The sequence below is a fragment of the Indicator indicator genome, chromosome 20 (genome assembly GCF_027791375.1).
Source record: "Indicator indicator isolate 239-I01 chromosome 20, UM_Iind_1.1, whole genome shotgun sequence".
Taxonomy (NCBI): Eukaryota; Metazoa; Chordata; class Aves; order Piciformes; family Indicatoridae; genus Indicator; species Indicator indicator.
Genome location: NC_072029.1, coordinates 12,643,954 through 12,707,355, shown reverse-complemented (window position 1 = coordinate 12,707,355; position 63,402 = coordinate 12,643,954). Strand labels below are relative to the sequence as shown.

Below are 63,402 nucleotides of genomic sequence, written 5' to 3'. Positions count from 1 at the left end.
TTGAATAAATATATCTATATTATTATACTGATGTCACAGCTGCAGTAGCATCTTATGTTTTATTGCAATACCCAAAAATATATCTAAAATAAATGCTAATTGCCAAATTCATCTGGAAGAGAAGAGGCTTAGTTTTATTTTTGTCTTCTCTGAGAAAGAAGCTGCAGGTGCTCATAGTTTATCACAGTCTTGCTTATGAATAATACCTAAAATTATGTCTTATTTTTCTAACTGTTGAGGGGGAAAAAAAAAAACTCCGTGACTGTTATCCTTAACAGGACATCTCAAGGCACTCCTGACCATTTAATGTGGATTTCAAATGGAATGAGTTCTAAAGTACTCAATTTTATGATTCAGGTATCAGAGCAAAAAATGTCACATTCCTGACAATGAAATTGTCCCAGCTTGACACTCTCACTCACACTGGTAACCCTTATGCCTCCAAGTACTTAATTTGAAGTCTCTATTTTAAGATTTCAGACAGTTAATCCCAGGCTTAATCTGATTTATTTGTGCCATTTTCTTTTCTTTTACCATACCGGCAACTTTGAAGTTCTGTACAAGGACAAGAAATATTTAAATCAATACAGATAGCCAGACAGGCAGAGAATCAGTATTAAAAATAATACATCCTTTTTGGCCCAAACTGGTGGATTCCTTGTAATTGATATAAAGAAATTTAGCTGCTGGAAAATGAATGAATGGTTGTGATCCCTGGCCTCTCTGAGCAGTGTAGTACAGCGTGTACATTTGAAAAGCTTCCACTTTCTCTGCAGAGCTGTGTTGAGTTTCACAGCCCTGAACCCCTCTCAAAAGGGATCTTCACAAAGCTGGGTCCCTCTTGCTGCTCACACACCCCTCCTGGCAGTGCTCACCAGCCTATTCAAGCCCTGGCACCAACTCAAGCAGCCACAGCCGCCTGGGTCCAGCGTTCCCACTGTGTATAAGCAGGCACCAGCCAGATCCCACTCCATGGTTCCTGTGCCTGGAAGGGAAATGCCTTCACCCCTTTCTCTTGCCACTAGCTGGTACTTGTCCACACAGACCTGTAGCCTCTGTAGGAAATATGGTTATACCAAGCAGCACAGCTTGATACTATATTCAGCACAGAGCAAGCTGTTGTACAAATTCAAAACAGTCTTTAGTTGCAAAAATGAAGCAACATAGAAAAGCAGGTGTCAGGCTCTGTCCTGTTCATTTGCCATCATCTGCTCCCTCATTTTCTCTGTGCAGTTCCTATATTTTCACAAAGTGGGGGGTCAATTTATTTTCATTGATGTGCCACTTTGCACAATTTGAGGAGCCAGCACCCAGCTCTGCACAGAGCACCACTGCAGCCACAAGGCCAAGCCTGCTCTTCACTTCCTGCTCATTTCAGCTCCCTTCTCATTTTCATTAAAACGCCAGAAAATGCAGAGGCCAAGCAAGAAAAGTTGTCATTGTAAAATGTTGTTTTGAGTATGGAAATACTGTAGTTGATGAGAAAAAGAGAGAGGAATCTTTCACCTTTATGCAATTACTTCTGGAACCTTAAAGGCCCTTCACATCTTTCAATCTATGTGTCTGTCAGCAGCAAGATAGCCTTTCCTCTGCTGCTCCATGACTTTATGATTTATTGCTTGGTGACAGATAGCCATTATCAATAATTTAATTGTCCCAGGATGTTCAAACTACACACTTGAATCTGGGATTTGTATTAATTTCCTCTTAATGTTCATGCTAATGACAAGTACATGTGCTCTGACACCCGATATTGTCTCCAAGTTGTTAGGGAAGTTTACTTCATGTCCTGAGTGCAATGGATCTGTAATGCATTAGGGGCTTTGTTATTCTGCTCTGTCACTGAAACTTTATTTTGGCAAATAAATGAGCTTGAGATTCACAGAGCTGTCTTGAGATTTGACTCGTGAATTTGCTTTAGGCTAACTGATTGCTTCATGTGAAAGCACGATACCTCTTTCATTCCACATCTGCTAAAATGAGTTGAATGAGCTGCTGACATTGGAGGTCAGATGTGAATCATCCCAAGAGGCTGAAATAGATAATATGTTAGTTTAAGAATTTCATCTCATAATAAATTAAGTGATTGTTCTTTGCATGTTTCCACCAAAACAGTCTTTGTTTTACACACAACAGCACGATGACTGCATTGGAAACATGCAATGTGTATCTTCAGCAGTGGTATTCAAATTTCCTTGCAGGCTTTTTGCAGAGCTTACTTCCAGAGTCAGAAGCCAACTGCTCCCCAATTGTAAATTGTTGTTTGTCTCTTCTTTGGCCACTTAAGCTTTGCTACTCGCTGCTCAGGATCTGGAACAACAGAAGGAAGTATTTCTGCATCTTGGCCATTTCTCAGTTCATATAACCTAATCTGCTGTTCAGTAACCTGACATGGGCCAGGACCAGTGCATCTGCAGCTGCAGCCATTCCAGTGGGATGGCACATTGCACCATTTCTGAAGGAATTAGTGTTATTAATTACTGTTCCCCATCTCTGCTTAAACAGAGATGCTCCTCAGTGCTCAGAATCTTGCTGCTTTGGCTACTGAAGCCAACCAAAGGTCACCTGTTCTCATTAATCTTTACCTTGAGTGCAATTTTTACATTGTAATGAGTGCTTTTCATCCTCTTGCCTAGGTATCATCTCAGTAATACTCACGACTTGCTGGGAAGGATTTCCACAGACAGCATCACCATGATTTGTGTTTACCCTCTCAATTTGTTTTTGTGTTATCTGCCAGGCACCTTTCAGTTGTCAAGTTCCTCTCTTTTTTCCAGTTGCCGTTGGCAAGTTACATGTTTTATCCTAATCTACATGAAACATGGTACCAGCTGCTTGGTCTTTCTTTTACAAGGACTGTAATCAGTTCCTGGAACACAAATGTTTTGTTTCTGAAAGGCTCATAAACCCATGTAAGGAAGCTTTGACTTTGCTACCATAGTGTGATGTAGCCTAATCCTATCACTTTTGCACAAAAAGTGCAAAACCAGCTTCACTGATTTCATGTGTTTTCTTCCAACATTTAGGAATTCTGACATGGTGATGAGACTAGTTGATAGCTGGCCAGTCAAAACCTTTGCTTCTTGTCACTTTGAATGCATGTTGAAAAAGAATCAGAGGAATCCCATTATGCTAATGCTGAATCACAAAACAATAGGTCATAAACTAGCAGTTTTCAGTCAATTCCCTGTTGCACCAGGATCCTGAGTACCTTTAAAGCTTCTTCATTCTTCATTAGCTGAAAATCTGCCTAGAAGCTTTTTAGGGGCAAAATTATTCATTACAGTCTTGATGATAAGATTTTGTCCAGCCACACTGTGGCACACCAGCAGTTCTCCAAGCAGCATGGAGAATGCAGGAGAGCAACACAGAGCACCTGTGGTCTGGTGGGTGCCTCTGACAGCAGAATTTTGCTCCAATGGCCAAGCCTTGAACTACACCTCCTAATACCCAGATCAAATAGCTAGGGATTTGTGTATTGCTTCTGGGCAAAAAAAAAAAAAAAAAAAAAAAAAAAAAAAAAAAAAAAAAGGCTTTAATAAAAATGATAATTAAAAAGTTACAGATGTTGATAAAATTAAAAACATATGATATGGAATTGAAATTATTTAGTGTTGAAAAATGTTGGGTGATTCAGTAGTAGTTAAATTTCCAAATAACTTGTCTAGAACAAGCAAATAGTTTTAAGTGTTTGGCTGCGTGTCTTTTTATACATTAAAAAAAAAGGTGAACACAGATCATGTTGCTGGTTCCCTCTACCACAGACTGGTGAAAGCTGTGCAGTAAAATTAGTGCAGTAAACCACTCATCTTTCCAGTTGCTGTATTCTCTTCTCTGGTTGACAGCCTTTTGGGGCCTCCTTGGCTCTTCAGCAGAAAGCACCAAGTGCAGTTCTGTTGCTCTAATGAAAAAATAACAACAATGTCTGGGAAGCCATAGAATGATGCAATAACCATGCTGCTCTGCTTCCTTTAATGTGATGAAGCTTGCATATTTGCCTGGCCCCAGTGTTTTACTCCTGCCAGTATTGTACTGTAAAGAGACTTGGCAGAACACGTTCAAAGGCTGTTCGTGGTTTTTCACTCAGCATTAAACCTTCCAATGACGGAAGGGTGGGGGAACATAGATTGGGACAAACAGACTTGAAGAGTAAAAAAAAAAAAAAAAAAAAAAAAACAAAGAGGAGAAGGAGCCTGGTGGTAGATGGTCAGCAGTTTAGAAACCTTGGTTATGGGACTGGGGTTGATTAGGGTCAAGCTGAGACCCACTGGAGGAGAATACAGTATATTAAACCAGTAGGTATTCTCTACCCACTTTCCAGGCAGCAATCCGCCCTAAGGAAAATCAACTCCTAGTGTTCTGAGAGCTCAGTGTTGCTTCAGTGTGATGACAGTGGTCACCCTGTCCTTGATAATTGCACTCAGTCGCAACAGGTACAATAGCGCAGAGGCTGTAGGATTGCCACTTTTTGCCTGTGTTTCCCCAGTACAGGGAAAATTCCTGTCCCCATGGCTGCCAGTCTTGCTCTGCAGACCTTCTCTGAGCTCACTTATAGCTGACTTTCTTTTTCAGTTACACCATTTGGAAGGCAGACTACCTAATCCTTACCCCTGTGTGAGGTTAGGCAGGACAACATTTGAAGTGGAGCTAGAGCAATTCTAGGAGAGAAATATTCCATGTGCACTTGCAGATTGACTGGCAAAATATGCTCAGAAGTAGAAGTTATGGTCAGATTGATGCCTTCTTCCAACCCATTTCACAACTGTCTGTGGTGGGATGTCATGTAAAAGGAAAACTATTTGGAAAAGCAGACATCTGTGGGCCAGCCTTGGTGTGCTTCCCAGAATGTAATGACTAGGTGAATGTTTTTCAGTGCAGCAACTAAGGCATATAGGTGACTGCCAAGCACTGGGTCTGCTGTGGCATGGAGAGGTACAAAGTGATTTCTCTGAACAAACAATTATTCCCAAATTCAGCATTAAAAAAAACAACAAAAACAACAAAACAAAACAAAAAACCCAAAAACCCAACAAACAAACAAATTACTAAAACCCGAACCAGAACTCTTTTCAGTCCCCCTATGCTGATTTTCAGATTTGTGTGTCTAAGACAATTGCATTGTGTGGATGTGCTCCTTTTCACCAGGCTTGGGGCTGTACAAGTACCAGCATAGATTCATTATTGCTACCATTCCTAAATCAAGAGTTACTGAGGCCTGTGTTGTGATTTTAGTTCCACTGGCAATTACTGATATCTAATTACCACTTAATCTGTTCTGAACTCTGTAGGAATGTGTAATAGAAACCATTTAAACGTTTGCTAGAACTGAATTTGAATCATGTGTCTCCTCTCCTCCATGACTGCCACATCCACACCCACCATCCCAAAGAACTGAAATGAATTTCAGCTTTAACCCTGTACCACACACATTCATGCTCTGAGAGATGGGAAAGGCAGGCTCAAGTGCCCCACAGCTACCTCAGCCACTGCAAGTCTCAGAGAGGCTCCATCACAGAAAGCCAATGTGAGAAGGGATCCCAGGGGCCTGGGAGCAGCTATTCCATAGCATGGACAACCATTACAACCAGGATAAAACACAACTGCGATGCCTCAGAGAGTGTTAGCCAAAATTCTCAACTCCAGAAGCAACTTTAGGGATGTGAAGCATTTCTTTGCTCAAGTAAGCATGTGTCCCTGAGCAGGCTGAGATCAAGCAGAGAGCTTCTCTGTGGGATTCCCCAGTGCCACCAGCCCTACTTGAAATCTGTAGCAGTGGGCAGGGGCCTGGTTAAGCAGCCTGGGCTCAGGGCTTCCACCGTGCATCTGGCAGGGTGTGTACTCGGTTGATCCAGCCAAAGAAAACCCAGTAAAACTCCACAGAAAGAAACAATGAAACTGTACAAGACTTTCATTCAGGGATAAAGTTTTAATTGCCAGAAGTCCATCAGATCTGCCTCTCTAAAATGAAACAGGTCAACAAAGTAACAAGATTGTGCTTCTGTAATCAACTAGTTGCAATTCTATAAAGTCATAAGAATGCTGAGTGAATTCAGTTAGAAAAAGTGCCTGCCACCTGCAGGTACTTCTTCAAGGTTTTACTCAGTAAGGTTTGTGGCAAATAGGTGAAATCTCCCTCTGCTGAGGCAGGTAACATGTCACAGGAGCAAGTGTGATCTGGGCAAACATGTCTTGAATAATTGGAAACAAAATGATGGTAAAACAGTTGAGTGAGAGCCAAAGGAGACTGCAAACTGCCCTGGAGAGCTCTCAACAGCTGAGGATGTGCTGCAAACCTGGCCTGCTGGGCGACCAAGAACAGTTCCCGTGGGCAGCTCTGGGCAATAAGTAAGAGCATGAAAATCCAAACGTGGATTGTAGGATATCACTCCTGCCCAAGGAAGATTTAAGGGGATGGATAAGGAAGCCACTTCCAAGGATTGCCATGTGTGCAGCTGATGTACCCAGCGTGCTCCAGCCCTGGGACCACCAGGGTGCTGCACTTGCACACTCTGCTTCTCACCTTGCTCTTTGCTGGGGGCATATGCCAGTGCAGCTGCAGGGAGAGGTACTGGTGAGTCACATCATTTGGGGAAGGAAGTGAGCTAGAAAGAAATGCTTGTTATTTCTGTTCAAGGGCTGGAGTAGATGATCTCTAATGGTCCCTTCCAGCCCCTACCATTCTATGATTAAGGAAGGGCTTCATTAAGAAGCAAAAAAGACAATTTAGTTTCTTAGCTTGATAAACACAGATTTTGTGATTCTGCATGGTGGAATGTCAACCCAAGCTGCCAGGATCCAAAGCCAGCCCCTCTTCTGGGGAATCATTCCAGACAAGGGGCACGAAACAGTGCTGCTTCTACTCAGGCAAAGGACATGTCCCCTATGCATCCCATACTATCCTCATGCTGCTCATCTTTCCATAAAGACTCAAATGTCCATAGCACTCTGCTGTGAGAAGGGAGCTCCAGAAAGCCTTACAGAATTTTTTCTTGCAGTGGGGATCTCAACACAATCTGTGTTACAGCACTCACTTAATTTCATAGGGATGCATCTCAGGAGGGCATCCCTCTAGCCTGTCCAGACATCACTGCAGCACGATCTTGAGTTTGCCAGCCCTGACAAGCAGCTGAGCCACAGGGAAAGCAGGAGGGCTTGAAGAATGAAAATGTGAATTTAGCTGAGCAGGCTGCCCTGCCTCCAGCTCAAACTATTTCCTTCTGTCTCAGCCTGATAACTGTGCAGTCTCCTAAATGCTTCTCAAATGCCTGCTGTCCTGCAGATCCCAACAGAAGCAGGGTGAAATAAAGCTCACAAAACGCTTGATATCTCTCTGAGCAGTCTCAGTCTCTGGTAGATTAGCAATACAAACAAACGAAGGCTTCTTGGAACTAGCCAGAGACTTTTGGCAAACCCATGTGTTTGTGACTGCTACCTTCACTGGAGACAACTGACACAACTGTCCTTTTCAGGCATTTTGAGCATTTCTGTATTATCAGCCACCTGGTCAGAGCTGTGGAGTCTATCCAAGGGAGGACTGAAGCTTGAAGACTCCTTGAAGAAGCTCTGTGGGTAAGACCCTTAAAAACCTGGATATTTTGTACAGAAATTATGTTCCTTGGCTGGTTTGTAAATGTTAATTGCAAACTATCTAGTGCTGCTGCCAGACAGAATTACCTTAACTGGGACTTAGGGCTCAAGGCATGGAGAGCCTCCCACATAAACACAGGCACAAACTGGAGTGCCTTTTTTTTTTTCCTTTTGAGAAAGTACTCCAAGCAGGCCCAGACACCTCAGCCACAGCCCTTTACAGGACAGTGGCTGTGACAGTATTGAGAAAGGTCTCACAGTTGAGTTGTCTGAACTACAGGAGGCCCATCAGCTTTTGAAGGTGTCCTCCTCAAGGGCTTCTTCAATAAAACTAGCAGTGTATCACTTGTGCACTGCAAAAGGTCATCTATTCCTCCCCAGATGTTTCCATCCCAACCAATGAAGGTAGGTGTTACAGACAACTGAAGGAGGATCAACAAATGCTGAGAAATAGGTTGATTTTCAACTACAATACCTTGTAGCCAGGTGGTTTTATCCCTGTTATTACCTGGAGAAAGGTGAACAGCAAAACTCTCTACTAGGATGTGGCTGCTCCTGAAATTCCCTCTTGATTTGAGATCTTGGGATTCATAATCCCAGGGCTTGATCCACAAACCCTGAACTAGCTGCTGTAAGTGGCCTAGCAGTTCATGGCTGGCCAGGCTTGTATCTTCATGTGCTGATTCACCCATCTGGAGTAAGATGCTAATACTATAGCTGTCCTCACGGAGAGTCCCAGCAAAAAAAAGCAGAGCTCTCCTTTCTATGTGTAACCATGGATTGACCCACTCCACCCAGGAACTGACAAGATGACAGCTTTCTTAAAGCAGACCAACTGTTTGAGTCAACCATCTGCTGGTATGTGATGATCTGCAGTTAGCAGTTAGTGAACAGATCATTTGAGGAGATCTGGGCTTTCACTGCTACCCTGAGCAGTCTAAAGTTCTATGCACTTTCCCTCTGGTTGGAGACTCTAACAAGATGCCCAGCTTCTCATCAGGAAAGGCCTGCTGCTGGCAGCAAGTTAGCCTGCAGGTGTTGCACGGGTGAGCTGCTCATCACACCCCCACTTATCTTTCCCTCTTGAACTGGTGAAAAGGAAACATAGGGAAGCAATGGATGCCCTGGCCTATTTTAGTATGGGACATGCTTTGCTTTAGTTTGATGGAGAAGGTGAAGTCCAACAAGGCTTAGCTGACCTCCATGGCACCCTGCTGAGCACCTGTGTTCAGACATCTGAAAAGCCTTGCTCTGCAGGGGTCCATAAATAACCCTGGCTGATGCCACCATCACTATGGTGGGGGTGGAAAGCCCCTTTCCAGGAGGTCCCAAGCCACTGCCTGGGCAGGGCACGTGTTTAGACTATTGCTCTGAAAAGAGGCAGCAGCACTTTGTGACAGCGTTGTAAATACCCTTACAGGCACTTCCAGGATGGCGCAGGCACAGCACCAAGATATGCCCTCCCCTGCCAGGGCTGCTTGCCCAGGGCACATCCCACACCAGACGAGCACACAGGAGCAGGCTGCCACTCTGCTTTGTGCTTGCTCTGATTCCCAGATTACCCTGGCAGCAGAAGCAGGTAACCTTACACCGTTTTGCTACTTTGTGGAAACACTGTGAGAGTGACAGGCACCTGAATTTGTTGACAGCTTTGATTCTGTCTTTATGCCCTGGGCATGTCTCTGCTGCTGGCAGCTGCAGTCCTCCCACCCGGGCATCTGAGGGCAGTTTCTGTCCCAATCCAGCAAACACTTACTGGATGCTTAATGTTACACAAATGAGGAATGCTTGCAAAGCCAATGGGATAGCCAACATTTATGCATACAACCAAATGTGCAATTTGGGTCTGAGCACTTTGTCATATTTTTGGCCTGTGTTTAAAAAAAAAAAAAAAAAAGGAAAAAGGATGAAAACCTACAAATCACATTTAAGCTAGCAGAATGATTTCTCAAGAAAAAACAATGACAGATTTTTGAAGTACTGAAAGGGTTGAAATAGCCTGAATAGGATAAAAATTGACACAAAATCTTACCACAACGCAAAAGGAACTTGAACTATTCTAATAAGAGTTTGCTTTAATGTTCGTGCATGTCTTCACATCCTGCTTTTGGCAATGGCCAGAAAAGAACTACCGAAATGCTGTGAGAAAAGCTGTTCTCATGTTATTTCTGGCCCTGCTGCTAATGCATGAAATCAGGACATCTCATGAGACAGACTGATATTCAAGCTTTTCAGGCTATTTTTCAAACCAAAAAAAAAAAATCTGAATATATATCTAAACTTCTGGGTTTAGTCATGGCTAGATCTCAAAGCAACAAGAAAAGTATCCCTGAGATCACAAGTCAAGCAGTCACATGATAGAAGAAAAGATAATAGTTGTATTCACAGAATCACAGAATCAAACAGGTTGGAAACGACCTCAGAGATCATCAAGTCCAACCTATTCAAATCACTTGGAGAAAAAAAAAACATACCTGCAAAGCAAATATTTGCTTAACGTGCTAAGATGGACGGCTGCTCATTCTCAAAATAACCCTTACTGCCATTGGGAAATTTCTGGAGCATATTCATAGGGTGGATGTGGGTTATGATGAAACCTAAAGTGACTGCAGACACCAGCGAGTGTCACAGGACTGGTACCAAGCTTGGTTGTGTGTGGCTCTAACCTGTCTAAAAATCATTTTTGATAAACACCTTCAGGATCCAAAGAAACCAGGGCTCTATGAATTATATGGTGCCCCTGCCAACTCCAAACAAATATGCTGTGTGTGTAGCCAAGGTCTTGGAGAATTATTTCCTGAAAACTACTTTAGAACCAGAAGGAATTAATGAAGATGTGCCAGCTATTTCCTTTGCTGGCTTGCATGCCTCAGCCTCACCAATAATAAATAGTAACGGTTTGTACATGAGTTATGCTGCTACACCTCATGTTTTGCACCCTGCAGTACTATCCTGTACACATGCAGGAAAGCACAGAGTATGAGCTTGTTGCCTTTCCTTGGGTATCAATGTTTGAGGCTAGCAACCACTATCAAAGCCAAACTGCATTTGAAGTCTTTGGCTTTAGCCTTTGCTAAAACACCATTTGGGTATCTTAAAACTATTTATGTAGATTTAACTTCAGTTCTACTAGAAAGGAGATAATACAGCTATCAGCACCACTTAAACGGATTAATATGATCGGCCTGACTTTTGCATCTGCTTGAATAAACATATTTATGGTTATTGGAAAACTTTAAGAAAAATTCTAAATCATTAGAGATTTATAAATTATCAGTTATGTAAGAATTAGAGCAGCTAGGGAGATGTTTTTATATGACTGCAAGCAATGAGGAAGGAGATTTTCAGACTCTGGCCAAAAACATTAGTCGCAAGTCATCTTTAGAAAAATCTTTCCACAACCTTGTTTTATCCTCAGATTTTCTCAGGCTTCCTCTGCAGGAAACCAACCTACTGCTGGATGATTCCTAAGCAGAGCTGAAGAGAGTAGGATCTCATGTCCCAAAGGGAGCTCTAGCCCAGTTGCTCTGGGTGCCCAACTCAATACAGTTTTTATAGAAAGTGGCATTAGCTTTGGGGTTTTTCTTCAAGACACAAAATCCGCTCAATTTATATCCATGTTGCCGAGGTAACATGCTCCAACTCTGCCTGTCCTCTCCAGGACCCAACATCTACTGAAAGAGCTTCTAGCCTGACTCAACCACACAAGGTTTTATGCCGTGCATGCAGCCAAGAGGCTGGGGATATTTTGGAGTTGTTTTTTTTTTTTTTAATGCAATAACTGGAGGGCCATCAAACCAAAGCATGTTATGACTACCTCTCCCTGTTTAAAATCCTAAAAGTCAGCCTGAATCTTGTATCTTTTCTGTCTTGCCTCCGGAAAACGTCTCAGATTTGGGGTTGAAAGTGAATACGCTCTGGGCTGACGTGTTGGGAGCTGCTGCCCCGTGCACAGCTTTGTTAGTGCAAGGGAAAGAGGAAACGTTTCTGCTGGTATTATTAACATGTCAGTAGCACTGATAGATTCCAACTGAGATCAAGCCCTCTTGAATTAGCCCTGTGCCAAAAGCCGAGTAGGAAGCAGAGAAAGGGGAGGAAGCGTTATTATTCCCATGTTACAGCTGCAGAAGAGAGGCACAGGGATTGCGAAACCCTCAAGGTCACACAAAACCGCGCGTGGTTCAAGTGAGGAATGGAGGCAGCTCCTCACAGATGTCCCTTCCACCCCCTCAGGCCACACACATCTCCCTGCCAGGTTAGTTCATATTTTCAGGTATTTGGGGATGCTCAAGAGTCCCAGGGGATGGGTCCCAGGCAAACACCACATCAGTTGCATTGTCCCTGCACATTACTGCACCACCTCGGGTTACACACACAGGCACACACACACACACATGTCCTCTTCTCTGCCTGCCCAGAAAGACAGACTTGAGCAAAAATTCTTCATGGTTTGAACCATTCTGCAGATCATTATTTAAAATCACAGGCTGACATCTATATCTGTAATACTGATGAATATTGGTGGTAAAAAATACCTTACTTTATGAATTCCACTGGAGCTAGATGGGAAAACAGGAATAAATGGTAGGGAATTCCATAACACAGTGTGCAGGGTTTGGTTTTGCACAAGTAGCTGAAGAAAAAGTGGAATTAGAATTATTGTTGCTATCAACTGTTTAACATTTGTCCTTGACTTTTTGAAGCAGTGATTTCTGCCATGTGACATGCAACCATTAATGTGAAATCTAAACAAAGCCACATTCATTTTTCAAACTTAGAGCAGCCATCAGCCATCTGAGATGCTCCATTAAATGGAATGGAATAATTCCCTAGCCAGTAAAGGCACCAAAGACATGAATTTCCTCATAGAATATTAAACACAGATTTTTAAAATCAGTTAAAAGAAATGTAATTTAAAAAACTGCCTGTAACACAGCAAAATTACCCATTTTTATTACATTGATACATTACACATAATTAAGAAAATCAGCCTCTTTTGGGAAGCTTTAACTCCTGTTTGCACAGAAACAAGGGCTCATGTACATATTCAAGGCTTGAGTCTCTGGCTTTGTAAGCCAGAATTAAGCAAAAACGAGCAGCAGAGAAGGGATGGTGCAGGCTGCAGAGGGCAGAGAGCTGAAGAAACCAAGTGGGTCATAAGAGCCAGGAGTGGGGTCTCCTATGAGAAACAGATTCCAGCTGGGTCCTAAGAGTATGAAAGGGAGAGCAACTCACACGTGAAGGAAGCTTAATAGCCAAGAGGCCTGATCTTGAGCCATTGACTCTGTCCAAGGCCAAACAGCAGAGCTTCTCCTGCTAACCACATCTCCCTCTAATGAACACTGCATTACACACTGTTGTCATTCCCAGGAAAAGCATCTGCCCCGTGGAGATGATTTCCAAGGAAAGGCAACAAACTCATACTCTGTGCTTTCCTGCTTGTCTACAGAATAAATGGCATCTGCAGGGTACAAAACATGAGGTGTAACATCTGGAGCCTTTTTGCCCTCACGGCTTCTAACAGAGCCCCCACAGAGCTTAACAGGCACTAGGAAAACACAACTCCTGCAAACACCCCCTTCCTCCTCCCGTGTCCACTGCATGCAGCAGCTGAAGCACAGCAGGGGCCCTATGGAAGGTACTTTGCTTTACATGACCCAAGGGATGGAAACCACAAAAATACAATAAAAATTGGAGGTAAAATACAGCAACAAGAGAAAATAATGCCCCTCAGCACCAGTCAGGAGCTTGTGTTCCTGACTCTTTGAGAGGTTTCACATGGAAGTAAAAAGAACTAAGATCTAGTCCTTGTTGTGTTATGAGATCTTGTGATGTTTCTGTTTATCAATTCTTAGGACAAAACATATCAAGAAGATGCAGAACAGAACTGGGTCCTCCATCCTCCTAGATGAAGGAACAGATGTGGATTGTTTGGGGTCTTTTTGTGTGTGTGTGGTTCAGGGCTTTTGCTGCCTTCCACTCACCCCAGTGCTTTTTCCAGAGTCTGAGGGTGTCATCAGGCACACCACCCCACGGGACCATCTGTTTCTCAGCAGAAATGGGACAGCACTGCCTGCTACAGCTCCTCCTGTCCTCTTCCCAAGTTTCGTAGCCCAGCTCCCTGCCTCCAGAATGGCCTCAGCTCCCCATGCCTGATTGCTCCCCACAGTCCTTGGCCCCATGGTTTGACAGTAAGTACATGTCATGGGACCAGCAGCACCACCGGCAAACCTGTTTTAGGGATGGTCAGTAGATCTCATATGTCCAGCATGATGAATCTGCTGCTCCCAAAGACAGAGAACTGAGCCTCCCTTGCTATAAGCCAGGGGCTGTTCTAGGTACTGGTCCTGCAAAATGTTCAGAGGGGACAGTTCTTCTTGCTTCCTCAGGATTTTATTTAACAAAACTCCATGTTACAAGATTTAACTTCATCCCTACTTTATTTCACCCCAGTGCTTTGGGGGCTGCCAGACAGAGCACAACAACCTGCTAAGGCTGCAGGTCTGACAGCTCTGGCTGTCCACAGAAGAGCAAACCCCTTGAAGGCACCATTTCAGCCAGCTTGGTTAACCAGGTTCATCCCTGTCTATGAGTGCCTCACAATGTCACTCAGTACTGATCCAGCTGCTGCCATGAGTGGCAATGAGTCTCTGCAGCTGGTTTCCATGCCAGTGTGGCTATTTTGTAGTGTTATAGAAAACACCTCATTCTGCATATTCCCAAGCAATTTCCCACCTGCCCAGCTTCTCAGGCCTTTCAACATACACATGGTCATAGTTATTTAGCCACCCAGCATGTCACAGCACAGAGTGTACCACGGACATAAGGAAATTCTTTGAATTTTGAACATATATGTTTACTGTGAAGGAATCTGCAGCAGAAGGGGGAGCTATGAGAATGCAATACCAAGAAAATATCTGCTGAAAGCGTTTCAAAACCAAACAGAACACAAAGCAAGGGACAAAAGCAACAATTTTTCTGAGTGTGCAAACCAGAAACAAGGAGCTTATTTAAGAGCATTGATGGGACTACTGTTTTTGGAGCCCTGCTCCTCACTGGGGAAGGAGGAGTGGGCAAAGCAATGCTTCAGCCTGCTCCAGCAGTGACAGATGGGCTCTGCGGGGCAGCCACTCACTGCAGGCAGCCAGGCTGGGGCTGCAGCAGGGCTGGCACTGAGGAACTCATGTCACTTGCATTCTCAGGAGCAAATTCTCCTCTCAGTCTGATAGCACAGTTGATTTTTTCCTGGCTTCTCTAATGAGACAGATTAGGCCCCAGAGCACCAGATTTAGTCTCTTTCTGCACGATATCCCCTGGAAAGGTGCCTTGCTGCCGCTTTCTGGCACGCCAGCCTGACCTACTGGCTGTCTGAGGCTGGGCACGTGGGCATGGATTGCAAGAGTGGTGCTGCAAAGACTGGCAAGGAGCTCCAGCCCAGCAGGTGCCCAAACTCCCCTTGCACCCCAGGCCCCCATCCTGCTGTGGGATGCATGGAAGCCCTGGTGCTCCCATCAATCGACGCTGCACCATCCTCAGGGGAGCCAGCTGTGGGCCGTGGTATGTGGCCAGCAGCTATGGACTTATTTTTCTGTGCACAGCCAGCTACGTAGCCTTAATTAAAAACACGAATCCCAGGGTTTGTATCACATTTGTGATGTTAAACAAGCTCTGGAAATAGAAACCCTGTTTTCATTTAAGCTTTTCAACTGTGATCTAAGTAATAAAATATGGAGGGGGCGGGTGTGTGTGAGATTTACATGTGATGATTTGGGAGATCTCACTGCTTTAGAGGCTTGTAAGGCGCCACAGTGCCAACTGCTCCTGCCGCTGCATCGCTACACTTGGCAGCGCCTGCCCTGCACAGACTTTTGTTTTTTTCCAGAGCTGCTTTCCAAATGCTGATTTCTGCCTTCAGCTCTCGTTGCTGTGATTTATTCTGGGTATGGATGTGGGATCTGCCAGGCCCTCAGCAACCTGCTGCCCTGGCTGCCTGTGCCCTGCCCAGCTCTGGGTATGCACAGCACACTCCCACTGCTCCTGGGGACTCCAGATGTCCTTGAGGACAGCCACGTACCCTTCAAGTGCAGACAGTGATCCCATGAGCCCATGCCTAAGTGGCACCTCCATCAAAGGCATGAGGGAGGATTATCTTTGCCTTCCCATTTCCTTCTGAGCCATCATGCAGAGAATGAGCCTCCATCCCACCACAGCTAGCAGGCCGGAGGGGAGGCACAAGGGCACCTGCTCTGTAGTCTTCTAGTGCATGGGCTGACCCTGCTCCTGAGGCTGCTTGAGCCTACATGGCCCACAGAAACCTGCCATGACCCACCCCCTTCCCTGAGCAGCTGGGGGCCAGAGCCTACACCTGCCCTGCAGTAGGGAATCACCTCTGCTGTGCAGAGAGGCTGGGAGAGGGGCATGGGATGACAGGAGGGCAGATACTTGTATGAGGCTAAAACCATTTGAGATAAACAGCTGAGATTTCCCATTTCCCTTTCCCAGTCTCCTTTCACTGTAGTACAGTTATTATTTACACCACCTCTCAGCTCGTGAGCAGATCACCTGGCCATGACAACACCTGGAGCTGTGTGTTTTGCAGCAAGTCTCTAAGAAGTGCATTAGCACAGCCTAACAGGAAGCATTTGTCCCGCAGTGTCCCCGCATGTATGTGTGTGTCCTGTCCCTCCCCAGCTGTTCACATTCTTTGTTTTCTGGGCCGGGGACTGACAGCAAGTTGGTGTTTTGTTTTGTTTGTTTGTTTTTTTAATTGGGGGTTCCCATCCTAGGAAAGGGAAGCCTTCAGTGCATTGCCCTTCCCTACAGCAACTAGAGAAAACGAAGTCGAGTCGGTAATCCCCGACGCCCTCTTCCAGAGACCCTCTTTCTCCAAGGCGTGTGACTGTGTGACGTCGCAGAATGCCCGTGACGTCACTGACCCGTGACGCAGGGTTGCGGAGAGAAGAGCAGGTCATGAGTTTCACCCCACGGCGGGGCACAAACGGTGCCGCGGAGCCCAAGAGGGGGATGCGACAGGCCGACGGCTGTGTCCGGCGGCAAGAGGCTCCGCCGTGCGCTGCTGCGGACCGGAGCGGCCGCGCCCGCAGCAGGTACCTGCCGCTGTGGCTGCGGTGTCGGGAAGGCAGCAGCCCCCAGCCCGCCTGCCCCCGCCGCGGACAACCGCATACCCGCTCCTCCCCGCTATGTCCTCGGGGTACGGAAGTGGAAAGAAGCCAGGGTGATGGCGAGAGGAAGGGACAAAGCTGGTAGCGGCTATGCAGACTCGGGTCCTTGGGCGTAATGCTAGCGGGGACAAGTACAGCAACAGGGAGCCCACAGGGAAACGAGGTGCCACGGACGGGGTGTGGGCCGGAGAGAGCGCGCATGGCGGAGTCCGTGGCGGGAAACGTCCCGCCGGGCCCGCGGGCGCAGACGGCTGCTGCCCGCTCAGCCGCAGCCGCCCAATAACGTCTGAATGACATCCTTGTAAATATTGACTGTGGCCATCTTCTCCGTCTCTGCGCACAGCAACCGAAATGTTTAGCCCGGCAGAGCCGGCGTCGGGCTGCTGCGGCACAAGGCGACAGAGAGATGTGGGACGTGTGAGGCGTCGAGGCCGGGGGGCTCTGGGGCTCCCGCAGACCTCGCTGGCGACCAAGCATCGTATCTCCTGAGCGTGCCGAGGATGCTGAAGGGAGCAGGATGTCTCCCGGCTTGGGCTGCAGTCTAGTCTTTAATTCTGACAAGGCCCCCCTAACAGAAGCAGGGAAGACACTCTAGAGACGAAGACGCTTTCTGGCCCAGCTTCAATAAATGCCAGTGCTAATGAGCGGCGCAGGGATGCAGCTGTCAGCACGGCCGCTGCCGGTCGGCTCCGCCCCGCGTCCCCGACGAGGGTTGCTCCCGTGGGCATCGTGACCACAGCCAGCGTTCTCCTCCGCGTTCCCCGGACCCTGTCCGCCCCCTGAACACCGGCGGCTGCCCAACCGTGCGCTGCCCGCCCCTCGGCTACCCCTCGCCGGGCTCCTACCGCCCCTCCACGCACCACCTCCCAACGCCGCGCTGCCCGGGCTGGGGTCCCCTCGCCGGCGGTGCACCCTCACCCCGCCCCCGCTCCGCACCGCCAGGAGAGGGGGAGCGGCGGCTGTGCCTTCGTGCGCCAGATCCGCGCATTTGGTGGTCGTTAAAAACAATTTGTTTCCCTCCCCGTTTGGGGAGGGGGAAATAGAAAATCATTCCGGGGGAGGGGGTGGGGGGGAGGAAAGGAGAGAGAGCGCGCGAGAGAAACACCAAACCCAACGGAAACTCCGCGCTCCTAACTATTGCGACACGGAGCGAGGAGCGCGGCGGAGGCTAGCGGCGAGGTGCGACGGGAGCGGGTCAGGCCGTGGGAGCGGACCGGGCCGAGGGGTTGTGGGAGCAGGCCGGGCCGCCGAAGCGGACCCTAGGATGGGGAAGGGGGGAGGGGGAGGGCAGGGCCGTGGGAGGGGCGGGCTGTTTCCCCCCCCTCGCGGGTGGGCAGGCGGCGCCCGGTGCCTCCGTGCTGCCCCCCCCACCCCCGCGCCGGTCTCGCCGGGCGGGTGTCGGCGTTTCGGCGCGGCTGCCCGGTGACCGCTGCCGCCTCCCCGCAGCGCAGAGCGAGCCCCTGCACCTCGGAGCCGGCGGCCAGCCCGACGGCGGCCCCCAGCTCCCCCACCATGAACACCATCGTCTTCAGCAAGCTCAGCGGCCAGGTGCTTTTCGAGGAGGACGCCAAGGAGAGGGAGCGGAGCGGCCGGCCCTACGTGGGGGTGGTGGAGGGGCCGCATCACGCCGAGGTGCTTCTCCCCGACAGTCCGTCCATCAAGGAGAGCCTCAGCCTGCGCAACCGGCGGACGGGGTATGCCGTACGCTCGTCTCCGCGCCGCGCACCGGCTTCGTGTGCCGGTCCCTGCGTGCTTTTACCGGCGCTCCCGGCAGCCGCGGAGCCGGTTTCGGGTTGCGAGATGGGTTTCGAGATGGGTCCTGCCCCACGCCCCCGGGTCCATACTCTCTGGGATTTTCATTCCACAGCTACAGTGGCAAATTCCTGTAATAGGTGATGCAGAGGTGTCAGAGTGAGCTGGAATGTGCCGGACAGAGCGCTCCTATCCGGCGGTGTTTGACCTCCCCCTCTCTACCAGGCAAAACGAAACCGGGCAGCCGGGGTTCGTGCGGTTTATATGGTGGAACGCTTCGTGTAATTAAAGGTCCCAAAACAAAAGCGGACGGTGGAACGTGTGAAACTTGAGGGACGGAGCGCCCGCGGAGACGACCCCACCGGTGGTGCATGGGCGGCCGGGGCTAAAGGCGGCCGGGCACTGCGCGGCCCCAGCACTTGTTCCGCCGTCCCGTGTGGTTTGCAGCCCGCTGAGAGAGCGGATGGGAAAGAGCTGCCTTGTCAGTGCGTTCTCTAGGATGGGATTTAAAATGCACGAGCGCGATGCCAGTCAAGGGCTAGGCAGGGCGATGTTCAGATCGATTTTGATAAAAAGGCAGCTGAGTTTGTGCCGTCTGCGACTGGGTGGTTGTGGTGCTTTTGTGATGGTAGAGGTGAAATAGGTGATGAGAGGATGTGTTAGCTCCGGCGCGTTCTCAGCCGTAGTTCAGACAGATGAAGTGGCGAGCACAACCCAGACATTTCGGGTCAGCTTGACAAAGACTAAGAAACACCGTCAGGAGGCACCGACGCTGAGAAATCTCGGGGAGCTGGTTTTACTGCCGAATTTCCACCTTAGTGATTGCATCAGCTCGTACTTGTAGCGGCGGTTCTGGTTGGTTGGAAGAAGGTCATGTTTCATTCGAATGTCATTAGCAGCGGTCGCGGCGGAGCTGGGCTGCGGTGGTAGCCCTGCACGAGGCAGCGCCGCAGTCGCTCGGCCCGGCTCGGCTCGGCTCTGCACTGCACTGGTCCGACCGGCTCGGCGCTGCTGGGCTCAACGCGCACGGCCCCTTGGCGCCCCCTGCTGCCGGCGGCGGGAGCCACCGCCGCCTGCAGCCTCCGCGCCGCCGGCCCCGGACCGCCTCTGGATTTTGCTTTCCATCCCCCGTGATTTTCTCGCTCGCTTTTTGTTTTCGAACGTGTTTTACAAAGAAACACTTTTTTCCTTTTTATTATTTTTCACTTGGACCTGAGTTATAATTACTCACGGTTTCACATTTTTTTTCCCTGGGAGGCCTGGGGTTTCGGGGGCGGTTTCGCGCAGAGAAATGACCCGGGAGGTGCTCGATGCCAAGCTTGAATATAAATGGCAAATAAGTTGGGGGTCAGGTTCGGTTGGCCGCTTTCTCCTGGCTATCTGTGGTGCGCGGCTGGGGCCGTGCGAGGCAGGCCCTGGCCTCTCCGCAAAGCCCCTTTGTACGACCGACCGCACACCTAGTAGGGGCCAAACGACGAAGGCATCGGGACACTCGAACCCCGCACCGACGGAGCTCTAACTCCGCTGAAATCCCCGCGGCGGAGACGCCCGGGCCCGCAGCATCATCGCTTCCATCGGCCCCGAGCCCTCCCCTCGGCGTGCTCCACCGGGAGTCCGGGGCAGCTGCGGGCCCGGGGCCATGGTTGCGGCCATGGAAGATCTCCGAGTATCCCCCGCGCAGGGTCAGAGCCGGGCAGCCCACCGAGCCGGGTTCCCCTTCAGGCACGGCGTGCATCCCTGCGCAGGGGAGCTCGGCTCCGTGCCTGGGACCGGGGTGGAGGGACCCGGGCCGGTGCCCACCGTCCCGGCAGCGGTCCTCAGCGTCCCTTCTCCGCGGCAGGGCGCGGCAGAGCGGCGGGAAGGTGCGGCACAAGCGGCAGGCGCTGCAGGACATGGCGCGACCGCTCAAGCAGTGGCTCTACAAGCACCGCGACAACCCCTACCCCACCAAGACCGAGAAGATTCTGCTGGCCCTCGGCTCCCAGATGACCTTGGTGCAGGTAAGGGAATCCCTTAACTTCACCTCCGGCAGCTGCTTTGGGGCGTTTCATGAAGGGAGGCGGGAGACAGGGACATAAGCCACAACCCCTCTGGGAGCTGAGCAAGAGTCAGCGCTCGGTGCCAGTGCAGACAGCAAAGCTAAGGGTCCTGTACACATCTTGCCCTCTGTTCTCCCCAGGTGTCCTCCTCCAGCAGAACTGTGTCCCCCAAACGGGAATTCCCACATATGACTATCTTGATTGGGGAAGTGCTAAAGGCAGCCGGCAAAAGACGTGCACTTTCCTTTGTCTAGGAAAAAACGCCCTCATCCTTTCATCTCATTCATAAATACAGTGGAAATGGTTTTGCTTGGTCTTTGAAAATCCTCTAGTTAAAAAAAAAAAAAAAGAAGAAAAAAACAGTAATGGGAGATTTCAGCATAGAATAGGAATTGTTGAGGAGGTTGTAAGCAGCTGTTCTTTCCCCTTTTGATAATGGGCTGGAAGGAGAACAGTTCTATTGTTCTGGTAATAATCATCACCTGTTGCACAGCCCTTAGCATTACCATACACACTGCCTGCAGAGGCTCAGCACGTAGAGACTGCCTCACAGTCTTGCAGGAATCGTCATTATAGCGTAATTAAGCATGGGGAGTAATTGTTCTGCTTGCAGGTAAAACTCCCCTAAAATGACTGGCTGCTTTGTGCAGTATGAGATATGAAACTGGCTGCAGGTGTTTATAAATCTTAGTTCTTTGTTCTCTTTGCCATCTGGCACTCTGTCACAGTGTGTGGTTAAATGCTGTTGGTTGTTGAGTGATGCTATCTCAGGTCTGGATGCTGCAGAGATTTATGTATTGTGAATAATCTAATTTCCTTGCTGTGAGCTACTGCTAGGTGCAGAAAATGAAGCACAGGTGTTTGTAGGATTGAGTCTGCAGAGCCCTGCCTAACACAGCATGTGTCATTTTGCAAAAGGACATGAAGATTTCAAAATAACATGAATTATGAGGAAAAGAAGGTGGTAATAGAGCATTAGTGTTTTGAGTGCTCTTTCAGAAAAGCCTGTGCTTTGAACTTCAGTGCTAGTAATGGGGAAATGGGAAACTTTTACACTCTAGTACCTCACTGTGAAACTATTGCACTAGAAAAAACATTATAGCTTTGACAAAAATAATATTAATGTCTCAGAAAATGCCAGTTATAACTGGAAGAGACAGTTAAAACAACTTCTCTTGCTTTTAAAAAATGCTCTTGAAAGCTTTGCTCAGACTTTTAAAAATAGGATTACACAAACACTGTCCATTCAGGGCCACAATTCAATAGGAGTAGTTTATTGGATTATGGCTGTTAGAATATTCTTGTATTTTTACATGAGATTTAAAACATACATCCAGAACCCATGTTGGGAGACTTTCCCATTAATGGCATCTCAGAGAATTCTTTTATAAATGCCTTGGTGCAAACAGACAAGGGGGAAATTGGGTGGGTTTTTTTGTAGTATTTCTCTTGTGGCAGCTTTGATAAAGCTTGATGGGGAAATGCTGTTAGTCTCTATAAAAGTGTCAAGTGAGCCATGGCTGTTGTTTCACGGAGTTTTACAATCTATGTAAGGTGTAGAATAAAATTAAAAAGAATCACAGAGGACTACATTTATCTTTGTTAGACTACATTGACTCAAGGGCATTCATGCTGAACCTGACTTTGAGCAACCTTATTTCTATGAACTAATATTTGAAAGAGCTGTGCAAAACCAGCACATCTATCTTCATTTAGAAGCACACCATCAGAAAGAAACCCCAGATGTTTCTTCCATCATTTGGGTGCAGTGCTCTTTTAATCCAGGAATGCAATAGCATCTGTACGAGAGGTAAATACATATGTTTGGCAACAGCAATAATTCCTGAGCCTGAAAGAACAAAACAGCACACATCTCACATCGACTTTTTGGATGCCCAGAAAAAACAAGACTAATCCAGATCAAAATTCTTGTTCTCTGAGGCTGAGAGAGAAAGTGCCAGGCTGTGAAATCAGTCACACTGGGTACACCTGAAACAGTTTCCCCAAAGTTTGTGCTCTTTCCTCTGAGTGGTATAACCAAGAACAGGCTTAGGACTAGGTATCTATTGGAAAGCTTTACTTCTGACCCAGGAGGGGCACTTTGTTTGCAGAATCATCAATCAGGGTCTCCTGTGATTGCTTTTCTAATGTAGACATCATTGGAGACACAGGAATTTGAGTATGATGTTTTCTCTGGGTTCAGTGCTTTCATGTTTGCTGACCTGTCTCCTGTTTTCTACTCTTCTTCCATTTCTTGGTGCTGTCTCATGGTGTTTACTCTTGGAGGGAGTGTACACTTGCCCCTACAGCATTCCGCTCCCGTGGAGGCTGTTGTCTGCTGATGTTCCCTCTTCCCAGTTATCACTCATGTGCTGACACCTTGTTGTTGGAAGCCCTTTGAGTTTCTGCCAGAATGCCAGTTAGGGAATGAATGGTTGAGGTTTTTTGGTTTTCACCTGAGTGCCAGCCTTGGAAAAGGTCATCAGCTTTAGCATCTGTCTGAAAGGTGATGTTGGTCACAGGAATATTGATAATGTAGTATAGCTCTTTTCCATGTGCTTTTCTTTCATCTAATGTACCTTATTCCAGTGTGTACCATCTATCCAAAGGGGCTTTTGCAGAACTGTGTCATAGGTAAAACCAATCCTTCTGTGAGACAAGGAGATGAACATCCATCCCATCCAACAGTTTTCTACTGTTACTAGGCTAGTATCTTATTTCAATTCTTCCACAATTTCATTTTCCCTAGTTTTTCTATCACCCAGTTGGCTGATTGTACATTAATTTATTCTGCTTCACTAGTACTTTGGCCTAACCCCCTGTTCCTGAGTGCAGTGATGGGACAGCAGTGGGGCTATTCCAGCTGCATCTCCAACAGCACTGCAGAAGGAATGTCAGACTCTTTCAAGGAGGTAGGACTTTGCAGGAATTGTAAATCATCTTGTTTCTTAATAAGTAATAGCAAAACCTGGGGCAGATTCTGCATGGAACTATTCCTGTGCAAACCAATGAGGTCTTCAGGAGTCCTCATGGCAAATGTTATTGCAGCTTTCAGTCCAACAGCCCAAAATTTTCTACTTCCCCAACTGCCAGAGCAGGAAACCAAGAAAGTAATGTAGGTTGAAAAGTCTTTTTATGTTTTATTCCAATTAGAGTCTAATTCAGAATCCAATAATTTGTCCTATTAATATGCTACATTTTCATTTATATTATTACCACAGTGCTTGATTTATTTTATTTTAAATTTCAGTTTAGATGTTCTTGTGAAATGAAAAAGAAAAATGGCTGCATATTCCATCCAGAAAGAAATATGAATGGCTGTATGGCTGAGGAGACTTTTTTGCAATACTTAGATTAATGTATTGCTCATGTGCTGCTACAGATTTAATGTGCTTCAGATTCATAAAGACATATCTGTATTACTGGAGGAGGAGAATCACTTGATTTCTGTTTCCTTTTTGAAACTTTGACCACTTTTAAGCAGTGAGACAGCAAATTATGGTAAAATTGAAGAGTCGCCACAGAAGTAAAGCCAGAGGGTCAGTATTTCATGATGCTGATACAAGTACCTGGTGCTCTTTGGGAATGGCTGAGCTGCTGTAAAATATGAGTGCTGGAAAGCACATCCATCATCGTTCTCCGTGGGTTTTGTCTTTTTATTTCATGCAGAATGACATGATTGTTACTTTATGAGAACAGTGAGTTTCATCATGTGTTTTTTCAAGATCCTTAGTTCTTTGGGATCTTTCTGAGACTAAGATTTTCCCATTGGCTTGTATGTAAATCGTTATTTTGTGCTTTTTTTCATTATTTTTGGAGGTCACAGTAGTGTAACTCAGGACCATGGCAAAGGATGGATGGCTTTTGGCAGTTCTAGTTGTTTCTTTTCGTAGTAGCTGAAGTAAGTGTGGTGCAAAGAGGCACTTGTAATGAGTGGGACCTACAGCAGTAGGCATGTGACTTTTTAAAGACCACATAGGTGCACCAGGTAACATTTGGGGCTGGTTGAAATGAGTGACAAAACTGTCCTTGGCTTTAAAGAAGCCATAACAGCCTGCAATAACCCAGGCGGTGGCTGGAGGTCAGGGTGAGCTGTCTGGTACAGCCTGTGGCCACGCAGCCTCTTCAGTCCATAGACCTCAAGATTGTCCAAGACTGAAGAGTGGGACAGATGTTAAATCCCTTCATGTCTGAGATTCAGGATTTTTCTAGTAACATACATCAGTGTTCAAGAGCAGGAAACCACCCAGAGATACAACTCCATAGATCTAACCTAAAAATCTCTTAAGTGGATTTGCCGAACTTCCTTTCAGCTTTAATGGGCCTTGTTGTAATTGCATTTGGAATAAGAGCCTCTGGAGTGAGTCTGCCACTTTGTGCTTTAGCAGAAAGCTTCTCTTGTAAATGCTGACTTCAGGTTCTTTCATAATGATCAACTACTACTATTTCCACCTCTTATAGCAGAAGTCTTAAAATGTGACTCATCTTTTCATACTGATATGAAGCAAAGCATTGGCATGGGAAGAATGAGCCCAAAATAAACCAAGTGTACCATGCAAAAATCACTCTTGCTATATTTAATTGCTTTTATGTATGAGTCACACTAATACTACCCTGTCTTTCTTTCCTGTATATGGCACTTCACTGATGAAATATTTCAATATGTAATGAAATGGAGCATAATGAAATCTTTCTCGTGAGAGGTTAGAAAGCTGTCAGTTTTGTAAGATGTTGCAATAACTGCTGTGATATTCAGTGGAACTCTGGATTGATCCATCTCTATCACTACGTACTTGATTTCAGAGTTCTACTAAATCATGCAGCAGGCAGGTGTCTGCTGCTTCAGCTGAGCAGTCTGGAGACAGTTTAATGGTGTTAGAAAGTGGATGGATTCCAGCCCACCCTTTCTGTGACAATATGATGAATATAAGTAGGTAGCCCTGGAAGAGGATGAAAATTACTTACTCCTCTCTGCCAGCTACAGTTTTGGTCTTCTAACCTGTCATAGTAGACTACATGGTTTGTGAAGTTATGTGTTTGGCATCTGAGTGCTGATCCAGGGCTCAGTGTATTTTTGGTGGAACCCTGTTTTATGTAAACATGGTTTTAAGTAAAATCAAAGTGACAGGCTTAAGGTGCTGCTGTTGAGTTCTAGATGGGACTCTGAACTGCAGTTTTGGTTTTCCTTTATGCAGATAGTCGTGGTGGTTTTTTTCTCATAATCGCCCTAGATTGAGTATTGATTCAGAGCAATTAGTGATTTATACAACCTTAGCTACAAAAGACACATGGCAAAACTAGGGCAAAAATCCAACACTGAGGCCTACAGTTTGGCTCTCTAGTAGGTGGGGTAGCATGTATTGATAAAACATGTGTTAACTTGCTTCTCAGGTTGACGTAAATGAACTGGTATGATCCTTCCCAGGTCAGAATATGACTGCAGTGGTCTCTGGCTTACTCTGTGTGCACTTTCACAACCCAAAGATGAGAGTGGGGCTATAGACTCCCAACATTCTTTACATTCTCTTGTGCAAGTATTGCTGCTCTGTCTCCTTCTTGCACAGGGCCTGTCAAAATATAATTATTCCTGCAAGGAGCAGATAGCATTTTTAAGACCTGATTTATCATTAAACAAATATTGTTAGAGTGTAGGTAGCTTTCCTCTACTTTTGCTCATAGTGAGGTTATTGTAAGGTCGCTCTGTCAGTGTCAGTATTTCCTTTTATATATATATTTTTAAGTTAGAGTAAAATCAAGGCCAGCATTTTCTCAGGTGGGTTACCATGCAAAGCCACTGCAAGTACACATGTCCCATTGGTGATGTGATTAGCACTGCTGGCACAGAAGACTATGCCATGCCCTTTTGCTCCTTTGGTGTCTAAGGCACTGTGAAATCCTTCTGTTTGAGCCTGACTTTCTGGTGACCCTGTATGATAGAAGGATGCATGCAAATGTCAAACTCTAGAAAGTGCTCTGCAGCTGAGAAAGAAAACTGATTCCACACAAGGTGTCTACTAAACATATTCACTGTTTTGTTTTTTTTTTATTTCCAAAACAGAAAGAGTTCATAAAAGCTACTGCTCTGCAAAGCAAATGGTTGATTTGTGCAATGACTCCAAGATGTTGCATCTGTGTAAGACTTTCACTGCCTGTCAGAGTACTAAAAAAGCGTGAGGGAGAATTTGGGCTTTTATATAACCAAATTCTGAATGGCTTTTTCTCACTTACACCCTTACTGCAGCCTACATAAATGTCAAAGGCAAATTGCTGAATAATAGCTGTTTTAATTTAGAAGGTTAGTGACACACCAAAGGTTCATATTGGAAGTTGAGGGCACTACCTTTAAAGTAAAATAATTTTCTAAAAATAATAAAAAAAGATTACTATAAAGTGAGTATTTTTGGACACTTTAATTAAAACCTTGTTAATAATAGGAGTTTGCTAATACTTGTGAAGCATAGAAAGCCTGAATCTGCCTTCTTGTCTGAGTGATATCACTGAGTGGTCAGTGATAGCTTCATGGACTCCTGTTCACATTTCCATTGTTTGTCACTTTCTTAGGGCATACATAAAACTCATGAAAACTCTGTGGGTTAGATTTGTCTCTCTGCATTACTTTCGAGGGAAGCTAATGCATTAATTTGTATGCAGGTATCAAACTGGTTTGCCAATGCAAGACGTCGGCTGAAGAACACTGTCAGGCAACCAGATCTTAGCTGGGCTTTACGAATAAAGCTGTACAACAAGTATGTTCAAGGAAATGCTGAGCGACTCAGCGTGAGCAGCGATGACTCATGCTCTGAAGGTTTGTTTGTGCTCTTTCTCTCAGTTTCAAACCGCCTAAAATATATTTAGGAAGTATCAGATACTCTATTAGCTCTGATTTCTCACAGAATGCCCTCGGTGGATCCTTCCTTACTTTTTGTGAAGTAGGTGACCTTTTTTTAGCTCCCAACTATTACTCAGCCTTGCGAAGTGGGATTGTGTAGGTTAATCGGAATCGCAGGCTGGTTGCATGCTATTTGCCTGTTTTATGTAATATTGTTACTAGAAGTGTAATTGGTAGTTCATTAGATTCTACAAGCCTGGTCCTTTAATCTGTCTTAAAGGAAAAAAACCCACATTTGTTGGTTTAAGGAAATGAGAACTCTCTTGACTGTTAATTTCCTGGGCTGTAGCAAATAGTCTTAAATGTTTTGTACTATTCAGGAGAGCCAAATTTCTAGTTATGGTAGTAAGAATTCAGCTTGTTCAGACAGTTTTTTAAATGCTTATCACTGATTTAGAACAGTTAACAGTTTTTTTTTCTACCTGCCTTGTGTTGCTCATGAAGAAATTAGACTCAGAGACTGTTTTGTACAGTTAATTAATTTGCAATAGCTGGAACATCTGAGAATCCTGGGAACAACTACAAGCAATGTGTGAACAGAAGCAAATGAAAATCACTGCCTAATGATGAAGTCTAAAGTTATTATCTAATTTTAGTTATATTTATAGCAATTTAAGACCTGTGTGTTTCATGTATTACTGTATCTTTGTTCTTTTGTTTCCAGATGGAGAAAATCCTCCAAGAAACCATATGAATGAAGGGGGATATAACAAACCAGTTCATCACACTGTGATTAAAACTGAAAGTTCAGTAATAAAAACAGGAGTGAGACCAGAAACAAGTGGCAATGAGGATTACGTGTCACCCCCCAAATACAAAAGCAGCTTATTGAATCGTTACCTGAATGACTCATTGAGACATGTCATGGCTACTAATGCAGCTATGATGGAAAAAACAAGGCAAAGGAATCACTCTGGTTCATTTAGTTCCAATGAATTTGAGGAAGAGCTGGTGTCTCCATCATCATCAGAGACAGAAGGCAATTTTGTCTACCGGACAGGTAAGGGATCCTTTCTGCATCATTCCTAAAACAGCCAGCTTTGGTGGATGGTGTCTCCTGGAATGTCTCGTGATTGTGCCTTCACTCATGAGAGTGAAGAACCCTTGTCCCTGCTCTCGTATGGAGAGTCCATAACTCCCTATCCATCCTTTTGCATGAGAGTAAATCACTTCTGTCCATGCTTTCTTATGAAAGTGGATATTCCTGTCCACCCTTTCAGTCATGGGAGGAGTTCTGTCTGCACTATTGCAGTTAAATGCAGTTGTTGATCACTAATGAAGTTGGTTTGCTTTTTGAAATGGAGCTATGGGGCTGATTTATGAAAGGACGGAGACCGTCTTTATCAGCACTAAACAAGCCTAAAGAAGGATGTAAATCTTTAGCATTACAGTCAGGGACCAGAGGTGGACTGAAATACTGCATGACCCCAGCTGTGAGGGACAAGAGGGCTTTAAAACTTCTAGGTAGCTGTTTGGGGCACTTTAATGAGCTATATGCCTTCCCATGAGTGCATATGAACACTTGCCCCTGTAGCACAGCATCTTCTGTCTCAGAGTGCCTTCTCTGGTGCGTGGCCCCTTGGTGCTCATGCTTCTCTTAGGAATACATGGGTTAGTTTACATCAGTTCCTGCATTGCTCTCCAGACAGTGCACTGAGTTAAAGGGCTTCAGACTTGACCTTTAAATATCTTGTCTTAATGTGGTTTTTTTTTTTTTTAAAGGATTACATGTAAGTTATTATTTTAGTCTTATCAATAAAAACATAAAAGCATGATTTATACCATCTGTTGTTTTACCAGAGGAAGGCACATGGGACTGCCTGATTCATGCCAGTAAATTGCTGTAAATCAGGGAAAGATCAGGACTTGCTCAGGTCTCTGTGGGACAGGGACAGGGACTTCCTCTTGTGAAGCTTCTTCTGTATTTCTTTGAAGACATAAGGCAAAGGCTTATCTTTTGAAAAAAATGAAGTTTTGCATCCCAGGCTCTGGAGTCTTCACCAATGTCTCAGGGTTCCCGCCCATTGCAGCTGCCCTTCATGTTGTGCTAGAGCCTTTCTTAGAGGTTTATTCTGCCAAGGACCACCCTGCAGGCAGCATCACTTTTGAGATGGATGAATATTGATGAAAGTACTGGAGGACTTTGCACTGCAGTTAATATAGATTTAGATCTTGTACTGGGTTCCCTTTAGCTTCTCTGGCAGGCAGCTTCATGTGTCCCTTGCTTTTGTAGCCTCTCAATTTTGCAGCTTTTGCTCTCTCTTTCCTGACAAGTTTCATGGGATTTTGTTTTTGTTTTGGGGTTTTGTTTGTTTGGTTTGGTTTTGTTGTCCTGGTGGAGGGACTGCAAGAATTTCAGGATGCTGGTGGGGGTAGGAGGACACTGGTACATGTAGGTTGTCATAGATGACCAGCTGAGAAGTGGGTCCCCTGTTGAGAAACAGGATCTCAAAGGGAGCAAGAATAGTACATGCACAATTAATAAGTTTCAAAATTAACTCTCTCTGTTAATTTAGCTGCCTTTTTTTTTTGGGGGGGGGGAAGGCAGGGCGGAGGGGGTGGGTGTTTGGTTTTCAACATACCAAATGCATTTGGTACACATTATGGGTATTTTGTCTGCCAAGTTTTATTTTTAAGTGAAAAGCTACTCAAGAACAGATGCAGCAGCTCAGCTATGTAAACTTCTGTTTTTCTGTACTTTTATACCATAACTTAAAAATGGACACAATGACTTTTAAAAAATTGTCATAAATTTGCTACTGGGTTAAGTTCTTCTTGCCAAGTTTTCAAGCTGCACCAAAAAATATGGTCTTTAATGAGAAGGTTGAAACAGGCATGCTGTAACTGAGTTCACAAGCTGGGCTGGAAAGACTGAAAACTAGTATATTTGTCTTTAAAGTTCCTAACTGACATTCCTGGAACTCCTCCTGAGGTCGTTTTTATATCAGTTCTTAAATATCTTTGTTAACATTTTGAAGTGCTATGGTCTTTGATGAGAACACCCCAGCAGTTCTCAGGATACAGTTTTATTCTTTTCACACTTCCAAAGGAGACAAGCAGTAGCCTGATGATCAAAAAAGACCATGTGCACACCCTGTATTACTTGGTACATACATATACAAAAAAATTGGTATCCTTCCTGTATGTGCACACATTCAGGAAATAACAGGTACAAACAGGATTTTTTTCAGCTACAGGATTAGTCTCATTAATGGTTTTCTGGTGATGTTACAATGTGCAGGAATGGAGCCCTTCATGAACAAAGATATTTTCAAGTTATCATCTAATCATGAAATCTACTTACAGATAGATTAATTTATTAAAATGATTGTTAGATAGGAAGAGATAAATAGGGATTTTATGTGTCTTTGTGATTTGAATACCTGGGATGGCAGCTCTCAGTGCAGTTGTATAGCTGTATCTGTGTTCTCAAGAGTAACTGCAATCCATTTGTTTAAGCAAAATAACAGGACATATCTGACTCAGACCTTCCTGAAAGCAACAAGTGTATTTTCAGGTGTGATATCAACACTTGTAAGGAGCTCCCCACTGCAGGTTTTTTTTAGGTGAAGCACCTAATTTCTAACACAGAGAGGTTGAAGCAGAATGGTGAAGTCCCTAGGTGTATTAACTTATCAAAGCATTTTGAGCAGCATTTTTAAAAAGCACAGCGGCAACTCATTGACATTTTATTTTTGAGAAATATTTGGCCAGGTTGCTGTGTTCTTCAGAGCAGACAGTCACTGGTGTTGAAGGAAATTCTTTATTGTGCCTCCCTGGAAAAGCAGCTTTTCATAGCAGATTGTGAGTAGAAAGCTTACTCACCAGATGTGGTTCATGTTATGGGCCAAACCCTTATCTCAAGTACATCAGCGTGCACAGAGTGACTTGTCCGGTGCCTGGGGTCGGTGTGGCCACGTGGGTCTCAGCAGGTACGAGTGCAGCATCCAGTGACAAAGAAAAGTTGCAATTTAAAGTTTATAAGGAAAAGGGGTTGTAGAGTTTCCCGTTTCAGTCATTAACATGCTTATAAACACGGGCCCATGTGCTGCTGCAGCCTCATGCAACTGGGAAATCGCATGCAGAGATCAAGGACAGGCTTTATAACCCATGGGTCAGAGAGCGGCTGCGCTGTGCACCCTGCTCGTGTGCTGCAGCTCCTGGGAAGCGGCTCGAGTGCGGGGGTGGGAGCAGCACGGACCCAGCCAGGTCCCTCACAGCCGCGGTGCCCACGCTGCTGCCTTCCTGACCGCTTGTCCCACTCGGGTTGCGTGTGCCCGGGAGCTGCCACGGGCGGCGGGGAGAGGGGAGCGGCTGGGACAGAGTGCAGCCACGTATGGAAGCGTTTGTGTCGTAAGCTGATCTGCTCGTGTATACAGCCTGACACAGGCCTGTGTGCTCAGTTAGGGCAGAAGTTTCAGCTCCGATCAATCCTAGTGCAAGTATAACGTATAAATGTATATAATTGGTCAAATATGTGTCTTCAGTTGACCACTGGAAGGCTCACTTCAATGTTTTTGTTTAGTTAAAAATCAGTGTTGGAGAACAAGTTTTCATTAACTCCTTGGCATGCTGTCATTCACAGGAGGTACGCTGTGTGACAGGAATAACTCAAACCAGACTTGCCTATCTGTGTTTGTTGTACAAACTCACGCAGAAACAACAGTCCAACTGCAGCAACCGCTCCAGAAATCTATAAGGAAAAGATCTAATAATGTTTATAGTGAGGCTAGATGTAAATCTAAAGCAGCAGCGTCAGTCTTTGGTTTACGGATCACTAAAATGCTGAGGTTTCCTGTAATCACGCTGCAGAGCTCTGTGAGGACCCTTTTGTCAGTCACCTGTGGGAACAAAATGTTCTGCATCGTTACAGCAGAAGGAAATGAAAAATCCCAACTTTCTGGGATATCACTGCTGGTGAGCTGTGTTTGGTGAACGAAAGCAAAAGCGAAAATGAGAGGAGAGGTGAAATGGCAGGACAGGGAGTTTTCTACCTTCTTTCCGTAGGCAGGTTTTCATTGATTTCACTTTATATGGTACTTAGCACAGAAGAATAGCCAGAGCAAATAAAAATAGTGAGGAAACTAAAGACTTGCAGGCCTGGAAGGAGGGTGGCTTTTAAAAAAACTCTTGAATGACTGACTGATTTTTTGAAGATGTTTGATCTCTATCTTTAGACATTTATACTCAGGACTGTGCTCTGGTTTTGATTTTTTCATGTTACTGCCGTTTTCTTTCTTCTCACCTTCCTTACTTTCATTTAGATCCTGCAAAGCCTGCGATTTATAGAGAACGATCCTCGTATGCATATTGCAGCACACTCTGAGACTCTCAGCACACTGCAGGATCAGGCCCACAGTCGTACAGAGCTCTTATGTGCATGGCTACAGCCTTATATTTAAGTACTGTGGAGAGACACATGGGAGCTACAGAACAGTGCTGTGCCTTTGTGTGGTCCTTGCCAACTTTTCTCGCAATTGTAACATTTTTAGAAATTAACATGTAATTTAAAAATGAGCTATAAAATTTAGAAGCATAATACGAACACAATGGAACCTGTTTTCAGAAACAACTCGAGGGACCTGCAAAAACCACTAGTACCAGGGACTTTTGCAAAGTTTGGTCTAAATGGTGCTGGAGACCTTGGGGATACTTTAAAATAAATGGTAACCCGGGAGTGCTGAAGGAGGTCCTTGTTGCAGATCCTAATGTCGTCCAGAAGTGAAATGGAAAAAGGGAATGTCAAGTACAGTATTAAATGCGCACAGCAGCATAACTGCAATTTCAAGGTTACACAGTTAAGATCATATTTCTGCAGGAATTTTATTATTACATGACCGATTCGTCAACACTGAAATAGCATGGAATCGAAAATGGAGGAGAGGATTGTGTTTAACTTGCTGTTCTGTTGGTTTTTCTAAAGAAAGATTAAGAGGAAGCAGGCTGTTCTACGGGAACAGTGTCAGGTTTAATACACCAGATGTGATAGCCCAAACTTGAGAATTTTAAAGCTCCTGCCCACTCCTTGCTAGTTAAGTTGATTGTTCGCTTTTTGTGTTTCTTTCAGTTTGAACAGCAAAAGTCAAATAAGCTGCTTTTAAATTCCCTTTAATCTATCAGTTTCTCAGTATTGGAGCTGCAGGGGGAATGGGTCAGGATTGTTTCCACATGACCCTGAAAGCAGTGCTCCATCAAAACTGAATCTTTTCTGTGAAAAGGTATCAGTTTCAACCTCTCTCTGGTGGGGAAATGGAGGGAGAGTGCTGGGTGGGCTGGGGGAAGAGCATTCTGCTAAAGGCCTGGGCACCCAGGGACTGCCAATGGGCAGGAGTGAGCTTTGTCTGGAGCCATCCCTGCTGGGGGCTGAAGCAACACTCCTGTCAGTGTTAGCTTTCCTCTGAGACATTTCTCTCCATTCCCTGCTTTTAATGGGCAGTTTTATGGGAAAAGAGAATACTTGCTTTCTCGTGTGTGCTGGATTCAACCACTATGCATCCTTGCTTTATCTGTTTGCTTTCAGATGTCAATGGCTACGAATTCATTAGGCTGTTTGTTTGTTTCAAATCCAAAATATTAAAGATTCTAGAGATAAGGATATGTCAGGTCAGAATTACAGCAGCAAGTTTGTGGATATAATTTGGCTGTAATTATTGTGGAGACCCCATTGAGGACAGGAGGTGGGTGTGCACCTCTGCTGGTTTTGCTTCTGTTGATGTCATGACGGATTTTCCACGTATTTCAGTTAAAACCAGCTCAAGCCAGTTGTTTGGCTGCAGAGTTTTTTTCCTCAAGTCAGCTTGCTTCAAGGCAGCACATCTCAGGACTCCTGACAGCTTTATCATCGTCGGGAATGTGATGTTCTTGTATGAATAATTAGAAATGGAAAAGATGACCACATCTGACTAAAAAAATAAATAAATCAGGGGATCAGCCACATTTCCCTGGCTACAGGTTGCTGCTGCCCAGGCTGCTACAGCAGTTCACCTCTGTTTCTCTGAGACCATTAACATTTCCCCAGTGCAAATATTTGCAGCAACAGCCAAAAAAGCAGCAGACCCCTGTGCTTGCCCAAGACCTCTCTCAGACATAGCAGGAAAAATGTATGGTGCTGTCACCGCTTCCTAACAACTATATATTTTAATGCTCCTCTTTAGAGTTTGCCAATGCTCCAGGCCTCAGCAAAGGTTGTTCCCTGGCAAGCCTCAGGGCTCATTCATTCAGCGAAGGTGTTTGTTCAGAGAGAGAAATATTTATTCCCATTTTCCCATTGTTCAAAACGTCTTTAGAATTATGCTTGCTCTTAAAACCTGGGGCCAACCCAAATGTGAATGTTTCAGGAAATTATGTGCATGGAAAAGCACACGATCATAAATCAGACTATTTTCCAGTTTTAGCTGTAGAGTGCATGGCTAGTAATGAATATAATAGGGAAATTAGTAAGAAAATTAGCAGTTAATTTAAGGAGTATGTAAAGAGTGTGTGAAACTACAGCTTGAGAAAACTGATTTAGTGACATAGCTGTGATTCCTTCTCTCTTTCTACTGCCTGAGCAGGATTTTCTTCAGCAGCCAAATTTCTGTGCATTTTTCATAAAGCAGAAATGTCAGTGTTCTGTGCTGCCTTGCAGCATGTCAGCTGGCCTGGTTTCTACACCAATTCAGGGCATCCTTGGCCCTGCAAACACTGGCCAGCTACAGCCACTGCCACTGTGAGTCCAAAAGAAACTTGAATGAGGAGGGCAGAGGGAGATCACAGGACAAGCTAATGGGGAAATGCAGCAGCTGGGGGAGCAGCAGAAAGCCCTGGTGCAGCAGCCAGAAGTGGTTCAGCATTGGGCAGAGCACAGATTTGCATCCAGTAGGTCGTCCCTGTAGCCTAGCTGCCCTAGTCTGCATTGGTGTACATGGAGAGGGACCCTGCTGCTACAGCCACTATGGCTTTCCCCTGATACCTTCCTTTGTGCCTGTAGGAGTGTATGTCTGCTCTCTCCCCTACCTGGGAAACCTAGCAGCAAAGTGTAATTATCAGCTGTTTGTGCCAAGGAGGGAATGTAGGTCAACGAACATGAAAAATACAGCACAATTTTAAATGTGAAAGAGAGAAACAGAACAAAACACAGGATGGTTTGCAAAGCAGAAATGTGTGTTGTCACCCTGTCAGGAGTGGCTTTGAAATCACACACTTGTATATATCACTTTGAATGCAAAGCTGTGGCTGGAGGCAGATCTCCCCGGTGCTGGGTTGCAGGCAAGACTTGTGCTGGGTCTGACACTGAAATGTGCCCAATTTGCTCCTCAGAGCTCATGTGGGTCTGCAGCTGGCTGTGCCCCTTCACCAAGATATTTGCCTGCAGTAGCTGCAAGGAGAAGAAAGAGAAATTACAGGCTCAAAAACCTTCCAGTGAATTACTTGTATGTACAAAATCGTCTCCTTCATGAGTAATTACCATCTTCAGTGACATGTATTAACACACAAAGCAAAGTGTGGCCAGGAGGGGACAAGGGGCAGGAAAGTCAGGCACAGGCAGGACAGGGTAGTAGCAGGTGGGGAACGAGGGCTGGAGTTTCCACATTCTGCAGCAGTAAATTTAAAAGAAAGGCAAGCCCATAAAATTTTAACTTCTTTCTGGAAAAACATCTCAATTGAAACTTCATACCTGGCATGGGGTCCCTGCATGTCCCAGCCTCCTTCCGCTGCTGGGGAGAAATAACACAACTTTGGGTAATGTTCTGGTAGATTCTACTTCTAGCAGGGATTGTCCCCTGCACAGTGTTGCAGTGCTGCTGGTCATGTTGCTGTAGTTAGGGCTGTACCTGTGTTTCCATTAGAACCTTTTTAATCTGCAAATTTATGACCCAGCTGTAAAAATTCAATCCAGACTGCAACTTGGCATGGGCAGTGTTCGTTCTTCCATCTGTGGAAAGGATTTAAGCAGGTACATCCCAGTAATAACCATCCGAGTTAGGCTTGTAAATTTGGAGCGTGATGACTGCTGAATAAAACTGTGAGCTTCTCTCAGCAGACCTGAGTTTGAAATGTTTCATGCCCGTGGTCAGAGTAGTGAAAAGCAGCTTGTTTGTATTCAGCCAGACAGCTGTAAATAAAGAGAATGTCTTGGTTTATTTTGCATTTGCTTACATGCACAATCATTTTCCTTACTATGGCAATATTCTGATATGAGTGGCAAATGCTTGAATCTCTGCAGGGTCTTGCTCCAAAGTAGGCTTTGATCATTTCTAGGTAGAATAAAAAATTGTATTCATACTGCTGCAAACAGCAGAATTTATCTGCTGATCATCATAGAGAGAAAAAAAAAAAAAGGAAAGCAAAAGATGAGATTTTTTCTTTTGAATGGGATTTTTGTTTGGATTCTTTTTAAAATCTCTTTTTAAATGATTCAGTATTGAAACGCAAAATTAGTTTTATTCACTGCCACTTCCTCCAATTTTAATTTTAATTTTTTTTCTCTAAAAAGCTACACACTAAGAGTACCTGACCAGATAAACTAGTAATCTTATCTGATCCAGCAAATCCTATTTCCCTTTGCAGGTTTGTGGTTTTTGAAGGTCATTTTGCAACTTAAAAGAACTCCTTTATGTGTTTAACTGAATTTTTTTAGGTCATTTGTCCATAATGTGAATACCAGAAACATAATGATGAAAGCAGTTCTGCTCTTCCATGTGTATTCACAGAGAAGCTTTCAGGAGCCTTTTGGCTCAATTTGAGAAGTGGATTGAAGGGATCTCTACATGGGCTAGTGCTAGGTTGTGGATGACTTTATACCTGGTATTCAGAAAGTGTGGGGAACCTGTGGGTATGGTCTGTGTATGAGATTTTTGCCATCTTGATGATGGAAGGGGAATACTCATAAAAACACCTGTTCCAGGAAAGCCATCCTTCATCTTTAAAATTCAGCTTCCAATTATCCAGAACCAGAAAAGCAGAATTGGATTCAGTTTAATCCACTCCAAATTTTAAAAATTGGATATGAGATATAACGTGTAGATGTGGAAATTACCAGTGATTACTAAAGACTGAGGTATTTTGTGCTTCACGGCATTAAATTGTCATCAGCCACTTTAGATCTGTTAAAAGAGAAGTATGTCCTAACAGTCAAAGCATGCAGAAAGCTTGTGTAACAGGAGTTTTATGTGAGCTACAAAAAAAACCAAAAAGAACAGCAATTTAAAGCAGGAAAGTAAGTTGGAGACATAAACTGCATTGTAGAAAATCTGGAAAAAGTAAAAACAATTCAAAGAGAAAGATCAGATAAACAGCTAGAGCTGGAACAGCTGAAAAGAAAAACACAAAAATAGGTAAAGCGGAATTCCAACGAGCCATGAAATGTGTTTTCCTTAGTTCTTCACAGTGGCCTTGAAACCTGATGTTGGAGACTCTATCTCTGTGTTCTTTCACTGATGGCCAGAAGCTGAGGTTATGATGACCAGATCGTTTGGTATGGCACTGACATTTCAAGTTAAAAGGGATTGCCAAGACTCTCAGTTATGACACTAAAATATACCACTATGTCTAGGGCCAATTTGCAGTCCCTCCCTCATGCCTCCACGTTGATTTAGGCAACAGATGCGTGAAAAGCAAAGCAACATTCAAAATAATCCCTCAGCTGAAGCTGGAGGGAGGCTGGCTAGTGGGCTGTAGCCAAAATTCCTTAAATGTTACAATGTTTTACATTTCTAAATGTAAAAACTTTCTTTCCAAGGTGAGGTACCAGCCAAATATCTTATGGTATCTCAGAGTGAAAGCTGGCATGTGGCCTTGTGGTCATTTGTGGGTATTGACAGATTTACACTGTTGAAGATCAAGTTAAATGTTGTCGGTTTCTCCATCTCCCCTTTACTTTGTCAGGCTTTTTTTTTTTTTTTTTTTCCTCTCAGTTACTATTTGTCAGTTTAAATCCAGTTTGCTGGAAAAATGAAGGCTCTTCACGACCTGGCGCTTCAGGAGCGAATTGCCTCAAATTCTTTCTGCTAGCCAAGGTATTTTGTAATGCATTGCAAAACAGCAGCAGGATTGCTCTCCTTGCACTAGATGTACTTTGTGGGCTAGACACTGTGGGCAGTTTTAATGAGATCTTGGTGTGCTGAAGAATTTGTCTCAGTCGTTGACTGCAGGGAGATTTTGATCCCGGGTCCCTGGTCTTCTAATTGCTCTTCCCACCCCAAGGAACAGAGTCTGGCTTTGCCCTGTTGTGGACTAAGCCTTGGGGAGTCTGGACTGATGATGGCTGCTTGGGGAGCAGGTCCTGGAGCTGGTGTGCAAATTAAACAGTCTCCTTGGCTCTATTTATGGCAGCTTTGCACAGGAGGGGTGGTGCATTGCCCATTACACAGACACTAAATTCGTTGTCCTGCTTTTCTCCCTCTCGTGTTGTTTAACTGCTGTAACTGTTGGGTATTGCATCGCTAATTCATGTCCCCTGGATCATCTTCAAATAGGAGCTTCCTCCAGAAGGCAGTGGCCTTTGTTCCTTTATCCCTTCTCTGTCAGCAGCATCAGAATTGCAATTGTTATGGGCTTCCTAATAACTGAATCTCAGTAGTCCTAGATGTTTAGAGACACTTTTTGCAGTGGGAACCCAGAAAAGCTGTTGTGCTCTGGCCAGCTGCAGAGACTGTAATAATGCTTGTAAACCATACAAACTTTCATATACATACATACTCACATGTATTTCCTCAGTGATGATGATAGCTATGGAATTCAAGCCTGATGCTTTGCCATTTTTCTGTGCTTATTCCTTCAATTCACACCTGTGCAGTAGTTCAACATGACAGGGAATAAAAGGATTGCAAGGATAAAAGAGGCTCCTTACCATATTATCCATAAATTATGAGGTATCTCCCTTCCAAATCCTATACCGCACTCAGGTGCTTACTTCAGTTTGCCCAGCAAAGCACAAAATCCTAGTCACAGAAATCAGCAGACAAGATGAAGCTGACCTGCAGGTCTCGATCCTTTTATGCAAAGGCCTTCTTTTTGCTGGCTTAACCAAAGCAAAAAAACCCAACCAAACAAAAAAACTCTAACACATGTTTAAAATTAATAAAAATGACAGGAAAACCTGCTTTCCTTTCAGTAGTCTCCCAGCTGCTGTCTTTACTCATCTAAGGAGACTGTGAGCACTAATAATTTTTCCTGCCTGCAAGTATTTATTACATTCGCTATATGTAGATCAGTATAGGGAAAGGATCATTAATGCTTTTGAGTCCTCTGTTCTTCATTCACCTCACAGATTCACATCCCTGATTCTCTGCCTTTTCATTCAAAAGAAGCCAATAATTTCATCTGATGTTTGACTCAAAAGTGTCTTTAGCCTTACATGATAACTGATAGCACTCAGGTATATTTTAAGATGAAGCCTTTGGAAGGCTTTATGATGGACAAGGCAAAAAATCCAGTGTGACAAGATCTGCTCTATTTTTTTGAGCGTTTTGGCCTCAAAGCACACTGAATGGTTTGACACACAGCGTTCATATGTTTGTAAAGCTCTCCAAACTTCATTTGGTGAACTCGAGCTGCTTTCAGTGGGATCCTTGCTCACAGATCAAAGACTGTGACCCCCAGAGAATGTAATTGCTCATATTTGGGTACTGCTCTTCCTTCATTTCTTGTACAAAATAGGAAAAATAAAGGCTATGTTCAGTACTGCTGCACTTGCTGAGGTTTTAGAACCCCTGTCATTTCTCTGCAGGCATCTTGGCTGCTCAGAGACACCCTTCCCTGCCCAGACCAGGGGCAACATCCAGCCCAATATGAGCCCAGCAAAACCCTCTTCTGCCTCATGTCTGCATCCTCTTTCCATCTTATCCTAACAGCCTCCAGGCAGCAGCTCCATGCTTCATGCAGAAAGTGTAAGACAGGGGTCTGCTGGCGCAAACTTGGCATCAGTCACTGTCTGCTTCCCACTCTGGCCTGTAGAGAGCCTGTGACCCACCACACACCACCTGCTGCGTAAAAAAAAGCTAGCCCTCAACCCCAGCTGGGAGCAGGAGGTCTCAGCAGAAAGCCAGGTCTGTATTAGCTGAGTGAAGGGTAGCAGAGAGTTTGAGCTGCAAAGTTGGTGTCTGAAGTGGATAGCAGGGAGAAGGGCTTTGTGCTGCCCCTTGGGATGCAAGGGATGGGTGTGCTATGAGTGATCTAGAACAGGGCTTCCCTGCATCCTTGGCAAGCTCTGTGCTGCCTGAGGATGTTGCTCGCTTGGCCCCTGCGTATGTTTACAGCTGGGTTATGGGTTTAGGAATGCCAAATACCTTGAAATCACAGATAAGAGGAGAGGAGGAGGGAGCAAATCAATGGTTCACTGTCATATATTGTATAACATCCATGTGTGACACCCTGAGACCTTCAAATGCTTAAACTAAAGACCTAAATATAATTTAGTTAGTAAAAATAACCTTAGTTATAATAAAATGATAATAGTGGAACTTGGCAAGAGAGCAGCTAATAAATACTACCCTTTTGAAATGTGCCTGGGATCCAAGTACATACTCTTTTACTGTGTAGTTAAAGCATGTGGCAGGACATGCTAGACTAAGATTTTCTTTTTGTCTTTCCAGTGGAAAACTAAAGTTCTTTGTTTAAGTGAAGCCCTTTGGGAATTTTTCTTAAGTAAAACAAGGAGCTAAAGAATTCCATTCCCTTTTGCCAACTTTTTTTTTCCTTCTTCAAGCCAAATTATCGATTAATGGGGCATTAAATATCAAATACTGCCTAGTTTTAGTCATACCCTTTTTTATTTAGGCTCCTTCAATACTTGCTCACTAGTGCTTCAAACACAGCTGAATTGAAAGATGAGATAATTTACTGGGGCAGTACTACACCTTCTCAACATTTTGGCCTTATAAAAATAAAGGTCACTAATCTGAAAATCATTAAATTTGCATGCTTAACCCGCTTTCTGATTTTTTTAAAGGAAAATATTATCTGTATTTCTTTAAGATCATCTTCTTCCTGAGCTTCATTCTTTGCCTTCCTCATTATCTGTCTCCGTTTCGGTACCCTATCGTTTTGCCAAGTGAGTGCTTGACCATATTTTTGTCTGGCTCTAGCAAAACCGTGATCTGACAATAGAATACTTTTCTCTGGGTTTTCCTTCTTCCCCCAGGGAACCATACTTCAAGGGCAACCTGCTCGTCCAGCATACGAACATGTGGAAAATCCACTGCTATGCACTAATGATTTTCAGATGGGCAATTGTTGCTGAAAATCATCCCAAGAGCAGCAGCTTCTCCATTGTAGCACCTAACCACTTTGCGATCAGATTGCTCTTAGCTGATCTGGAATAAACCCTTTGCATTCATATAGAGGGTGGTGACATTTGCTGTATCATGCATATGTAGTAACAAAATTTAGGGTAGAAGGAGGCAGAAGTTACAGTTGTTCTTTATTGGCCACTGCATTGTGTGTCAAAATCTGATGCTTCTTTTAGCTTAAAAGCATAAATGTAGGAAAAAATTGAGCTATGCCAAAGATCCATGACAGCAAGGCAGAAGCACCCTAAATATTGTCCACAAATTAATCACTTTCAAACTTTTGTTTTAAATATTTACAGGGAGACTTTGCCACATGCTGGGAGACAGCAGAACGAGTTACATTTTAAATCATCTCTATTACTGTTCGTCTTGGAAGATGCATTCTTTTTAAACAACTTTCACTTTTAATCTGTAATTAAAGCCAAAGTTTTCTTTTAATTCTAAAAGCTTGTCCTTGGACTAAAATAACGTGGAACATTTTGAAACATTCATCCAAGCTGCTGTAGATACATTTTATTTAAAACCACGGAGGCCAGCAGTTGGATTCCTCCCTTTGCCAGATCGGCTTCGAACTGCAAGTGTGGCAGTAATGACTGTGGAGTCCTGGATGCTTTGCTACCAGCGAGGAGGGTTGTTTTTCTGGAGTTGTTCCTCCCTTTGGGCCCAATTCATGAATGACTTAATCTCTGTCTACGATCAAATGTCGTGCAGCTTACTGTGCACAGAAGAATCAAGGAATGCTTCTCTTCCCCTTGTTCCTTACATGGAATTGCTGTGCCTGCCCAGCAAGCAGTTGGAGAGCAGTAAGGGTGGGAAGGGAGCAGCAGCACAGGCACACACAAAAAACCTCCAGAAGCAATATAAAAAGAGTGAGACGAGGAAAATAGAATTTTGAAAGATGGGGTGTGCAAGTTGGATTAGGCTGTGCATAAACAGCTCTAGCTTGCCAAGGTAGCACCAGCTGGAGAGGGGAGCAGGGCTTTTGACTGGAGGCTGTTACAGGGGCAACACATTCACCAAGTAAAAAAAAGAAAGAAAGAAAAAAAACCTGTTCCTTGGTATTTTCTCTGGAGTGTTGGCCATAAAGATGATTTCTAGTGTATGTTTCTGTTAACTTGATTTGCCTTAGAAAGCAGACATTTGCTGTTCTGATGGGCAGATCTCAAGAAGCTCAGGGAGTCAGTAGTTCTTAGTCTTTTTATCTTCTTGACCCAATTGCTTGTGTGGTGTAATTCTGTCCTTTCACAGGATATTAAACCACTTCACTTGAAGTCAAAAGAGAGATTTTCATTACTTGTGATACTGATTACATGGTACATGTCACACAACAAATTTTTCTTGTGATGTTTTAATATTTCCTTAGAGATCCAACACAATGCAGATGGTGAAGTGATGCATAACCATCTCCATATTTATACAGACCTCTTCCTTAGCTGTTTCAATTTTCAGTAAAGTTTTTGCTTATGTTAGGTGCTGTTCTCAGTTAAGAGTGAAGACTTACATTACCTGAGTTGTTTTTCTCATCACCAACACCCTGTGGCCACTGCACGAAATTCTGTCTGTCTCTCTGTGCCCTGATGTGGGGACAGATTGCTATAGCAGGACTCCAACACCAAACAATGACTGGAGGCGAATGGGGAATAACTTGACTCAGGCACTGAACTTATCCAGCTGTCAGTGGGAGCTACACTTGTTTGTCCAGGAGAGTGGCTGGAATAGTCATTTAGCTCTTTTTGAGACACTTTCCATCCCTTTAGTACCGACAATGGACTTAAAAGATGTACCTCTCTTTTCAGGTAGATTATGACTGGAGTATCATTTTAGCTTTAGGAGGCAAAAGATAGAAGAAAGGACTGAGAGTGAAGGGAAAAAAGGAGAACTCACAGCCAGGAAATAAAGACAGGTGGAAAATAAAGAGCAGAAACTTTTGGAAGATTTGTAAAGAGAGGAAAGTGCTGGGAGAGGACAAGAAAAGGGGAATGCAGAATTGAGGACAAGAGCGAAAAGGAAGAGGAAAGGGGAGAGCAGTGGAGGGGAAGGAAGAAGGAGACCAAAGGGATGAAGGTAAGAAGTGAAAATGCTGGGGAAGCAGATATGATGGAAGTACTAGTAGGAATCTGGAGTGTAATGGGGAAGGGGTTTAGAATAAATTAGAGAAGTATAGCAGTTACTATCATTTTTCACAATCTGAAATGAGAAGTGTGATATTTTCTTTTACAAAGTGTTTGAGAAATGAGGGTAGGTGAGCATTCAAGATAATTGCCACTCTTTTTGGAAGGCACCTTTGAACCTAATTACTGTGTCTTGACAATTTCTTCTATGTTAGATGGGCTATGAGCAAATACACCTCTAGGCCTTGGTTAGAATACAATCAGATTATTCCAAATCATTGCTTACAGGGAAAAACAGGAACTTAGTCTGAAACTGGGAAGTATTCTAGTTCTGGCGACAGTGGTGTTGGTTTGTGTGGGGTGTGTGGTTATTAATTTCCCAGTTTCTTGGTGCATCCACAATCCCTGACTAAGCTGGACACAGAAGTATGGAAAACTTCTCATACTTTGGCTTAATCATACCCAATCTAGACTTTGGAGAATCCTACCAAGATCTGTTCTGAAAACTCATAACTAGTTTTCAGGCTACTCTAAGACAGTTTGGCCAAGCATGGAGGCATCTTATGACCCAGCATTCCTAAAAATTCGAACTTGTCTCAAATCTAATTCCTTCTGTAAATTTCTCAGATAAAATATTCTCTCTGAGAATTTTTTGAGTCATCATCTGTAAGTTGCAGGCTGAAAACCTTCTTAACTTATTGCCTAGTTGGCTGAGGGCAATGGGCATCAGTCAGTAACTTTGAAAGGACACCACCGGGGATGGACCGATAGTTTCATCCAGCCTTGCAAATCATACATTCCTATATAGCTCATGATATATATGAACTCAAAGTATGTCATGCCAGATCGGATTTTATATATATATATATAAAATTTTCAAGTTCAATGAAAGGTTTTGTTTCTTTTTCCCCCCAATCATTTTTTAAAGAAACAGAATTTTTCTGAATTAAAAACAGCGATTGGTGATGACGAGTGGGTGGTTCTGTTTACCCTGCCACATTATATAGTACCACTTTTACTCCTTGTTTGGATAGCAGTCACAAGACCCAGATATCAAGCTGTGAAAGTATTTTTCTTACAGCAGCCTTTCTTTTTTTGGCAGGCAGTGGCTTTGGAGATGCCTCGCATTTTGTCATGTGATTGGACTTCTGATGAGGTTTCTGTGCTGCCTCATTTTCCTGGATTCCATCTGAATTAACTCTTCTTTTGGTCCGGATCATTAGCGCACTTGTGAATGAGTGGGGCTTTGCATCAGAGTGTAATGAGCTCCTAATACTTAATCTCTGTAGGGAAACAGCCTGTAAAGAAGGAATTTGCTGCATTTGTTCCACGTGACAGAAATCTGTTTTCTGTACCTCCAGCTGTCCACATCGAAAACACATTCCTTCTTCACAGTAATATTCCTTCCTGAAACAAGGGAAAATGAGGGGAAATGACTAGTATATAATCATTCCGTCTAAAAACATCCAGCTTACTCTTGTAAACACATAAACTAGTTCTTTGTAAACAAATGTCTTAATTTGCTTTAAACTGAGTATTTAGACGTCAAAGATAGAGAAGCTGGATATGTCAAACACATATGGTTCCTATTGCATCAGAGGCTTTCTTAGTTTTGGAATTCTAATTGAAAAGACATTTTTGAAAGCATGCTAACTTCACAGAAACTAATCTAGCTGACTCTCTGTCAAGTCTCGATTTTCTTCTTCTATCTATCACTGCACTCTGGAAACCTTTTCCATTTCAAATTACAGTGGTAATAATACTCCTCATGGACATTGAATTGCCCTCAGTACTTCCAGTGCTTGACATGGAATCATGATTCCATGTAGTTAATGCTGGGGAAGGACTTACGGGGGGGAGAATTAGGAAGAGGCATCAGAGAAGGAATGCGAGTAGGGACTGTAATTTGTTCTTCAGTTCTTGTTTAGTCCTGGATAATTTATAACACAAATGTTCTGTGGCTAAATAATATCTTTAACTGGACAGAACTTCTATCCATATCAGAGAAATACTGCAGGTCTGCTTTAAAATATAAGCTATTTTATAAATGTCATGAAACAGCGACCTGCCTGGGATAAAGCAAAAATTCACTTTGACATCCAATGTGTATTCATTTTTCCTCCTACAAATAATAAGCAGGAAACTATTAAGTTTACATCTGAAATAAATACATTTGAAATAGAAAACGCATTTGTATCTCAGACACTGCTGTTAGGTTTTCTGCTAGTGTGGCCTATAAGTGCAGGTGCAAGCAAGCAGAGCACTGTACTTGGGCTTGAGGGTTGTGATGGGGCTGCATGTCTTGTAGAGCTGAGTTAGAGCCCACTCTCCAGCAGCACTCTGAGGTCTTTGTAGTTCAGCTGCTGGGCTCTGACCTGCTGCAGTGAGTGCAGCTGTTGTGCCACTGGCTTTGCTCGGAAATTGTATGACTCCACCTTTCCCAAGAATAATTAACAGGATTTTTTTTTTTTTTTTGGTGTAATCCACTAACATGTACAATACAAAGTCCACAGAGGTCATAGAGGTAAATCTATTTATTTAATGGAAATACTTGGGTCAAAAAAACAATATGAATCATTTTGGTGTTTTAAGTTCAGGATGCAGAGTAAATTATTCCAAAAATAATGGTAGCCAAATGTCATTCTCTCCAAACGTTTGTGTAATATCTATTTATCTGTGGGCAGATGACTGCTATGTATAATCAGAGGCAGACTTTTGTCAAATTGAGACTAAGTAAACACAGCTGAACACAAGCAAGTTGGACTACAACTTTCCTGAATTTTGCCAGCGTTGTTATGACCTTGAAAATGAGTGTTTCTTCAGAGCAATCTGCTTTCAATATGGGGGAATTTTTAGTATTTCAAATTAACAAGTGTTGTTGGGAAATTTTTTCTGCTTGTTTGTTTTTTGTGTTTTTTTTTTTTTTTTTGTCCAAAGAAATTAAAAGTGTGTGTTTGCCCAAAGAACAGCATCCTTTCTGCTGCTTAGGAAGTAGGCATACTTAGAAAAGGAACATTTCTTACACATACCACTTGTACTGATAGGATGAGAGGGAATGGCTTTAAGCTTGAGCAGGGCCGATTTAGACCGGATATTAGGAAGAAATTCCTCACAGTGAGGATGGTGAGACACTGGAGCAGGTTGCCCAGGGAGGTCATGGATGCCTCCTCCCTGGAGGTGTTCAAGGCCAGGTTGGATGAGGCGTAAGCAACCTGGGCTAGTGGGAGGTGTCCCTGATCTTCAAGGTCTCTTCCAACCTAAACTGTTCTGTGAATGTCTGTGAGAGTTAGGGAAAGAGCTGTAAAGCTCATCTGACATTTCTTTATATAACCAGAGAAAATTTTCTGCTGTTTCCTTGAAATATAAATGTTGCGGTCTTTTAAAATGTGCTGTGCAAGTAAATTTAGCATTTAGAGAGTAGATTTTCTACCACCACATATCTAGATACTGTTTCATCCCCCTTGAAAAAGTAGTACTTCTATTTATGAATTTCTCTTGTTTCTCTGCAGCTTAATCTCTTAACAAAACGTTTTCTACAGATCTGGTTTTCTCCAAGACTCAAAAGTCTGATTTTATTGACAAACAGAAGGACAATTTAAACCTTAGCTTTCATCTGTGACTTTTCTACTTTTATATTACCAGTCATTTAAACACCAAACATTTTGCTCCCATAATTTTAGAGGCCACAGCATTTGAATTCATGAGGAGGCTTTGGACAGAAGTCAAATAGTAGCCTTGCTCAAAAATGTCTCTTTCAGTAATTACAGCAAGTGAGTGTCATCCATTGCCAATATCTCTGTTTCAAGGCACTTCTTTCGAAGGGATATTTTTTTCATTTCAAGTGCTCTGCACAAACCAGCTTCTACACCGTGTCTGCCAGTAGGACACATGTGCAGAGCACTGTGGGCAGGGGGAACTCTCCTAAATTGCTTGTGTCCATGAGTCATATTTCCCACTCTGCCTTTTTTGGGGGCAGCAAGTACCATTTTCAGGTTTCTAACAAATTCTTAGCAACAGCAGTTTAACGCCAGCAGCCAAGCATGCACAGTACCTGGTATTTGATAGGTTGCTGCAGTATGGTTCAACTTTGCAAGCTAAGTACCATCCCAGCAGGTAGACTTGGATGGTTTTTGAAAGAACCACTGGAGAAGTGTCTTGCTACGTTTTTCTCCTCCGCCACCACAGTATCAAAAGAAAAATGAGGCTTCCAATTGTGCATAAGGAGGAGGTGGAAGAAGAAGATGATGGAGGACTGCATGACTGAGAAGCTCTTTTAATTGAGAATTGCCAACAGTGCATATGCCTATACATGCCTGTATGTTCCTTTACTTTGTTATTTTTAACCAAGATGCAGATTTCAGAAACAAAGCAGGAGGTGATCCTCCCAGGCCTGGTTGAACAATGTGGCTTCTTAATGTTAACCAAAATCATCTAGAAAAGGCCTTGATGGCAGGGTTCTTAGACACTATTGTTTCTTCTGGGCAGCTCCTCCTAAGGGTAGAGACGTAGTGTCAGCATCCTGGTTCTTATTCTTGGATTTTTGCTTCGCCACAAAGACTAATGAGGTAGTTAAAAATAAAAAACAAAACCAGAATGTGCCAGGTGCCATCTAAGCCCACAAAATGGGCTTCTGGGTGTTTGGAAGAGTGCAAGGCAGGTACTGATTGCAAAGCTGAGAACCATCAAGCAGAGCTTGGCTTGAGTTATGGCAGCCAACGGTGTTTGAGATGCTAGAGGAAGGAGAGAGCCTCACTGTGCTCTCTATTGGGGCTGAGGATGGTCAGCAGCATTCAGGGTGCATCAAGCAACCCTCAAAATACTGCCACCTGGAATGGCAGTTGCCCAGAAAGTGCTGTCAGGAGAGTATTGGAAAATATCTGCTTAGTTGGTGGTGGTGATGCAAACTGTGATGTGTAGGCTGTGGCACTGTGGGAAAGCTTTGGCTCACAGGTGAAAGTGAAAACTCAGAATTCTTTCAAAATGAAAGAAAAGCCTTTTATTGGTTTAAAAGTTGAAGCAGAAGTACCACTCGTAATAGCAATGAGTTAATTACAGAACATACAGCATTTCAGTTCACAGAGCATTAACCTTTGTATTGTAATTGCCTGGCTTGCGTGGCCGCTCAGAGTCCTCTCATCCTCTGTCCAAAGGCTCCAAGCCTAGAGCTGGACTGTGCTGGAGAGATCAAAGGATCGTAGGGTTTTTTCACTGGTTATTCCCTAAAAAATATGGAAGTTATTTATGTCTGGATCCGTGGCTTCCTGTCTCATTGCTTTTCTCTATAGAGGTGGAAATTGAGGATCTTAACTCTTTAAAGGGAAGTGAGGCTGCAAGGCCATTATGCAAGTACACAATGTATGTGTGATGCTTACTCCTGCTCTCAACAATTCCATAACCTTCTTGATCTTGGGATGCACCAGTTGAGGCAATCAGTGCCTTTTTGGGATTCTCCCAATGTATTTAATAGTTCTGGCTAACATTTTAGCCCTGTGGTAGTAATACAGTGTGCTTGGATAATTTGTCACTTTATTAGTGCAAAGACATGGTTTATGTTTTATCATTTATTATCTAAAAGCTATCAGAATTATTATTACTAGTGTTTTGGTGTAGTTGCTATTTAGGTATCATTTCCAGTGGCCAGTGTAGCTTTTACAGGTAAGAGCTGTTTGCAGTGATCTCAGAGAATTGGCATCCTCATTCAGAGAAACAGCCTGGGCATCCTGCCCGTGGTTCAGATACTCTCCATTTGAAAGCAAATCTGTTTGGCTTGAAATATTGTGGCTTAGGGTCCTCTACAGCTCAGCAATTGCATCTTTTCAAACCGCTCTTCCTGGGATGAATGGCAGAGGATCTGAATGTGCTTCATTGTTATGCAATGTGTCCTACAGCTAGAGGAGCTACATGGCACGGTTACAACCTCTGCAGCACCATGGAATGAATTTTACAGAGGTCCCAGAGTGACTGCAGTTGTGCTATAGTGATAACTGTGAGCAGTGTGTGCTGGTCAGGATGAGCTAGCAAGCCCCATTGCTACTGTAGAGGTCCCCCAGTGCGGTGCAGCAGCGCTGTGCCAGCTGGCGCAGTGTGCTGTGCCACACGGATAGCCTGCAACGGGATGCACGTCTGCTCGGGCACGCCTCAACGTCTGGGGCCCCAGGTGCTGGGAAACCTGAATGCAGAGCCATGTTGTTATCAGTCGGTGATCCTTCCCTGCTGGTTTCTTGAAAATCACTGTCTCCAAAAGCAGCAGTGCGTGTTGAATAACAAACTCCTTCACATTCAGACTCTTCAGGTTTGGGAACAGAGTCAACATTCTTGGAGAATGATTTAGTGGCCAATAAACATCTGCAAAGTCTGTAAGACTTGTCAGAGGCAGTAACATTGAAAGTAAAGATGCTATCAGTAGCAATTCCCCTCTCCTGACAAGGCATTCGGTGCAAATATTTGTTCAGTCATCCTTGCTCTCATTCCTGTTATCACAGACAATTTCACATGTTTTGCCAAAAGAGCAATTCCATCTTCTTCCACAAAGCTGTTCACATCCAGGGCCTTTGCAATGTTAAGTACTGGCCTACTACTGTTTCAGGACCTCCCACACATGCTCCTTTGGAGTGCAGGAGCCTCAGGTGTCTTACGCAAAGACTCTGCCGTGAAGGGCTCTTACAACTGTCAATTAGTGAGCATCTGAAATGGTAAGATTTTGCTGCTCGTTGAGAATTCAGGCTCAGTCTGGCCAATTTATTATGCTGCACTAATTTCCATGATAGTCAGGATAGTTTTTGAGCTCTTGTAATTCTCCTGCAGAGTCACTGAAATTGCACTGCATAGGATTCAAGCCATTTTAGATACGAGATGATGTTTGGAGTAGAAGGAGGTGTTTCTGCTCCTCCAAAATCTCTTGGCACCAGGTACATCTTCCTGAATAATTCTGGGCTCGTCATTGTTCTGCTCCCTGCTTTTGCCTGGTTTGATGTGCTGCCTCTGGCTCGCTCAGTGAATAGGAAAACTGAAAACAGCCCTTCTTGACATACCTCCCACTTTACTAGAATCTCTGAGGGCCTGTTCAGAAGGTGTCTGGGAATATTTAGGTGTGGAAAGAAATCCTGTAATGGAAATAATAACAGTACAAGTTGTGGTGAGCAGGAGCATGAGGACTGTGGGAGATTCCCAAGGGAAAGTAGAGGGAACAGAACTCAAATCTTGACTTGAAAGTAATGCAATCAAATGCTAAAACCATTTTTGTGAAATCGGAGGTGAGAGTAATCCACAGGCAACCATTCACCCTGCAGGTCGCTCAACAATGTTTCTTTCTGCTGTTTATTCTCCATATGGTCAGGGAGGTGTGTGACAACAGCTTTCTGTGCAGGTTCCTGTAATTCCTCAGGATGCTGAATGAAGGGCTTCCCATCGCATTTCTAGCTAGAGGATGAAAGACTTTTCTGACGTATGTAAGCTAGTCCAGTTTGAAGGAAGGCTCAAAAACCAGCTCCCATCCTCTCTTTGTGCTGGTTGCCACTTCTCTACTGGCAGAGCACTAAAGTGAAAGCAGCTGAGCACCTCCAAGGACAGGATGATTAATTCTGTGATGTGCTGTTCAATTTTGTCTGGTCCACTGCAAACTTGAATACAGTTGTTTTCAGAAGACATCTGTAGTATTTCACAAATGGGGAGCTGAGGCATCTTCTGGATGCTCACGATTTCATGCCTCTTTATAGATTCAAAGCACAGCTCTTGTTGGCCTCATTTGCTCCTGTGAGTGCTCAGCACTGCTGAAGATGAGAGCCCAGGCTCTTGAGTCAGAGTTCAGAGGCTGAGGGGTGTACCAGGACATGTGTGAAGAGATCGGTTAGAACAGGTTATTGAGCCCCACACAAACCCATAGCACAGCAGAAAGATTGCCAATCACAATCATGATTTACTTGGCATCGTTAAACCCATTTGACTGTATTTTATCTTCCTGTGTTCCCCTCCTGCAATAGCCTCAGAGCTGCTGTGCTGTGGTGCTGATGTTGTGTGGGGAAGGATGTCACTTACTGCTCTGGGTTTGGCCCTGGAGCAGGTCCATCCTGCACCTTCAAGGAGGTGGTGGCCAAAGAAAATACCATGTGTGGTTGTACTGCAGTATGTCATAGCCTGCTTAGGGAAAGGGCAGGCTGCTTAGGCAGTCCCAGTTTTATGCTTGCATACCATCAAAGCAGATATAAATACATCTAGATATGAACAGACATCTATAAATAATTTTTAAATAATTTTAAAATCCCTTTGTTTGTAGGATCTGTTATGCAACAATTGTCTGGGGTTACTGTGAGTCTCTTTTGCAGCCCGTAGCCTTTTTAATGGCTGTTGTGACTGTTGGAGCCCTGTGTGTGCTCCTGCACCCCCTTACAAGCTGCTTGAATTTTTGTGCTTGTGATCCCACAGAGGTACCTGGGGTTTATTTGGACACGGGTATTGTACACATCCCAGGACTCCATGCAGTGGATGCAAGTAGCTGTGTTTAAAACACCCTATTTGTCGGTCTCTTCTGTATCTTACAGGCAAGTGAAAAAAACTCTGAGTATTCTCTCCTTGATGGACTTACTCATTCTTTACTCCATGCTGCTGGCTGAACACATCCTGGAAATCAGTTCTGGCATTGACTTAGAAGTTTCTCCGCTTGCCTGAAAATACAACACCTTGTAATTTCAATTGCTTTTGTTCAGCATATGCCATGCCTGAGCCCAGTTGGCTCCCAGGGGCAGGAGAGGAGCTGGCTGCTCCAAGCAGGGCTGTGGGAGCTAGGGGGCACTTTTCTCCGAATTCTGCAGGAGGCTTGTGAAAATATCCTGTGTGCACACATTCATATCATAACCTTACACCGCACAGGGAGGGTCTGCGCCCAAACCCACAGCCAACTAGCATAACAAAATCAGATTTTTACTGCTGTAGTGTCAGCCTAGGTTTGAAATATGGCTTTGAAACCCTCCCTTTCACCCTGCTTTTTTAATGAAAAACAATTGGACTTGAGTGTAATAGTGCTTACCCTGGCTGCATTTGACTTCAACTTTTTACTTTTAAAGCCTTATTTTAGGATTTAAGAGCTCCCATTTAAACTTTTTAGATCCAGAGTGAAAGCCTGAACGTGCCTGCCTGCACAACAGCGAGATTCCTGGGTGGGAAAAAGATATTTTTTTATATTAAAAAGAACAGTGGTGTGCTTTCTCTCTTTATACTCCTTACTCTTCTTTTTCCTAATGAATCTTCATTTCCCATTTTCTTATTTCCTTTTTTTCCCCCTACATCTCCCATGCCCTTTCCTTTATTTCTTTTTCTTTCTTCTTCTTTTCCTTTTTCCTCTTTGTTACTCTCCCCCTTCCCTGCTGCCTGACTTGGTTTTCACTGTTAACTCATAATGGGCTAACAACTTCATCCTTCCAGTCAGCATGTGCAGTAAATCCCTTTCTAAATAACACCAAAAAAAAAAAAAAAGCCTAGATCAGATATTTGTTTATCCATTGGGAGACTATCACCAAGGAACCTGACAATATTACACTGCTAATTACATGCCAAGTCAGTGAGGAAAGATTTGATTTCAGTCAGCTTTGCAGCAAACTTGCAAAGAAAATAATACCATACAACCTTCAGTTCATTAACAGCTCACCTCCAACACTGCACAGCCCTGACTCCCATTACAAACTCTGCTCTGGCTAAGAAAACAACTCTCATGTAGTGCCCTGCATCTCACCTAAGGGAACACACTGTCACTGGTCATGGGAAATTTAGAGCCAGCCCTGACAGCCCAAACAATGAGGTGATTTATGCTGGGTTTGTATCTAGTTTGCTAACTCATAAATTCTTACCTGCAGGTGCATAGCCCAGGACTGTAAGACCATTTGCACCGTGCCTGCTATTATGTGGAGCTTTCAGTGCACTCATTAAAGCAAATGTTAATATAGACTTGCAAACTCAATCCTCTTTTATGGTTTATAAAATACACCTATCCCAGTCTCTGTGGGCATGTACTCTCATTTTATAAAAATTACATGTATTAAAATGTAACTAGGTGCATACTCCCACTTCAGCAGGCTCCTGGGGAAAAAAAAAAAGTTCCCAGGTATTCAGGAAAAAAACTCGAGTGGTACCAGTTCTTCACAATTAAAGCTTATATCCCTTTTTATTTTTTTGGTACAAGAAGCAAATTTCAAAGGAAGATTACCCTGAAAAGGCTTGATCTGAGATGTGAATGTGAATGCAAAGAAACATTTCTATCGTTGGCAAGACCCAACCCATGGGTCTTAACAGAAGAGGTCAGACCAAGGCTAAAGCTGTTCCTGGGGAAAAAGAACACTGGGAGAATAGGGGAAAATATTCACTGTAGCCATTACTGTGAACCTAAGTTGTCATTATGCAGTTTGGTCATCTGAAAGGATGTAACAACTGATGAGAGGTCAGTTGTTAGCATCTGATAAGAACAGATACTACACTTGATCTTAGCCAAAAGGCTGCTTTGTACTTGGTGTCACTGTGAAGCCAAAGGAGTGAGGTCACAGGGTTGTGGGGCTAACTTTATTACAAGCTACTTCATAACCTCCTCATGGAAGAGAGAGCAGCCATAAATGAACGGTTTACCAAAAAGGTGTTTTCGCTAGAGCCTGGGCCCAGATCTCGTTCCTGCACGTTTCTGACAGCTTTCCTCCTCCCACCCAGCAAAAGGACACAGTAATAAATCTCTGTCAGTAGAAATCCAGTACCCCCATGAGCTCAGACCAGCTGTGATTGTTATCATGCACGCTCCCAGGTCACACTGCCTCACTGTGTCTGCAGCCACAGGTCATCTGAAACTCCAATGGGGACTTCTGTCCCTCCACAGAATGCTCTGCTGCACAAGCACTGCCAGCCCCAACTGAACGGTTTCACATCAACCCACCCAATCCAGGACCTGCTCTGGGCAGGAGTGGCTTCGTGAAGGACAACACCGAGCAGATCTCATGTGGACTTGTGCTAGGTCTGCAGAAGGTCAGCCACCAGGGCAAGTTTGGGGAACATTTCTGTAGGAGACTCTGTGATTTGGAGTGTCTTCCAGCATGAGCTTTCCTGTCTGTGTTTCCCCATAATTCATCCTTAATAGGTCTGATATCCCTTAGGAAACCTGAGAGCAAAAGGAAAAGGGTTTTAAGACTATCTGTGATGGATTAGATGAGTCCTGCCTGTGTGTAGAAAGCCTTTGGTAGCATAGTCTCTGTCTGAGCAGTATACCTGTTTGGAAACCACTTGTTCACATCAGTCTCAAAATGGGAGCGTAAGCATGGGAAGGCCAACTTGTGCTTCCTCCAATTCAAGCAGGAGGAGCTGGGGGTTGCTGTGCTGGAGTTTTTCAAAGGATGGTACAGTCTCAGTGCCAAGATTAAATGGCATTTCTTACAAGAGGAAAGGGCCTGGCCTGCTGCTTTGGGCTACAGTTTCCCCTCCCCTGCACTGCTGAGCAGCCTGGGCTAAGCTACCTTTCCTCTCCAGGTGTGGGTGAACATTAGTGATTCATGGTTTTCTTGGGGATCCTTTGGGAGGAAAGGAGCTGTGGCAATGGAGAAGAGTATAGGAATATTAACTCCAGTTAACCCGGTTTTGTTCTTGGAGAAACAGAGATCTGAAAGTCATATGTGCTCTGAAATTGTGGTTTGGAAAACGCTAGAGTCAAGGGAGGGGGGGGGGGGTGTGTATGTGTGACCTACAGAAATACCTCGTCTCACCGCTAATTTACGCACACATGTAAACTTCATTTTTCATTCAGCTGCCCCGATTTATTTCCTGTTCCTCCCTCCTTTTCCTCTTCTTGCTTGTTTTGAAAATGCTGGTCAACACATGTTAAACCAGAGTCTCCAAAACCAACAAAAGAAAGTTCAGGAGAGGCAGTGAAAGAAACAGCTGAATAGCGTTGCCAGTTTTAAAATGAAGATAAGTTATACAGGACCTTTTATTGAACCAACAAATACTTTATAGTATTCACCATCTGGGGCCAGCAGTTCTCTTTTCCCCTGTGCTTTGAGCTAGAATAGAAGGTGTATAATTAGTCAGGAATCTGTACATGTTTAAGTGGCTTCAAGAAATATGATGGTGATGTGGGACTGACCTACTGTGTCTTGACTTCCATGTCCATTTTTTTCCCCACTGCATCATGTTCTGTACCCTTTCCTCTCTGTCTCACTCCCTCATTCACACGTTCTTTCCCCTGCTGGTTTCAAGCCATCTTTGCTCTGTCAGTGTTACCTGATAACACAGAGCAGGAGTTTAAAGTCAGTTGTGGTTCAGCTTGAGCTGTCTGTAACAGCAAGCGGGGGAGTGACTTGGATGCTTCTTGGTCCTACAGAAGTGGTCAGTCTTTCCTTTGCTGTTCCCAGCAGGGCCTTGAGATGAGGTCAGTTCATCACCACGCACTTGGTATTCTGAGGTTGGAATACTTGGATCCAAAGAGTGAAGTGTAACTGTAATTAACATTATTTAGCACACTCCTGAAGTCATCCAAGTATATAAAAGTTATTAGTCTGGACTGGGCACACGATAAGGGTCTGAATTGTTCTGAAATACTTGAATGTGCTGCAAGCCTCACGTAGCCAGAGAGCCTTTGTAGGTTATGAATTGCAGCAGGCAAGTGTGCTATGGAATTTATGCCCTGGCTTTCTTCTCTAATACTGGATGCAGTATGTAAAAGGGCACTATGGATGTACTTAGATGTTGTTCTTGTGAATTATTTGTTATTATTTTGACAACAGTGAGGTGTAATGGAAGTGTACTGGAGGTAATTGATGCTATTGTCCAGTCGTAGTTTGCCCTCAAGGACCCTGGGATTTATTTGCTTTGGGTGGGCCTTCCTGATAGCAGAAGAACAAAAGAAAACAATTTAAATATAGGAGAAATCCTGGGGACTGTGCTTTTACATGCATTTGAAACAGTCAAAGTACTGGTATTGCCTAGGCATGTTGTCTTTGGACTTCTGAGACCCATTTCTTTCTCTGCTAAAATGGGACTGCAAGCTACCTTGCAAGAGAGCTGTCAGGATCAACCAGTGAATATTTATGAAGAAATTTCTTGGTGAAAAAAAAAATGTATGCTACATATATTATTAATAATTAGGTGAGTCCTGAAAAATACCATATTGTATCACAAAGCTGGTATTGTCTAATGACTACACTCTTGGCACTGCGTGCTGCAGTAAACTGTGTACTGAAAACTACTAATGGAAAGGTATACAGGATTCCATTGGAACGTGATTTATGGTGACTTCCTATTATAAACAAGAGGGAACAAATATCCCGCCTTGCTGGCTTCTTTGGGTGCATGGTGAGAGCAGAATGAGACATTCCTGGCCAGGCAAAAGCTGATTCTTTGGATGCTTTTGACTGGGAGCAGAGTGAAGCACCAGAATGAGGTATAAATGACAATGAGTAATTTTAAATAGAGTTTCCATTTTCATAGTGCTTTAAGCTTTCCAATTGTAAATGGCCACTGTTTTAAGTGATTTAAAACCTGTAATAAAATGATGTTTGTGATGTTTAGTATTAAACAAACTTATTCTAGGATCTCAGTGTATGCTGAAAGCCTTTCAGGATCCTTTCACAAGAAATGCTTTGCTTTCTGAGACAGAACAAACCACCTTCAGCAGCAGCTTTTTTGGGGGATTCAATTAATAAATATGGTATTAGAGCACATCTGTAGTTTATTTAGGAAAGTTCTTTGTGCTGACTAGCAGTGTGCTGTTGGTAAACTTCAGCACTGCACCTTATCAAATAAGCCTTGGGAACAGTGTGGAATATAATAATGGATCAGCACTGGCTTTCTTTGGAGTCACTTGACACATTGACATAAGCTTGATGAGTCTGTAGGGTTGCAATCTGTTTTAAGCTTGCCTTGGTCCAAGTAGTGAGAGGATCACTGGAGAGACCAGAGGTGGGTATCTCCTAAGGTGTGTTAAAGTTCACCACAACACATGGAGAGGGCAGCTATGGTGCATCTAGTAACTTGTATGAAGTGCTGCTTCTCATGTAGTGTGAGAAGACTCATGAGTGAAGTGTAAGTCTGTCCTTAGCTGAGGCTACTTGGTGAGATCCAGTATTCTGCGTTATTTTTCCATTCCTTCCATCACCATTTCCAGAGATGTTATCCAGTCCCACCGCCATTTCCTTATTGCCTCAGAGAAGAAATCTAGGAATGTGGTGTGTGCTGATCAAGAAACCAAACACTTGCCATGCTGAGAGTGCTGTTCTTTGATTATATTCATTAAACAGTCTCACCAAAATGTTGCTTTTAGTATTGAAATATGCTTTGCAATTGTTATGCAGATATGTCAAATAGCAAAAGCTTTAATTAGTAATCAGGTAGATTGCAAAAGATGAAGAAAAAGTAAAATGATGGGCATAATTCACCTCTTTTTTTCTGATTATTTATTAAGTTTTTGTTATCTGTTCCCTTTCTTGTCAGTGACGAGCCAGACATGGCCAGACTGTGTTTCTTCCAGGCTGAGCTAAGCTAGTAAGCCTGTAGTTACATCAGCAGTTTAATGTCTGAAGGAGACATTATCCAGCTCACAGCATATCTTCATGGATGGTAATACTGCCCAAAGGGAAATAGTGGGAGGGAGGGAGGGAATGTCCATAGCAGAGGGCTTCATAGTCTGATTTTTCAGTAGCAGTGAGAGTTGTTGGACTGCAGTGTTAGATAGGTGGGCTGAAACCACTTCTTGAAGGACATTTGTGAGTGGACAACTGGCCTGTATAAAGATACATGACTGAGATGGTAGGATCATGGCAAGTGAGGTGAACCCTACTCTTCCTTTTGAGTGGAATCAAGTTGGTTTGACTGGCAAGATGTCAAGGAGAGCATGGGGAATGGTCTTTTATCTCTCTCAATGTGGTTATCCCCATCCAAAAGGTGATGGTAATACTTCCTTCCTTCACTAAGGGCTGTTCAGACAGATGTGAGTTGCTTGGATGCTGTGGTAAGGCAAGCTGGGACACGTTGTGAAAGGTTTGGTAGAGCAGAAAGGAGTTTTGGCAAGAGGAAGAGGTTCTGTGCTTTGAAATGATGGATTTTCAGACTTCATTGTACTGGCATGCTTTTCCAGCAGTTATTAGCAAGAGCTTTGCAAATTATCAATGATGGTTTTATCCTAACTTGGTTTTGAGTTTCTGTGACATAAATGATTTGTTTGAAAACACATAAAATCTGAATGGAATTATAAAAAAAAAAAAAAAAAGCCCTTGTAATTCAGGAAAAGTTTTCAGCAGTTAGAAAATATGTAGCTTTTTTGCTCCTGGATTTTATTTTTTAGCTTTGCTGCTGCTTTTGTATACCACGGGCAAGCTGCTTTCTTTTAGAGCTGGCTAAACACCAGTTAAAAATATTTGCAAATACTCCTTCAAATAAACTCTGGAAATGGAATTTGTGTCACCATTCACACCTACTTTCTTCAGAAGTTTGTTCAAGCAATTTTTTTGTTCTTAGGAAATATTTTCCAACAGCAAAAGAAACTGACAGATGCCTGAGAGGTGTATTTATATCCAGGTTTGCCCTGGCAACAACGTTCTCTGTTACTTGCCATTTCCATTTCTATACCTACTGACCTATCCAGTCCTAAACCTCCTCTTTAAAATCATCTCTATTTAAAAAAAAAAGGGAAAAAACGTGTGTAGAGGGCTGAAAATTTCTTTGTAGACAAGTACATAGAGTATGAAGAAGGAAATTTCTGGTGTCATTCAGTACCTCTCTCTGGCTCAAATGTTTCTTTATTCCTTGATTCCCTCTCTGCATAGATCGAACTTCCCCACTCTTGAATCCTATTCGAGCATTGATCTAGGAGAGCTTAAGAGATAGCAACTGAAGATGTGCTGTTTGGAACAAAATGTAGAACTTGGACACCTGTGGACATTTATTTGTAAAGCTGTTTTGTGAAAGGCTGGAAGCCTGCTAAATCAAACAGCTTGGCAAACATCTGACCTCTGAAATCGCAGCTGGTCTCCATGCATCTCTTTGGTGATGGTCTCACCTCCAAGTGGTGGGAAGCATGACTGGGCTGAGTTGCTCGATGTGGGATGGCTATGAGAAAATGAGCTGCTGGTAGGTGGTGGGCAAAGACCTATGTAAGTGGAGAGCTTCCTAGGGTTGCAGTGTGCTTTGAGACTTATTCCCCTGGAAGATCTGTTTAAAGAAAATACCAACTTTTAATTAATAATCTGATGGAAATGGAGCAGTAAGATGGATTTTTAGTTGCACCTCATAAAGCAGTACATTACTTTACAAGCTTTATGCTGTGCTCAGGGGTTTTTTGGGTCATGTAGCTGTTAGTGCTCGTGCTGTTGCTGTTTGTTTTGTTTGACTGGTTCTCCATAGCTGCGGCAGTTAGGCATCAGCTTCTTGCTCCTCTAGAATGTGTTTCTGTGTCTAAAGCTTACACATCTCTGCCTGGTAAATATTTCTGGCATCTCTGCAACGTGAGGACTTCATGAATGAACAAACCTGACTCTTGATGGGAAAGTGTAACTTGTGCCTGTGATGCAATTTCATCTTTGAAGGCTGTTAACCAGGTGTGCTTGTTCCTTGTATCCTTCTCAGTCTGCTTCTGTGCCTGAGCCCCAGGCGCGATCCAAACCACACACATCACGCGTGCATGGGCAAGGAGCCTATTTTTAGTGCACACAGGAAGGCTTTCACTGAAGCCTGATGTTTATTTTTAGCCTCTGCAATTCCTTATGTCCTTGGGATTTATGTTTTGAAAAATTAGCTCTATCATCCTGCAAAATGTAGGGGAACCTTCCAGGCCAGCTTTATTCTCACCATTGCCAAGATGACCTTTTCAGGGACATAGGCTGCTGTGGGATGCTCTGGGCAGGATTCAGCACCAGTTTTGCCAGTGCAGTTCTGGTGATGCCCCGTGAGGTCCTGCCTTACCAAAGCCTGTTTGTGTAAGCTAATGTCTTGGGGACCTCCCCACAGCATTTTTCTCTTTTTTTGACACGTGTCCTGCTCCAAGCTCAGAGTAGATTTTGCCAGGCAGACTCTTGCATGGAGCTGCCCCTTTATATATGTTGAAACAAAGATTTCATTTGGAAATCTGGTATCAGTTTTGGAATTAATCTCAGGTTATTTTTCCGTATGCTTATTCCATGAACTTGCTTGTTTTAAAAACTAATGAAAGATAATACACCTTTTTTTTTTTTCCCCCTCTTTTCAGAAACTCTGGAGAATGGACCAAATAAGTGTGAAAGGTGAGTAAGGGACTTGACAGATTTCCAAAATTATTACTATTGTTACAGTTTTCTGTAGCTAATGCAAGCTGTACGTGTAAATATTTATTATTGCTTGAATCTAGTGCAGCTAACAGAAAAGGAACCAGCAAAGATGAAACATACTGGAAGGAGATCAACGCAGCTATGGCCCTAACGAACCTTGCCCAGGGGAAAGATAAACTGCAGGGAACTACCAGCTGCATCATTCAGAAATCATCACATATATCAGAAGTAAAGACTGTCAAAGTGCCATTAGTTCAGCAGTTTTAAGAGATGGGTCCTATTTCTTTTTCCTGCCCAACGGACATTTTCCTCACAGGATTGGTTTTCAGCAAAAGGAGATTCACAGCTATGAGGCAAATAGGTTCCCTTTCACAGTATATGGTCAGTTTAAAAAAAAAAAGGAATGGTAATAATATTCCTTCTGACTCAGACATTTTCATTGTACTAAATGAAATGTTCCATTGCTTCTATAAAAGGCATGTAAATTTTAAAAGAAACCCTGTTTTTATCAAGACATTAACTTATTTTATGTTAATCACAGTGCGCATAAGATGTTTGCATTGCTATTACAGTAAGTGCCTTGCTTTCAAAAAATAAGCTATAACGTGGGCATGGTACACCAGTATTATGCCTCAAAATGACAATGCCATAATGCTTAAACTTTGTATATTATTCCAAGTGGGCTTAAGCAGCCTAGGGCTGAACACATTACTGCTGGAGGCCCTGGAGAGTTGTGCTTGTTTGACTTGTACAAATCAACGAGTCTTAATGAAATTGTTACATCATTTTCTTTCTCTCTCTCTTTTTTTTTTTAATCAACAGTGTTATAAAAATTGTACAGTATGTTTTTGTCCAAGTGACAACGGGGTTGTTATGCATGTTTCTTAACCTGTATATGCAGTATATTAAAATACCAAAATCATTCCTTTGAAAAGTGCAATACTCTAGAACACACAAATTTAGGAAATAAGTTAATTAATTGTTCAGATTATTTTGAACTTATACTCCCAGCTGTGTTGCTTGTTAAAGATTTCTAGTTGAGAAGATTTTAGCTGTAAATTCAAGTTGAATTTCCACAGTTTAAAAGCTTTGCTAGTGACTGACTGAAGTTTTGATAGAAGTAAAAATTCATTTCTTCTTGTACAAAACTAAATCTGTAGTACCATTTATTATATGCAGTGGAGCTCCAAAAAGTTTCCGTAGTGGAACTTAGTACTGTAACGTGGTTTAAACATTTTTATTTTGTAGGTACTGCATAAATGAGGACAGTTGGTTGACAGTTCACATTTCAGTGAGGAAAAGCACTAATATAAACTATCAAAGCCCAAACTAGAAACACAAATGTGAAATGAAACATTGAAGGTGGGAAGACTCTAACTAGATAGTAAACTATGTATTAAATGTCATGTCTCTAAACTTGACTGCTGTTGAGTGTAACAAATAGCATTAAACCAGGTTTATTTTTAAGTTTCAAATAGCATAAAGCCAGGTTTGTTTTTAAGTTTCATTGGGAGTTGTGCAAGTTATTCTTTATTCATATAACAATAGTCTAATGAGGTTTACAGTGCTTGAATAAACAGTGGCAAAACCAAACCAAATTTACACAGAATCAGTTACAGAAAACTGGAAAAGAGCTGATTGTTGCTAGAATTTGGATGTTTTTTTTTTTCCTGTGGGTATCCTGTCAGGTTTTTTTCCTACTTATTCGTTTCCTTGCTTCTCTTTTTGATGAGCCATCAATGAACAAGACAAGACTTCAGTCCTGCTCTCGCTGAGTTTAATGTCAGAACTCCCACTTCAATGGAAGCAGGACTGTGCTAATGATGAAACTAACTTGCAAGTAGAGGCTGTTCCAGTTGCACTAAAATAATCAAGACACATTGCAAGTATCAGCCTTGGTGTGACTTCTTAGGAAACTTCTTGATGTAACATAACATGTTGTTGAGTTTATTTAGTGTACAATGAAAATGATTTGATATGAAAATATTTTGTACATATATATTTTTACTTTGTTTTCTAAATTGCTGATTACATTGACTTAAAGTGCCAAGCAAGAAATGTGTGTCATGACTGTATGAACAGTTGAAGTATACCTTTTACTGACTTGCATCATTCTGTGTCTAAGATTCCACAACATTCATTTTTGATACTTTACTGGATTTTTGACATAATAATGTGAGTTTATAACTAATAGCAGAGAGCTGATACTTCACTTTTGTTCATACTATTATAAGTTATTCTGGTATTAAATATTTTGTGACAATAAATTAACGGTTTGGACAAACTTTTCTGTTAGAAATATTCACAGTGTTTT

The 63,402-nt window shown here is 43.6% G+C and overlaps 1 protein-coding gene across 1 annotated transcript; it reads left to right on the top strand.

Moving 5' to 3' along the window:
- Positions 1-18,281: 18,281 nt before the first annotated feature.
- Positions 18,282-61,355, top strand: MKX (mohawk homeobox). The gene is made up of 6 exons (XM_054390185.1): positions 18,282-18,463; positions 20,362-20,521; positions 27,212-27,365; positions 28,114-28,449; positions 61,031-61,064; positions 61,169-61,355. The coding sequence occupies exons 1-6, from the start codon at positions 18,282-18,284 to the stop codon at positions 61,353-61,355; spliced, it is 1,053 nt and encodes a 350-aa protein (XP_054246160.1).
- The last annotated feature ends 2,047 nt before the right edge of the window (positions 61,356-63,402 follow it).

What these genes read in the sequence shown, in the direction of transcription:
- MKX (XM_054390185.1), top strand. Translation starts at nt 18,282, where the DNA reads ATGAACACCATCGTCTTCAGCAAGCTCAGCGGCCAGGTGCTTTTCGAG. An exon ending in CTGCGCAACCGGCGGACGGG is followed by an intron (nt 18,464 to 20,361) that starts GTATGCCGTACG and finishes TCTCCGCGGCAG; the next exon opens with GGCGCGGCAGAGCGGCGGGA. An exon ending in CAATTTTGTCTACCGGACAG is followed by an intron (nt 28,450 to 61,030) that starts GTAAGGGATCCT and finishes CCCTCTTTTCAG; the next exon opens with AAACTCTGGAGAATGGACCA.